The 72089-nt window shown below is 46.8% G+C and overlaps 2 protein-coding genes across 2 annotated transcripts; both read left to right on the top strand.

The window, feature by feature from the left end:
• Window positions 1–35315: 35315 nt before the first annotated feature.
• LOC109747300 (3-oxoacyl-[acyl-carrier-protein] synthase I, chloroplastic) lies at window positions 35316–39610 on the top strand. Its single transcript, XM_020306380.4, has 7 exons — window positions 35316–35944; window positions 37317–37748; window positions 37966–38139; window positions 38492–38605; window positions 38675–38776; window positions 39058–39124; window positions 39298–39610. Exons 1-7 carry the CDS (start codon window positions 35510–35512, stop codon window positions 39363–39365), a joined length of 1392 nt encoding a protein of 463 aa, XP_020161969.1. The 5' UTR covers window positions 35316–35509; the 3' UTR covers window positions 39366–39610.
• A 697-nt stretch (window positions 39611–40307) lies between these two features.
• On the top strand, window positions 40308–41701 carry LOC109747298 (putative F-box/LRR-repeat protein 9). Its single transcript, XM_020306379.4, has 2 exons — window positions 40308–40879; window positions 40970–41701. Exons 1-2 carry the CDS (start codon window positions 40485–40487, stop codon window positions 41514–41516), a joined length of 942 nt encoding a protein of 313 aa, XP_020161968.1. The 5' UTR covers window positions 40308–40484; the 3' UTR covers window positions 41517–41701.
• Window positions 41702–72089: the final 30388 nt, after the last annotated feature.

Raw genomic sequence — 72089 nt, 5'->3', positions numbered from 1 at the left:
CGGATGTAGCCGGAGGCAGCGAGGCCAGCGCCGGCCGCGGCCTCCCCTGCCGCTCCTCTGTTTCCTATCGGGGGAGACGAGAGGAGGAAGAAGGAGCCAAGCCAGGCGGGCCACTCCTCCGCGCGGGCCCCGCTGGTCAGCCGCACGGGCGTTGACCCCGCCCTGCCGACGTGGATAAGTGACGGGCCCAACCCGCGGGACCCGCACGTCAGCGACCCCACGCCCGGCCCCGCCACTGTCCACATGGTTAAGTGGAAGCGTACTTCAGAAAGTATGTTTTCGCGTGAAGTAAGCGTATTCTGCCTCTGCTTTATCTAAGAATGCGCTTTCTCTGTTCTGAAGACGTATTTCCTGAGAATATGTTTTCTGTTTTTCAGCTCAGGGGCCTGTTTGTGGAGAAATCTTTACATATTGGTCCTTGAACTTCGTCGGGCTATAACTTTTTGCTCGCAACTCCAAATAAGGTGATTCCAAAGCCCACACCTTCGATTCGTCGAGCCCGTTCTGATGGAACCATTTTCACCATGTTTGAAATTCTGAAAATGACGATTTTGCCCCTGCCCTTATTCAGCCCCCTCTGAGAGAGTACGTTTTCCGGCGATCCTTTCCGCGAGTTTCTCGCACTTTCTCCCCGGTGATTTCTTCCCCCCCCCCAGGCAAGCCACACCCTCCATTTGCATCACTGTAATGCAGTGACATGGTTTAATCTATTTGAACTTGTTTAAAATATTTGCTTTAGCTACAAGACTTTGTGCATGGCATTTTCTCGGAGTATTATGTTGATCTTGTTGTTGCCATGCTATTGTTTGGATTACTGAGATTTATGCTTGTAGTTGATGAGTATCATGTTTCCATTGGAGTATTAGTGGTTGGTATTATGATTATTTCAATGATGGTATCTGGTATTATATTTTGGAGTATTACTTTGGATATCATGCTGCCTTTGGATTATTAGTGGTTAGTATGATTATTTTCATGATGCTAGTTGATGTTCTGTTGCTTGGAATATTATTTTCGGAGATGATGTTTACATGTGGATCTTAGACGAATAGCTTTATTCTTGTTATTGGAGTAGTAGGATTATTGTTTTCGGATTCATCATGACAGTAGTGTTGTGCTACCCTTGGAGTGTTTTGAGATGATGAGATTATGCTTGGATTATTTGTTGGATATTGCTATGACTTGGATTATAGGTTGATAGATGATATCGGAGTATAAGTCATTACTATTATATTTTGGGGTTAAATTCTGTCATTAAGTTGGTCAGGTGCCACCGAACCGGGCTTTTTCCAGTGCAACCACATTTGCCTTTTATGGGAAGGCCCTAATGCGGTCTATTGTCGTGCCTCTCGCCGGTGCCTCCAACTAGGGAAGGTTATGCGCGTGCGGACCCTGGCCCGGTAAGCAGACATAACCTTGTGTGCCCGTTGTTGTTGTTATGGATCCGGTCCCCGTGAGGGACGTTTTGGCCACGACGGTGGTCGTTGTGTCTTTGGTAGACACGGGGCCACCCAGGACTAACCCAGTTGGGAGTGGGTCGGAGTGGCCGGGAGAGTGTCATGGCAGTAGAACAGTTTTGTCGGAACGCCGTTGGTCCACCCGAATGGGAGTGCGAGGCCATGGGTTCCGTGGTGTGGGTACAATGCGCTACCTGTGAAGAGTGTATTTGTTAAACTATCGATAGCCGCGTCCTCGGTCATGGGCATGGGTTCGTACTAGGTCCCACCGTTCGATCAACACTCGCATGACGGAATGACTTATAGGTGATTTATATGTTGATATTTTGATATGTTGAGCAGTACAGATTGGCAGGATGTTGATGATGATGTTTGAGACCAAGTATTGGTCATGGTAGTGATCGTCGGAAGAATCACGTTTGAGACCAAGTGTTGGTCGTGGTTGTGATCGCCGGAATGATCACTATCTGGATTTGATCACGAGGTGATCGAGATGGTATATTGCTTGGCCGGTTAGCCAAGAGAGATATGGTTATGGAGATCTGAGATGGTGATTTACTAGTATTGTGTCAGTTTCATACCAGGCTTGGTAGTTGTTTCATCATAATAGTTGTTAATTTAATTAACCTGTTAAATGCTATGTTATTGTCTTGCCCTGATGTTTATGGTTGTTGTGAGCTTGCAAGTACATTCAATGTACTGACCTGGCGTGTCATGCCAGATTGCAGGTGATGCCTTGATTGCTTGATTGCTTGTCGATGGTTGCCGTGCGTGCGAGCTAGATTGTGTCCCAGCCAGAGTCCCTGCAGAGTGGAGTTCACCACCTTCGTCGTTGTTCCGCTGCTAGAAATTTTCCGCTGCTACGAGTTGTTTCGCTGTCAGCATAGAGCAAGTGTAGTATCGCAGGCGTAGTGTCGTCGTGCTGATGTGCATCTTTGTAACATCAGACCCTTGTATTATTATTCTTGTAATAAGAGCTGATTTGTTCTATGACAAGCAGTGCCGTATTCCAGAGACTTCTCCTCGATCTCTGGGCTGGAATACGGGGCGTTCCGGTTTCTCTGAGCCGGGGTGCCACAGGCTTGGTATCAGAGCAGGTCTGGCTGTAGGACGCCCTAGTCAGCACGAGCGGTAGAAACCGGTAGAAATCGGTAGTTTAGAGGTGGTCTTGTTTGTCGCATTTGGTTGTTGCATTTGTTTGTTGCATAGCATGCATATAGTCTTAGTATTTTTACTAACAGTTTAATCTAGTGAGTGTAGATGGCATCGGTTCGGATCCACTACAGCTCAGCCTTTGCATTTCTCCAGTTTTCTTTTCTTGCTCATTCTTCGGTGTTTGGCGTCATTTCTGTCCCAGCAGAGTGATGCCAAGTGATCCTGACACTATTTGCAAAAATGGTGCTCAGGTATCATGCCGAATTATTTCCTTCAGCCCCACCTTTTGTTTCGGTGGTAGACATGCTTCTATCACGGATCGTCCTTTTTCTTGTCATTTTGGCAACCCTTAATGATCGTAGTTATCAAGAAAGGGCAATGTCAGCAGCCTCAGTTTTTTTTCCTGCTATCCTATTTCTTGGACGAGTACGGATCTTTTTCCGTCCGGTTGTTAATAATGTGGTTGCGACCTTCGTGTCCCACTACATGATTACCGAATGCGTCCTCGCCTCCGAGCTAGTCCAGGTTGCTACCTGGCTAAGCTAGCACTTGGTGTGGCGTTGTTTACACCAATTTTTCCACACATTTATTCGTCCTCGTGCACATCGTCACAGCATGCTAGATCGTAGAACCGGAGATCCCGCGAGATTTGTGTGCTTAAGTAGGCATGCATATTGTGTGACTAGCTGTAAAATGCGACATTGATTGTGTGTGAATTGATTGTTGTTGTGTGTTTTTGTTTAGTTGAGTTTTCTTTTGATTCTTTCTTTTTGGGCCCCGGTGTTACATTATTTTTCCCCTATAAAGAGTTTCTCATCAACTGACACCGGACTCGAAGAAGTAATAAGTATTTCAAATATTTGGAAGAAGCTCAGCTAAACATTATGGCCTTCTCAGTCAACCGCATGATATAAGGAATATCTGCTCAGAATGCCAATTGTGTCTTGGATTGATTATGCGCATCAATTCTACAGCAGTAATGATCTAGCCAGCAGAAAGACAAGTCAGATGCAAGGCCAACGGTATATTTTTCAGTCAAAGGTATGGATCATAGGCAAAGTTTTGGCTCAGCAATAAATGGTACTTGAAATATGTTATACTCAAAGAGAAAGTCGGGATGTGATGTGATCTAGGAAGACAATCAAACAAATTTTCTCATGCAAATAATCAACCGCAAAATATTATGGACGCGTGCATGGATTTCAGTCTGCATATCAGTATGAAGTTTTGGATATAAGAAACCCAGCATTATTCCACCGCTATCGGAAGAAATTTATGAGGCAAGACTCCTCAAATTTTTCCTCAGCATGATATGTGAATAATTTGCGGCCCACGGTACCCGGTCTTTCTCAACAAGATACCTCGGTAAAAGCTTCTGACAGACGGAAATGAATTTTTCTCAACAAGCAAACCCGAGGAGAAGCTTCTCAAGTACGGAAATCAAGTTTCTCCAGCACAATAATCCGACCAAGCTTCGGGTGTAAGCTATCGAGATTTCTTCTGCACGCTACCAAGACAAAAGCCTCGAGCAGAATCTAAGAGTCTTCCTCAGCAAGCTACTCGGATGGCTTCCCTCATAAGCCACCCAGTCCGCGTCAGTACCACCCTATGCACCGTCCTCAGAGATTATATGATGAGTTGGTAGTATATGGCAGTACATCTCAAGGATTAGATTTGCAATAATTTTGTTAGAGGAACAATTCAGTCAAAACATATGCCTGCCGCAATAATAGGGTATTCAGTTGCATATGATTATTATACATATGGTACGCATGTATCCCGGGTCAGATCGGTCACTCATACGGGATACGACACTGATCCAGCAGATATACCTAAGAAAGGTACGGACCCAACAACCTCATAAGTCATGCAAATGAAGATAAGCAGAGATACATCTCATGAATTACAAGGATCGACAAGATCTGGGGATGACATCACAGAATCCACAGTGTTGACAATGGCCACCAAGGCCAATATTCCGCACCCACAAGGGGATCTCATGAACTCTTGTCACCTTCTTGTATGATTGGCCTCAGCAATGAGCTCTGTTCAGCCACAAAACCCGAGTATATGTCATATATGTGCGAGCACAGGTCAGAAAATAAGCAGAAGGAATAATGCCAACAATATTGCACTAGCCACAGTCATGGTCATACGAAGAATCAAGGACATGTGTGGCCAAGTTATTTTAGTAAGGTATCCTGACAAAGAGAATCATGACCGTTAAAGGGTGAGACTGACAACAAAGGTATGATGTATTTTGCACGACCATCAGGGTCCGGATACCCAAATCAATTGGAGGCCATAATTCCATACGGATCCACAAAGGCATACACCTTCAGCGGCCTACTCTATTTACAAGGATTTGGATATCCCGCTGACCCGCTTGACATGGTTAGTGTGGAATATCCAAGTCTGTTCTGTCAGATCCAAGATTCCTTTGCAACCTCAATAGTTTGACCTCAACGACAAAGTTAAAACATATCATAGCGTATTACCAAAAATGGGTATACCGCCAAAATGAGAAAGTCAAAAGCCAAATAATCAGCTCAGACCCGGGACGGAATCAAGTACACGGTTAGTCTGTCAGGAAAAGCATTTGTCCGTCAACCCCTGTCGGGCAAAGTCTCAAGATATAAATATTTGAGGTATGGCATGGCTATAACTCCATGCACCGTTATATTGCTCACGACAGGGCAGTCAAATCTCTGGTGTATGTCGTATGCTCAAGCCAAAGGAAATAAATCAAGATAAATCAGTGTACCTATGAGCAGTCAGATTCCGTCAGAAGATGGCCATGATTAATTCTAAGCCTTTATTGAACCCAGAAGGCTTGCATTTATTTGAAGCAACCCCATGACAGAAATAAAAAGGTTTTCATGACAAAAGGAAATTTATGCTCAGATCCGTTGGATATCACCACAGATATGAAAGAATCAACATCAGCAAAAGGATTTGGTATATGAGCAAAGACCCATCAAAATTTGGGGAAAGGTGAAGCAAGCCACCCCAGAGCAAGGTAAGTTGATCATCTGAAATTCTTGGGGGAACAATAAATAAAGGAAAAAGGATGCCCGAGTTGGAAACGGTATCCTCAAGTCATATTTGTTCCCAGAGCAACTAAATCTCGAGGACAAGATTTCTTTAAGGGGGTAAGAGTTGTAACAGCCTGGATTTTGGCCCTTTTCTTTTTCTTTTTGATTTATTGGTTTTTGCTCTGTTTTTGTTTTTGGAGTGGTTCTGTGGCCTTGTCACCTGGGAAATCATCCTCATTTCCCCTCCCAAGTGGCTCATCATTCTCAAAACCTTGCCAAGATCATGTCACTCCACTGCTTTACCAAACCCTAATTTCTTTTTCTCAGGAATATTCCTTTTTCTATTAAAGGAATAACCCTGTCTGCCCTAGGTTGTGAAGCAACCTTTCTTTCCATCACTCCTAAAATTCCCAAATAATTCTCATAAATTGTTTGGGTAATATATTTCTCAAATATGGCAAAATATTTCATTTATCATGTTTATCATCTTGCTCAAATAATTCATTTCCTATTCTGCCCTAAATGGCACATTGTGAAGCAAGTGCTATTTTCCTTTTCCCAATTGACCTCAAACTCCTTGTACACCTTTTCCTTTCCATATCATTGCCACATGACAAAATGAAACCTCATTTGCCTAGTAATTATTTAATTATGATTTTCCAAAGTTTCTATCCAGAAAGAAGCTTTGTGAAGGAGGTGCAAGCTAGGCATATCCAAATGAGTTACCATTTTGCATGATCCCTCATATCATCATATCACAGCCCTCCACCAAAGTAGAGCTCATGTCATGCCTCCATGTGAGCTCATCTTCAATTCTTTGATTCAGCCCAAAATTTCAGTTTGTGAAGCAAGTATATTTTATCTTGCTCCATTATGGCTGCCAATTTTTCTAGGCCATCTATTATCCATATAACCTACCTCCACCCATTTTGGGCATGGCTCATCAAGCCAATATTTCTCTAGAATTTTTGCAAGATTCTGGACAGAGGGAATAGCTGTGAAAGAAGTACCATTTTGGTAAAACCAATTGGTATGAAATTTTTACAGCACCTTTATCTGGCCAAATCACTAAGCCCTGCCAAGTTTTACCTCAAGTGGTTACTCCATGTGAGTGCATCATCCAAATCTTCATTCTGGACACATACTGTGAGTTACAAAGCAACTATGTTAGTTTGTGCTCCATTATGCCTCAAAACCTCCAGGATCATAGTCCTTCCTTAGTTAATCACCCCAGACAAACTCTTTGGCGCCAATAAAATCCCTGTTGATCACCAGTGTTCACCCAAGGTTACTGTAGTAAATTTCAGAGGGTGATTTCCAGTTAACCAGATCACTTTTAATCAATCTACCACCACGGTTGAGACCTACCCTGGATGAACTACCCACTAGACAACATGGTCAAGCCCCTCTCCCTCGCTACCTGCCAGTGCACGCGGTGACCGCGTTAATGGCACCACAGTGCACGCGCTCTGTGCACTGCGGCCGCGTCCAGTGGCTGTTTGTGCTTCGGCCCCTCCTCCTCTCGTCGTCTTCGCGCGCGTGAGCGTGTCGAACAGCTAGCCTGCATCGTTGCCGTCCCCCTGGACCCCTCTCCCCCTCCGGCAGCTTCCTCACCGACGCCCACCGACGCTAGCCGACGCTCGTCCATGGGAGCACAGTGCCCCGACATGTTTTAATGGTGCTCGGCTTCTTCCTCTGCTCCCCGGGGTGGCGAGGCCGCGGGCATGCGGACGCAGGCCGGACAGGGGGGAAAGGGGGCGTGGCCGCGAGCTTCCAGGAGGGCAGGCACGGGGGCCGCGACGAGGAGGTGGAGCGCGCGCGGGTGTGAGGGCCAGCGTGCGCAAGCGCTGCTGTGCGTGCGCGGCGCGGACGTGGAGGCACGCGCGATGATGGGGACGAGGAGAGAGGTAGGTGTTGCTCACCCCCGATGCAGGGGTTCAGGGTGGTGAGGCTTGATGCGGCCATCGATGGAGAGACGGGGCGGGGCGGTCCGGCGATGGCAGCTCCAGGCGACGGCGATCCGATGATGGGGCCCGGCGCGTCGAGGCGGCGGGACGGAGCAAGCGGCAGGGCGGCCTCGGGGAGGCGCGCCGGCATCAGGGGCACTAGGTGGCGCGGGATCGGGCTCCTCCCCGATCCAGATCCAGGCGAGTGAGGGGGAGAGACGAGGGAGAGAGTGGGGTTCATGGGGTGGGAGGAGTGGACCGAGAGGGGGAGTGCGGTCCAAATATTTTGGGTGCGTGGGGGGGTAAGGGAGAGGGAGAGGTGGGCCGGCCAGGTGGGGTGGCCGACTGGGCCAGCTGGGTCGAGGCCCAGTGGGGGGGCGGGGGTTGGAAGGGGGTTTTCTTTTCTTTTTCTACCTTTGCTTTTCTTTTATTCTTTTCAGTTTTGTTTTTTTGTACTGTTAACTATATATTTAGCTAACCAACGAACTCTGTTAAATGTGCCACTTATCAAATAAATACTAGACAGTATTATAAGGCAGCACACGAAGTTTTAATTTATTTTGAAAAGGTTAGATATTTATTTAAATCGAAACGGTCGATTTAATCGTTGCTAACCAAAAAATTAATTTCATGGGCATTTTGGGAATTCAAAAGAGGTTGGTTCCAACATGACAAATATCCAGGGATTATTTGCCACACTTTGAACATTTTGGTTTTCATGTTTGACAAAATTTCAATTTTGACTTTAAACTTGGTTTTGAATTTGAAAAACTATTTGGGTCAAGCAGAGATTAGCAACAGTAACGTGATGACATGGCACCATTAACGGGGGATTACTGTAGCTTAATTATCCAGGCGTCACAATACTCCTCCACTACAAGAAATCTCGTCCCGAGATTGAAGGGGTGTAGTAGGGGGAAAGACTCGGGAAGGACGGAGCTCAACACAAGATAGGTACCTGGGGACTATCCCAGTGAATGTGGCGTAGAGGCAACTCTCGAGTGGAAATTTAAGAAAATCATCGAGAGCAAGGTAAGAAGGTGCAATAATAAGCTTCGCGGGTAGGCAATTGTTCGTTGCCTGAAACAGAGGGTGAAAGGGGGTTCAGAGCAATGGGAATAAGTAATTCATCTGGTACCAGAATAGATCACTAGGAAGGTGGCTCGTGATTTACATACGAAGCCAAGTGCGAGGAACAATTTTGGAAAACAGGGATGTACAGGAGAGTCAGGTTTCGATCCTATGGAACTGTGGGTTATGGGCCCACCATGTGGTTTAAAGCAGAAAGGGGGCTGACATCTTGCACGGTCACGATAGCAAGGCATGTCAGAGGGTAGCCTGTCCATTATGTCGGCAACAACATCGATACCAAGGGCGAGGGACGAAGAGAACCATTTTCCTGCTCGTTGAACGAGGCGGACCAATAGGCCAAGTTCTCATCCATCGGTGGTTACCGGAATGCTATCAACAAATGCAACATGGTCTTACTAACACGGTTGTACATCAAGGTGTTTAGATAAGCAGAAGAATATTACTGCTTAGATCATATAGATCACAAGAAACGTTAAACCAACCAATGGAAAGGAAAATATGATTATCAGATTAAACAGAACAATGGAAAGGAAAATGTGTTTGAACACATATTTCAAGGGTATATCCTTCCCAAGGACAAGCAGAACATGATATCCATGACAGGATATAATGTAGAAAACTCTTTAGGTAGGGGAGAGAAATTTCATGACATTACCCAGACAACGGTGTTTGGGTAATTGAGCAAGAAATATTTAGCATTGGGTTTCAAATGTTCTTGTTGAAAATCGGAGTACCACAGACATGCTTCGAGATAGCATTGGCATGGTCTCCATGCAAAGGTCGGACTTTGGATACACAAAGGATCCATCAGGAACAACTAATAGAATAACTCTTACAATTTCCTCATGGAAGAATGGCTAAACTTGCTAAAAAGGTTACTACAACAATAGGTCCTCTGCCCAGGTGTGCTAGGCATGACATCACCTTACCGGGCCTTATATAGGCCAATGCTATAACTCTTGGAAAAATGTTCCAACCATCATATCTGACCGAGATTCAGATATGATTGGTGCCAGGATACCTCAGACTCGGAATGCCTGAGAAGAAAAGGTGAAACACAATTGACGAGATGACATCGTAAGATTTTTAGGAAATGAACTATGGAAGTGAGTTCCAAAACAAGAGTTCATCATTAAATCAAGGAGGTGAGGAGGTGGCTGATTGACTTAGCAACAATTCATTGAGATTACCAAAAAGATGGATTTCCACAATTATGTGAACAAGGAGGAACACTTGTCAGATCAAATGATATAATTATGTATGCTCGAGGAAAACATACACAATTAAACATTGGTTGAAAGGTGCGCCCGAAATATGGGCTTAGGTAGCATGATCAATGTTTAGAATGGTGATTCAATAACCAATACACAAGGAATGAAACTATCATTCATTATCTTACATGCAATAAGGTTGCTAGTAATTTTGAATATTACACCTCACAGTCCAATCATCGGTATTCCGGTTGGAGACAACACGGGGACCAAGAGATGAATGTAGGTGGCGAGATGTATCAATTGTATCAAGAATTCTTAAGAGGTGATGAAATTCTCACAACATTCTTGATATATAAGATGGTATTACTTCAAGGTAGGACATAATATAAGCTGGATAACCAGTAACTCAAAGTACAGCCACAACACAAACAAGTTTGAGTTGGAAAGAAGGCAAGGAAGTAGTCGATGGCAGCACAAATTACCAAGGGACAAGGATGGTATTTCCCCATGAAGAATTCAATTGATATCCTGGAAGAGCTCAGAATGCTGATGATGATCACGACACATTTGTCGAGAGACTTCATGAAGAGATAATCAAACGGCGATGACATCAAGTCAAAGGAATGATGAAGCGAAAGGTTATTGGAACCATGGGTACGACACAAACTCGAAATCAAGCTTGCTGTTCAAGGTGAATGATAAGACGAGGAAGATCGACGTAAGCTTAGCTCATCGTCGAAAGCTGTGCTCTGGGAATAAGTACCAGATGGCACATTTTAAAATTTAGCACAATAATGGTATAGCCGATCAGACTAGGAATGATTTGAAGGATCATTAAACTTGTAAGCAATGAAAATTACTTGGAGTTATAGAGTCGGAGTGCGGAATCGATTCACTTATCAGTGTTCTCGAGTGACTAATAACTCAGAACCCGAGGGGGATTGGAATCGGTGAGAATGTAGTACTTGATGAAGAACTCATAAGAAGTTATGCAGTTCCAAGATAACCTCAAGATACCAGGGGGTAATACTCGACGACAGATCAAAGTAGAGGTTGGAGTGGGGTATTGATCCGAAGAAGACAAGTACTTCATCTCGTCTGAGAAATGGAATCAAAGGAGATCAATCATGGTCAGAACCACGATTGCAAAGGATCAATTCACATATACCAGATGATATTATATCAAGGAAAAAGTTATTATTACAAGAAGCTTCCATGATAGGATCTACATCGTGTCCATGGGCATGAACACAAAGTTCAAGGTCGACTCCCACTTCTCCAATGCATAACCTTTCATTCACTTCTCACATTCGATGAAGTTGTATGGTAGAAAATTATCTGGTAAAATACCAGAAGGGTATGGTTTGTGAAAACCTTCGGGTTCATACGGTTTTTAGGGAAGGTATAGGTTCAATTCATCGGGCATCTTAGTAACATATACCATAAGTTTCAAAAGTAAATACACAAGCTCGAAAGCGGAGCATGGTTGAGAAAGTAGAGGATACAATTTACCAAAGGCATTATGTATCCGAGGGAAGGCTCACAAGGTTATTGAATATGAAGGACGTTGTCGGATAAAATCCAAAGGATATGTCGGTCCATAACAGAGCTGATGTGAGCATCGGCACACAACCATAGGAAGTAACAATGCAAAGGCATTGGATTATAGAAGCAACTGACTAATTCCAAGTTCAGATGCAAAGGAATTTATGATTTCCAAATCAAGGGATCAGAAGCAAACGCTCTGATTAAGGATGGATAAGTTGAGTAGGCTTAGGGGTACAATCGATGGCAAATTGATTGGTCGAGATCCAGCTCACGTTTACAATGACGTCTGAGCCGGAAAGATGAATTCTAGGCTCTGATTGAGGATTGCGAGCATTCGCAACAAATTGAATCAACGGACTCAAAATGATAATGACAAGAGATGCCAATAAGATTACGAGACTTAAGATTAATCATAATGCAAGTAAGCAAGAATTTCAAGTGCAAAAGGCTCCTGAGGATTTTCAGAAGATCGAATGGTATTTTGAACACTTTTTTGAAATACTTGAATCAACTGGGGATGAGCGGATACTCGGTAAGTGCGAGAATTATCCGTAGGGGTATTCAGGTGACAAAGAACAGCAAGGCAGTAAGCTCAAAGGATTCTCGGAACAACAGAGAGAATTTCGGGGTATCTTGTAATAACAAGATCAACTGGGAAACATTGTATGAATGGCGAGTATACGTGGTTATCCATAGGATTTTATCGATGAAAGGGAATTGCAAAAGCGATGAACACAAGTTCTCGGGTTATCAGCGGAGAGTATCTTCAGGGTCTTCACGTGCAGCAGACGATCATCAGTAATAAGGGGCTCTCCGGGTGAAAGTGATAACGAGATCCTAATGTTAGATTTAGCAAAATTCACTTAACCCGAATAGAACAGATCTCAGAGTCCCAGAGTATAGACAAGGAGTAAAAGATCCTAATACCACCCAATGGCGACGTGGGCCCGTAAGGCACACATCCATGTTAGTAAAAGTTTAGCAATGTCTAGACTCGAGTTCGGCCAAGGAGTGTGGAAGGGGGATTCCTACAGGCAGTCGGCTCTGATACCAACTTGATACGCCCCCGATTCGACCATACACTAATCATGCACGCAAATGTGTACGATCAAGATCAGGGACTCACGGGAAGATATCACAACACAACTCTACAACATAAATAGGTCATACAAGCATCATAATACAAGCCAAGGGCCTCGAGGGCTCGAATACAAGTGCTCGATCATAGACGAGTCAGCGGAAGCAACAATATCTGAGTACAGACATAAGTTAAACAAGTTTGCCTTAAGAAGGCTAGCACAAAAGTAGCAACGATCGAAAAGGCAAGGCCTCCTGCCTGGGACCTCCTAACTACTCCTCGAAGCCGAACTCCACGTAGAATCATCCTCGGGATCTCTAGCTCCTGGACTCCAGCATCTGGTTGCGACAATCAGGTATAGAAAGGGGAAAAGAGGGAGAAAAGCAACCGTGAGTACTCATCCAAAGTACTCGCAAGCAAGGAGCTACACTACATATGCATGGGTATATGTGTAAAGGGTCATATCGGTGGACTGAACTGCAGAATGCCAGAATAAGAGGGGGATAGCTAATCATGTTGAAGACTACGCTTCTGGCAGCCTCCATCTTGCAGCATGTAGAAGAGAGTAGATTGAAGTCCTCCAAGTAGCATCGTATAGCATAATCCTACCCGGCGATCCCCTCCTCGTTGCCCTGTTAGAGAGCGATCACCGGGTTATATCTGGCACTTGTAAGGGTGTGTTTTGTTAAGTATCCAGTTCTAGTTGTCATAAGGTCAAGGTACAACTCCGGGTCGTCCTTTTACCGAGGGACACGGCTATTCGAATAGATAAACTTCCCTGCAGGGGTGCACCACATAACCCAACACGCTCGATCCCATTTGGCCGGACACACTTTTCTGAGTCATGCCCGGCCGCGGAAGATCAACACGTCGCAGGCCCACCTAGGCTCAATAGAGAGGTCAACACGCCGGTCTAAATCCTATGCGCGCGGGGGTCTGGGCCCATCGCCCATTGCACACCTGCATGTTGCGTACGCGGCCGGAAGCAGACCTAGCCTAGCAGGCGTTCCAGTCCAATCCGGCGCGCGCCACTCCGTCGCTGACGTCAAGAAGAGCTTCGGCTGATACCACGACGTCGAGTGCCCATAACTGTTCCCGCGTAGTTGGTTAGTGCGTATAGACCAAATGGCCAGACTCAGATCAAATACCAAGATCTCGTTAAGCATGTTAAGTATCCGCGAACGTCGACCAGGGCCAGGCCCACCTCTCTCCTAGGGGGTCTCAACCTGCCCTGTCGCTCCGCCACAAAGTAACAGTCGGGGGCCGTCAGGAACCCAGGCCCACCTCTACCGGGATGGAGCCACCTGTCCTTTCAGCCCCCTCATCAGAATCACTTGCGGGTACTCAACGAGCCGACCCGACTTTAGTCACCACATGTGTCATGTATATAAAGTATATAGTATATACCCGTGATCACCTCCCGAAGTGATCACGGCCCAGTAGTATAGCATGGCAGACGGACAAGAGTGTAGGGCCACTGACGGAACACTAGCATCCTATACTAAGCAGTAGGATGGCAGGTAAGGGTAACAACTGTAGCAACAATGACAGACTATGCAGCAGAATAGGATTAATGAAAGCAGTAACATGCTACACTACTCTAATGCCAGCAGTAGAGAGAAGAATAGGCGATATCTGGTGATCAAGGGGGGGGGCTTGCCTGGTTGCTCTGGCAAGTAGGAGGGGTCGTCAACTCCGTAGTCGAACTGGGGGTCGCCGGTAGTCTCGGGGTCTACCGGAAAGAAGTAACGGAGGGGGAACACAATAAATAACAGAGCAATCAAAGCAACACAAAGTGTGACATGACAATACGCGGTGCTAGGTGTGCCCTAACGCGGTAGTAGGTGATACCGACGAAGGGGGGAAACATCCGGCAAAGTTTTCCCGAAGTTTGCATTTTTCGGACAGATGAAACGGAGGGGGAAAGTTGCAAGTTTGCTATGCTAGGGACGTCTGGCGGACGAACGGACTGCGTATTCGGATTCGGCTCGTCGTTCTGAGCAACTTTCAAGTAGAAAGTATTTTCATCTGAGCTACGGTTTAAAAGATATGATTTTCCAAAGATTTACTAATTTCTAGAATTTAATTAATCATTTAATTTAATTCGAAGTTGGATTTATGACATCAGCATGATGTCATGCTGACATCAGCAGTCAACAGGGGTTGACTAAGTCAAACTGACATGTGGGTCCAGTGGGACCCACCTGTCATTCTCTGTTTAGGTTAATTAGGGTTTAGCTAAACTAATTACTGTTTAATTAAACTAACTAGTTAATTAGATTAATTAAACATAATTAAGTTAGTTAATTAATTAATATATTATTTTTATTATTTTTATTTTTAAAATCTTTTTTTTTCAAAACGTTCTTAGGGGCTGGGCCCCGCCTGTCAAAGGCCCATAGGCCATAGCGGGTGCGGGCTAACGGGTAACGGGGCGGGCGTGGGCGTCTGTGCACCCGAACAGGGCAACAGGGGGCGCCGGCGGTGGCCGTCGCCCGGCGCAGCGGGGTGAGGCCGTGGCCTCGGCGAGGCTCGTGGGCCGGTGCGGAAGGAGCGGCATGGGGCGGCGGTGAGCGCCAGGGCGAGCGAGGCGCAGCGGAGCACGGGAGCAGCTGGGGAGGGCGCTGGGAGCTCCGGCGCAAGTAGTAGCGGCATGCGGGTGTGGCGACCGCCGGCCGGAGCAGGCGTGGCCTGGTGCTGCGGCAGCCGGTCGCGGCTGGCGAGGCCGCGGGCGTGCGGACGCAGGCCGGACAGGGGGGAAAGGGGGCGTGGCCGCGAGCTCCGAGGAGGGCAGGCACGGGGGCCGCGACGAGGAGGTGGAGCGCGCGCGGGTGTGAGGGCCAGCGTGCGCAAGCGCTACTGTGCGTGCGCGGCGCGGCCGTGGAGGCACGCGAGATGACGGGGACGAGGAGAGAGGTAGGTGTTGCTCACCCCCGATGCAGGGGTTCAGGGTGGCGAGGCTTGATGCGGCCATCGATGGAGAGACGGGGCGGGGCGGTCCGGTGAGGGCAGCTCCAGGCGACGGCGATCCGGTGATGGGGCCCGGTGCGTCGAGACGGCGGGCTGCGGCGGCGGCGGGATGGAGCAAGCGGCGGGGCGGCGTCGGGGAGGGGCGCCGGCATCAGGGGCACTAGGCGGCGCGGGATCAGGCTCCTCCCCGATCTAGATCCAGGCGAGTGAGGGGGAGAGACGAGGGAGAGAGTGGGGTTCGGTGGGGGGGAGGAGTGGACCGAGAGGGGAGTGCGGTCCGGATATTTTGGGTGCGTGGGGGGGTAAGGGAGAGGGAGAGGTGGGCCGGCCAGGTGGGGTGGCCGACTGGGCCAGCTGGGTCGAGGCCCACTCGGGGGGGGGGGGGGTTGGAAGGGGCTTTTCTTTTCTTTTCTACCTTTGCTTTTCTTTTATTCTTTTCAGTTTTGTTTTTTGTACTGTTAACTATTTATTTAGCTAACCAACGAACTTTGTTAAATGTGCCACTTATCAAGTAAATACTAGACAGTATTATAAGGCAGCACACGAAGTTTTAATTTATTTTGAAAAGGTTAGATATTTATTTAAATCGAAACGGTCGATTTAATCGTTGCTAACCAAAAAATTAATTTCATGGGCATTTTGGGAATTCAAAAGAGGTTGGTTCCAACATGACAAATATCCAGGGATTATTTGCCACACTTTGAACATTTTGGTTTTCATGTTTGACAAAATTTGAATTTTGACTTTAAACTTGGTTTTGAATTTGAAAAACTATTTGGGTCAAGCAGAGATAAGCAACAGTAACGTGATGACATGGCACCATTAACGGGGGATTACTGTAGCTTAATTATCCGGGCGTCACAGCGCCCCTCCCTCCCACATTTCTTCATCAGTTGAGCCCCAAGACTCTGGCGAAGCTCTCCCGAGCCATTTCTCCGCCTCCAAGCCGCCGGAGCACCCTGCCCCTCATCGCCCAAAGCCGACCAGAGCCGTCGTCCGCCCTTCCATCGCTGCCATCATCCCCCTCCTTCCCTGGCGCTCCTTCTGTCCCAGGCGGGTGCAGCGCTCCATTCTGAGGCCGCCGGTGCCCTTGCCCCAGCCGGAGGTAGCCGTAGGCGGCGGGGCCAGCGCCGGCCGCGGCCTCCCCTACCGCTCCTCTGTTTCATGTTGGGGGAGACGAGAGGAGGAAGAAGGAGCCAAGCCAGGCGGGCCCCTCCTCCGCGCAGGCCCCGCTGGTCAGCCGCACGGGCGTTGACCCCGCCCTGCCGACGTGGATAAGTGACGGGCCCAACCCGCGGTACCCGCATGTCAGCGACCCCACGCCCGGCCCCGCCACTGTCCACATGGTTAAGTGGAAGCGTACTTCAGGAAGTATGTTTTCGCGTGAAGTAAGCGTATTCTGCCTCTGCTTTATCTAAGAATGCGCTTTCTCCATTCTGAAGACGTATTTCCTGAGAATAAGTTTTCTGTTTTTCAGCTCAGGGGCCTGTTTGTGGAGAAATCTTTACAGATTGGCCCCTGAACTTCGTTGGGCTATAACTTTTTGCTCGCAACTCCAAATGAGGTGATTCCAAAGCCCACACCTTCGTTTCGTCGAGCCCGTTCTGATGGAACAATTTTCACCATGTTTTGACATTCTGAAAATGATGATTTTGCCCCTGCCCTTATTCAGCCCCCTCCGAGAGAGTATGTTTTCTAGCGACCCTTTCCGCGAGTTTCTCGCACTTTCTCCTGGTGATTTCTCCCCCCCCAAGCAAGCGACACCCTCCATTTGCATCACTGTAATGCAGTGACATGGTTTAATCTATTTGAACTTGTTTAAAATATTTGCTTTAGCTACAAGACTTTGTGCATGGCATTTTCTCGGAGTATTATGTTGATCTTGTTGTTGCCATGCTATTGTTTGGATTACTGAGATTTATGCTTGTAGTTGATGAGTATCATGTTTCCATTGGAGTATTAGTGGTTGGTATTATGATTATTTCCATGATGGTATCTGTTATTATATTTTGGAGTATTACTTTGGATATCATGCTGCCTTTGGATTATTAGTGGTTAGTATGATTATTTTCATGATGCTAGTTGATGTTCTGTTGCTTGGAATATTATTTTTGGAGATGATGTTTACATGTGGATCTTAGCCGAATAGCTTTATTCTTGTAGTGTTGTGCTACCCTTGGAGTATTTTGAGATGATGAGATTATGCTTGGATTATTTGTTGGATATTGCTATGACTTGGATTATAGGTTGATAGATGATATCGGAGTATCAGTCATTACTATTATATTTTGGGGTTAAATTCCGTCATTAAGTTGGTCAGGTGCCACCGAACCGGGGTTTTTCCAGTGCAACCACTTTTGCCTTTTATGGGAAGGCCCTAATGCGGTCTATTGTCGTGCCTCTTGCCGGTGCCTCCAACTAGGGAAGGTTATGGGCGTGCGTACCCTGGCCCGGTAAGCATACATAACCTTGTGTGCCCGTTGTTGTTGTTATGGATCCGGTCCCCGTGAGGGACGTTTTGGCCACGACGGTGGTCGTTGTGTCTTTGGTAGACACGGGGCCACCCAGGACTAGCCCAGTTGGGAGTGGGTCGGAGTGGCCGGGAGAGTGTCATGGCAGTAGATCGGTTTTGTCGGAACGCCGTTGGTCCACCCGAATGGGAGTGCGAGGCCATGGGTTCCGTTGTGTGGGTACAGTGCGTTACCTCTGCAGAGTGTATTTGTTAAACTATCGATAGCCGCGTCCTCGGTCATGGGCATGGGTTCTTACTAGGTCCCACCGTTCGATCAACACTCACATGACGGAATGACTTATAGGTGATTTATATGTTGATATGTTGAGCAGTACAGATTGGCAGGATGTTGATGATGATGTTTGAGACCAAGTGTTGGTCATGGTAGTGATCGTCGGAAGGATCACGTTTGAGACCAAGTGTTGGTCGTGGTTGTGATCGCCGGAATGATCACTGTCTGGATTTGATCACGAGGTGATCGAGATGGTATATTGCTTGGCCGGTTAGCCAAGAGAGATATGGTTATGGAGATCTGAGATGGTGATTTACTAGTATTGTATCAGTTTCATACCAGGCTTCGTAGTTGTTTCATCATAATAGTTGTTAATTTAATTAACCTGTTAAATGCTATGTTATTGTCTTGCCCTGATGTTTATGGTTGTTGTGAGCTTGCAAGTACATTCAATGTACTGACCTGGCGTGTCATGCCAGATTGCAGGTGATGCCTCGATTGCTCGATTGCTTGTTGATGGTTGCCGTGCGTGCGAGCTAGATCGTGTCCCAGCCAGAGTCCCCGCGGAGTGGAGTTCACCACCTTCGTCATTGTTCCGCTGCTACGAGTTGTTTCGCTGCCAGCATAGAGCAAGTGTAGTATCGCAGGCCTAGTGTCGCCGTGCTGATGTGCATCTTTGTAACATCAGACCCTTGTATTATTATTCTTGTAATAAGAGCTGATTTGTTCTATGACAAGCAGTGCCGTATTCCAGAGACTTCTCCTCGATCTCTGGGCTGGAATACGGGGCGTTCCGGTTTCTCTGAGCCGGGGTGCCACAGGCACGTAGACCTTGCTGGTCCCGCTCCGCGCCGGCTGCGACCCGACGGCCCGGCGAACCCCTGACCTGAGCACCAGGGCGTGTTCTCCACTGGCCGCCTCCCCTGTGGCCGGCGCCTTCCCCGGCACCCTCTCCGACACCGTCGCCGGTTCGGTGGCCAGAATGGCCTGCGGCTCCACCGCCAGCGGCGCCTCGCTCGTCGGCACCTGAGGCACCCCCTATGGCCCCGTCCGCGGTGCCTTCTCCAAGACGGTGTCACAGCCGCCTCCGTCGGCCCCCGCCCGCTCAACCACATCGGTCCGCGGCGGGGTGTCGTCCCCGACGACCACGACCTCCCGGTTGAGGTCCATCACATCCGCACGGCCGCCTTGGCCGCGCTCCCCCTCCAGCGACGGCACGAAGATCGTCGCCGCCGCCACCGTCCCTGCCGGCATCTCCGGCCACGCCGGCTCCTCGCCGGCTCGCGCCCACGTCGCCGCGGCGTTAACCCAAGCCTGGGTCTCCGCCTCGGCCCGGTTCCGGTCCCGCCAGGCCAGGCCTCGGTGTCGGACGGGTCCAGACCAAGGTCCGGATCCGGACGCTCCTCCTCCTTGTCCCGGTCGACTGTGCCAGACCGGCTCCTCCGGAACGCGGCGCCTTCATTGGACGCGACATCCGGCGCCGCCAGCGCCAACGAGATCGGCGACCTGAAACCCAAGACCAAGTAAATACACAAGAGCCAAGCAGAGCCGCTCGGCCGCCCGGATTGAAGCAAGAAAGGAACTCACCCCGGCACCACCGGAACGGCGAGCCTGGCCGCCCTCTCCTGCGGAGCGCCGCGCCTTCTCTTGGCGGGCGGCTTCGCGCCCCAGCCGGGTTCGCCGGGCGTTTCACGGCCGGGCCACGCGGCGCGACGTTGTCCTTCCCATGCGGCCGGCTCACCGCCTGTGCCCCCCGAGACGACCCGGCTTTGGCTGCGCCGCCGCCTCCTCCACCCGGCAGCACTACATCAGCAACTCGCGTTAGCACCCCAACGCCGCCTCACGCCCAACGATTTAAGAAATGAAGAAGATGAAACTTACCCGCACGGCGCCCTGCGCGGGCGTCGGCGGCCGCCTCCTCCCCTCCTCCGTGGGCCACGGGCTCCTCCAAGTCGGCCCGCACCACCTGCGTCGGCGCCCGGTCGCAAGGATGCCGGATGGAGTTCAGAAGCACCTCCCACGTCGCGTCGGGGCGAATAAGAAGATGGGCGACAGCAAAATATGGAGACCAGGGACTCACCACGGGTGTCGGGTTTGCTTGGCTATACGGAGCTTTCCCGAACCCCCAATCGTCCCGCAGGCTGGCCTTGGAGATGTCGTTAACCCGGCGCGCGACCTGGTCCGCCCCCAGCCGCAAGTTCGACATGCGGTTGGGGTCCTAAAGGCCAGTCATCTGACCGATGAGACGGGTGCGCCTTTGCAGCGGCAGCACTCGGCGGACGATGAAGGCGGTGATGAGGTCGGTGCCGGTGAGCCCTTCACGCTCCTTCATCACCGACACCCGCTCGCACAGGTTGAGCACCTCCTGCGACAGATGCTTGGGGTAATAACTGAAGGAAATATGCCCTAGAGGCAATAATAAAGTTGTTATTTATATTTCCTTATACCATGATAAATGTTTATTATTCATGCTAGAATTGTATCAACTGGAAACTTGATACTTGTGTGAATACATAGACAAACAGAGTGTCACTAGTATCCCTCTACTTGACTAGCTCGTTGAATCAAAGATGGTTAAGTTTTCTAGCCATAGACATGAGTTTTCATTTGATTAACGGGATCACATCATTAGAGAATGATGTGATTGACCTGACCCATTCCGTTAGCTTAGCGCTTGATCGTTTAGTATGTTGCTATTGCTTTCTTCATGACTTATACATGTTCCTCAGACTATGAGATTATGCAACTCCCGAATACTGGAGGAACACTTTGTGTGCTACCAAACATCACAACATAACTGGGTGATTATAAAGGCGCTCTACAGGTGTCTCCGATGGTGTTTGTTGAGTTGGCATAGATCGAGATTAGGATTTGTCACTCCGATTGTCGGAGAGGTATCTCTGGGCCCTCTCGGTAATGCACATCACAATAAGCCTTGCAAACAATGTGACTAATGAGTTAGTTGCGGGATGATGCATTACGGAACGAGTAAAGAGACTTGTCGGTAACGAGATTGAACTAGGTATGGTGATACCGACGATCGAATCTCGGGCAAGTAACATACCGATGACAAAGGGAACAACGTATGTTGTTATGCGGTTTGACCGATAAAGATCTTTGTAGAATATGTAGGAGCCAACATGAGCATCTAGGTTCCGCTATTGGTTATTGACCGGAGATGTGTCTCGGTCATGTCTACATAGTTCTCGAACCCGTAGGGTCCGCACGCTTAACGTTCGATGACGATTGGTATTATGAGTTTATGTGATTTGATGTACTGAAGGTATTTCGGAGTCCCAGATGAGATCACGGACATGACGATGAGTCTCGAAATGGTCGAGAGGTAAAGATTGATATATTGAAAGGCTATATTCGGACATCGGAAAGGTTCCGAGTGATTCGGGTATTTTTCGGAGTACCGGAGAATTACGGGAATTCGCCGGGGGAAGTAGTGGGCCTTAATGGGCCATACAGGAAAGGAGAGAAGGGCCTCAAGGGGTGGCCGCGCGCCCCCCATGGGCTGGTCCGAATTGGACTAGGAGGGGCCGGCGCCCCCCTCCTTCCTTCTCCCCTCTTCCTCCTTCCCTTCCTTCTCCTAGTTGGAATAGGAAAGGGGGGGGGCAAATCCTACTTGGACCGGGAGTCCAAGTAGGACTCCCCCCTTTGGCGCACCCCCCCTTGGGCAGGCCTCCTCTACCCCCTCCTTCATATACATTGGAGGGGGGCACCCCAATGACACACAAGTTGATCTTTTAGCCGTGTGCGGTGCCACCCTCCATAGTTACACACCTCGGTCATATCGTCGTAGTGCTTAGGCGAAGCCCTGCGCCGGTAACTTCATCATCACCGTCACCACGCCGTCGTGCTGACGGAACTGTTGGGGAACGTAGTAATTTCAAAAAAATTCCTACGCACACGCAAGATCATGATGATGCATAGCAACGAGAGGGGAGAGTGTTGTCTACGTGCCCTCGTAGACCGTAAGCGGAAGCGTTATGACAACGCGGTTGATGTAGTCGTACGTCTTCACAATCGACCGATCCTAGTACCGAAAGTACGGCACCTCTGCGATCTACACACGTTTGGCTTGGTGACGTCCCACAAACTCACGATCCAGCAGAGTGTCGAGGGAGAGCTTCGTCAGCACGACGGCGTGATGACGGTGATGATGAAGTAACTGGCGCAGGGCTTCGCCTAAGCACTACGACGATATGATCGAGGTGGATTATAGTGGAGGGGGGCACCGCACACGGCTGGAAACAATCCACTTGTGTGTCTATGGGGTGCCCCCTGGCCACGTGTATAAAGGATGGAGGGAGGAGGAGGCCGGCCCTCATTGGGCGCGCCCAAAGTGTGGAGTCCTACTAGGACTCCCTAGTCCTAGTAGGATTCCACCTCCCACATGGAATAGGAAAAGGGGAAGGGAGAAGGAGAAGGAAGGAAGGGGGCGCCCCCTTTCCCTAGTCCAATTCGGACCAGTCCATGGGGAAGGGGCGCGGCCACCCTTGAGGCCTTTCTCTCCTTTCCCGTATGGCCCATTAAGGCCCAATACGAATTCCCGTAACTCTCTCGTACTCCGAAAAATACCCGAATCATTCGGAACCTTTCCGATGTCCGAATATAGCCTTCCAATATATCGATCTTTACGTCTCGACCATTTAGAGACTCCTCGTCATGTCCCCGATCTCATCCGGGACTCCGAACAACCTTCGGTACATCAAATCACATAACTCATAATACAAATCGTCATCGAACGTTAAGCGTGCGGACCCTACGGGTTCGAGAACTATGTAAACATGACCGAGACACATCTCCGGTCAATAGCCAATAGCGGAACCTGGATGCTCATATTGGCTCCTACATATTCTACGAAGATCTTTATCGGTCAAACCGCATAACAACATACGTTGTTCCCTTTGTCATCGGTATGTTACTTGCCCGAGATTCGATCGTCGGTATCTCAATACCTAGTTCAATCTCGTCCACCGGCAAGTCTCTTTACTTGTTCCGAAATGCATCATCCCGCAACTAACTCATTAGTCACATTGCTTGCAAGGCTTATAGTGATGTGCATTACCGAAAGGGCCCAGAGATACCTCTCCGACAATCAGAGTGACAAATCCTAATCTTGATCTATGCCAACTCAACAAACACCATCGGAGACACCTGTAGAGCACCTTTATAATCACCAAGTTACGTTGTGATGTTTCGTAGCACACAAAGTGTTCCTCCAGTATTCGGGACTTTCATAATCTCATAGTCTGAGGAACATGTATAAGTCATGAAGAAAGCAATAGCAACATACTAAATGATCAAGTGCTAAGCCAACGGAATGGGTCAAGTCAATCACATCATTCTCTAATGACGTGATCCCGTTAATCAAATGACAACTCATGTCTATGGCTAGGAAACTTAACCATCTTTGATTCAACGAGCTAGTCAAGTAGATGCATACTAGTGACACTCTGTTTGTCTATGTATTCACACATGTATCAAGTTTTCGGTTAATACAATTCTAGCATGAATAATAAACATTTATCATGATATAAGGAAATATAAAAATAACAACTTTATTATTGCCTCTAGGGCATATTTCCTTCAGGAACTCTCCCTCGGCCTCAATTGGATCAAGAGTTCGAGGGACGTCATCGAGCTGAACGTGTGCATATCGCGGAGGTGTCGTGCGTTCGTTACTTGGATCGGTTGGATTGCGAACACGTTCGACTACATCAACCGCGTTACTAAACGCTTCCGCTTTCGGTCTACGAGGGTACGTGGACACACTCTCCCCGCTCGTTGCTATGCTTCTCCTAGATAGATCTTGCGTGATTGTAGGCAATTTTTTTGAAATACTATGTTCCTCAATAGTGGTATCAGAGCCAGGTCTATGCGTAGATGTTATATGCACGAGTAGAACACAAAGAGTTGTGGGCGATAATAGTCATACTACTTACCAGCAATGTCTTACTTTGATTCGGCAATATTGTTGGATGAAGCGGCCCGGACCGACATTACATGACCACGTTCATGAGACTGGTTCTACCGACGTGCTTTGCACACAGGTGGCTAGCGGGTGTCTATTTCTCCAACTTTAGTTGAATCGAGTTTGACTACGCCCGGTCCTTGTTGAATGTTAAAACTGCACACTTGACGAAAAATCGTTATGGTTTTGATGCGTAGGTAAGAACGGTTCTTGCTAGAAGCCCATAGCAGCCACGTAAAACTTGCAACAACAAAGTAGAGGATGTCTAACTTGTTTTTGCAGGGCTTGCTGTGATGTGATATGGTTAAGACATGATGATATATAAATTGTTGTATGAGATGATCATGTTTTGTAACAGTTATCGGCAACTGGCAGGAGCCATATGGTTGTCGCTTTATTGTATGAAATGCAATCGCCATGTAATTGCTTTACTTTATCACTAAGCGGTAGCGATAGTCGTAGAAGCAATAGGTGGCGAGACGACAAAGATGCTTCGATGGAGATCAAGGTGTCAAGCCGGTGACGATGGTGATCATGACGGTGCTTTGGAGATGGAGATCAAAGGCACAAGATGATGATGGCCATATCATATCACTTATATTGATTGCATGTGATGTTTATCCTTTATGCATCTTATTTTGCTTAGTACGGTGGTAGCATTATAAGATGATCTCTCACTAAATTTCAAGGTATAAGTGTTCTCCCTGAGTATGCACCGTTGCGACAGTTCTTCGTGCTAAGACACCACGTGATGATCGGGTGTGATAAGCTCTACGTTCACATACAACAGGTGCAAGCCAGTCTTGCACATGCAGAATACTCGGGTTAAACTTGACGAGCCTAGCATATGCAGATATGGCCTCGGAACACTGAGACCGAAAGGTCGAGCGTGAATCATATAGTAGATATGATCAACATAGTGATGTTCACCATTAAAAACTTCTCCATCTCACGTGATGATCGGACATGGTTTAGTTGATATGGATCACGTGATCATTTAGATGACTAGAGGGATGCCTATCTAAGTGGGAGTTCATAAGTAATATGATTAATTTATCATGAACTTAGTCCTGATAGTATTTGCATAACTATGTTGTAGATCAATAGCTCGTGATGTAGCTCCCCGTTTATTTTTGATATGTTCCTAGAGAAAAACTATGTTGAAAGATGATTGTAGCAATGATGCAGACTAGCTCCGTGATCTGAGGATTATCCTCATTGTTGCACAGAAGAATTATGTCCTTGATGCACCGCTAGGTGACGGACCTATTGCAGGAGCAAATGCAGACGTTATGAACGTTTGGCAAGCTCGGTATGATAACTACTTGATAGTTTAGTGCGCCATGCTTTACGGCTTAGAACCGGGACTTCAAAAACATTTTGAACGCCACGGAGCATATAAGATGTTCCAAGAGCTGAAATTGGTATTTCAGACTCATGCCCGAGTCGAGAGGTATGAGACCTATGACAAGTACTTTGCCTACAAGATAGAGGAGAATAGCTCAACCAGTGAGCATGTGCTCAGATTGTCTGAGTACTACAATCGCTTGAATCAAGTGTGAGTTAATCTTCCAGATAAAATAGGGCTTGACAGAGTTCTCTAGTCACTATCTCCAAGTTACTAGAACTTTGTGATGAACTATAATATGCAAGGGATGACGAAAACGATTCCCGAGCTCTTCGTGATGCTGAAATCGACGAAGGTAGAAATCAAGAAAAGCATCAAATGTTGAAGGTTGACAAGACCACAAGTTTCAAGTAAAAGGGCAAGGGAAAGAAAGGGAACTTCAATAAGAATGGCAAGAAAGTTGCCACTCCCATGAAAAAGCCCAAAGCTAGACCCAAGCCTGAAACTGAGTGCTTCTACTGCGAAGGAAATGGTCACTGGAAGCGGAACTGCCCCAAATACTTGGAGGATAAGAAGGATGGCAAAGTGAACAAAATGATATATGATATACATGTTATTGATGTGTACTTTACTAGTGTTCATAGTAGCCCCTAGGTATTTGATACTGGTTCAGTTGCTATGATTAGTAACTCGAAACAAGAGTTACAAAATGAACAAAGACTAGTTGAGGGCAAGGTGACGATGTGTGTTGGAAGTGATTCCAAGGTTGATCAGATCACCATAGCACACTCCCTTTACCTTCGGGATTAGTGTTGAACCTAAAATAAATGTTATTTGGTGTTTGCGTTGAGCATAATATGATTGGATCATGTTTATTGCAATACGGTTATTCATTTAAGTCAAAGAATAATTGTTATTGTGTTTACATGAATAAAACCTTCTGTGGTCATACACTCAAGGTGAATGGATTATTGAATCTCGATTGTAGTGATACACATATTCGTAATATTGATGCCAAAAGATGCAAAGTTGATAATGATAGTGCAGCATATTTGTGGCACTGCCGTTTAGGTCATATTGGTGTAAAGCGCATGAAGAAACTCCATGCTGATGGGCTTTTGGAATCACTTGATTATGAATCACTTGATGCTTGCGAACCATGCCTCATGGGCAAGATGACTAAGACTCCATTCTCCGGAACAATGGAGCGAGCAACTGACTTATTGGAAATAATGCATACTGATGTATGCGATCCGATGAGTGTTGAGGCTCGCAGCAGGTATGATTATTTTCTGACCTTCACAGATGATTTGAGCAGATATGGGTATATCTACTTGATCAAACATAAGTTTGAAACATTTGAAAAGTTCAAAGAATTTCAGAGTGAAGTGGAAAATCATCGTAACAAGAAAATAAAGTTTCTACGATCTGATCGCGGAGATGAATATTTGAGTTACGAGTTTGGTCTTCATTTGAAATGATGTGGAACAGTTTCGCAACTCACGCCACATGGAACACCACAACATAATGGTGTGTCCGAACGTCATAACCGTGCTTTATTAGATATGGTGCGATCTATGATGTCTCTTACCGTTTTATCACTATCATTTTGGGGTTATGCATTAGAGACAGCTGCATTCACGTTAAATAGGGCACCATCTAAATCCGTTGAGATGACACCATATGAACTGTGGTTTGGCAAGAAACCTAAGCTGTCGTTTCTTAAAGTTTGGGGCTGCGATGCTTATGTGAAAAAGCTTCAACCTGATAAGCTCGAACCCAAATAGGAGAAATGTGTCTTCATAGGATACCCAAAGGAGGCTGTTGGGTACACCTTCTATCACAGATCCGAAGGCAAGATATTCGTTGCTAAGAATGGATCCTTTCTAGAGAAGAAGTTTCTCTCGAAATAAGTGAGTGGGAGGAAAGTAGAACTTGATGAGGTAATTGTACCTTCTCTCGAGTTGGAAAGTAGTTTATCACATAAATCAGTTCCGGTGATGCCTACACCAATTAGTGAGGAAGCTAATGATGATGATCATGAAACTTCAGATCAAGTTACTACCGAACCTTGTAGGTCAACCAGAGTAAGGTCCGCACCAGAGTGGTACAGCAATCCTGTTCTGGAGGTCATGTTACTTGACCATGACGAACCTACGAACTATGAGGAAGCGATGATGAGCCCAGATTCCGCAAAATGGCTTGAGGCCATGAAATCTGAGATAGGATCCATGTATGAGAACAAAGTATGGACTTTGGTTGACTTGCCCGATGATTGGCAAGCCATAGAGAATAAAATGGATCTTCAAGAGGAAGACGGACGCTGATAGTAGTGTTACTATCCACAAAGCTCGACTTGTCGAAAAGGGTTTTTGACAAGTTCAAGATGTTGACTACGATGAGATTTTCTTACTCGTAGCGATGCTTAAGTCTGTCCGAATCATGTTAGCAATTGCCACATTTTATGAAAACTGGCGAATGGATATCAAAACTACATTCCTTAATGGATCTCTTAAAGAAGAGTTGTATATGATGCAACAAGAAGGTTTTGTCAATCCTAAAGGTGCTAACAAAGTGCGCAAGCTCTAGCGATCCATCTATGGACTGGTGCAAGCATCTCGGAGTTGGAATATACGCTTTGATGAGTTGATCAAAGCATATAGTTTTATACAGACTTGCGGTGAAGCCTGTATTTACAAGAAAGTGAGTGGGAGCACTATAGCATTTCTGATAAGTATATGTGAATGACATAATGTTGATTAGAAATAATATAGAATTTTCTGGAAAGCATAAAGGAGTGTTTGAAAGGAGTTTTTCAAAGAAAGACCTCGGTGAAGCTGCTTACATATTGAGCATCAAGATCTATAGATATATATCAAGACGCTTGATAAGTTTTTTCAATGAGTACATACCTTGACAAGATTTTGAAGTAGTTCAAAATGGAACAGTCAAAGAAGGAGTTCTTGCCTCTGTTGCAAGGTGTGAAGTTGAGTAAAGACTCAAAACCCAACCACGGCAGAAAATAGAAAGAGAATGAAAATTCATTCCCTATGCCTCAGTCATAGGTTCTATGAAGTATGCTATGCTGTGTACCAGACCTATTGTGAACCTCACCATGAGTTTGGTAAGAGGGTACAATAGTGATCCAGGAGTGGATCACTGGACAGCGGTCAAAATTATCCTTAGTGGAATAAGGCAATATTTCTCGGTTATGGAGGTGATAAAGAGTTCGTCGTAAAGAGTTACGTCGATACACGCTTTGACACCGATCTGGATGACTCTGAGTCTCGATCTAGATACATATTGATAGTGGGAGCAAATAGCTAGAGTAGCTCCGTGCAGAGCATTGTAGACATAGAAATTTGCAAAATACATACGGATCTGAATGTGGCAGACCCGTAGACTAAAACTTATCTCACAAGCAAACATGATCACACCTTAATGTTCTTGGGTATTAATCACATAGTGATGTGAACTAGATTATTGACTCTAGTAAACCCTTTGAGTGTTGGTCACATGGCGATGTGAACTATAGGTGTTAATCACATGGTGATGTGAACTGTTGGTGTTAAATCACATGGCGATGTGAACTAGATTATTGACTCTAGTGCAAGTGGGAGACTGAAGGAAATATGCCCTAGAGGCAATAATAAAGTTGTTATTTATACCTTCTTATATCATGATAAATGTTTATTATTCATGCTAGAATTGTATTAACCGGAAACTTAGTACATGTGTGAATACATAGACAAACAGAGTGTGCCTAGTATGCCTCTACTAGACTAGCTCGTTAATCAAAGATGGTTAAGTTTCCTAACCATAGACTGTGTTGTCATTTGATGAACGGGATCACATCATTAGAGAATGATGTGATGGATAAGACCCATCCATTAGCTTAGCACTATGATCGTTTAGTTTATTGCTACTGCTTTCTTCATGACTTATACATGTTCCTCTGACTATGAGATTACGCAACTCCTGAATATCGGAGGAACACTTAGTGTGCTATCAAACGTTACAACGTAACTGGGTGATTATAAAGATGCTCTATAGGTGTCTCCGATGGTGTTTGTTGAGTTGGCATAGATCGAGATTAGGATTTGTCACTCCGATTGTCGGAGAGGTATCTCTGGGCCCTCTCGGTAATGCACATCACAATAAGCCTTGCAAGCAATGTGACTAATGAGTTAGTTGCGGGATGATGCATTACGGAACGAGTAAAGAGACTTGCCGGTAACGAGATTGAACTAGGTATGGTGATACCGACGATTGAATCTCGGGCAACTAACATACCGATGACAAAGGGAACTACGTATGTTGTTATGCAGTTTGACCGATAAAGATCTTCGTAGAATATGTAGGAGCCAATATGAGCATCCAGGTTCCGCTATTGTTATTGACCGGAGAGGTGTCTCGGTCATGTCTACATAGTTCTCGAACCCGTAGGGTCCGCACGCTTAACGTTCAATGACGATCGGTATTATGAGTTTATGTGATTTGATATACCGAAGGTTGTTCGGAGTCCCGGATGAGATCACGGACATGACGAGGAGTCTCGAAATGGTCGAGAGGTAAAGATCGATATATTGGAAGGCTATATTCGGACATCGGAAAGGTTCCGAGTGATTCGGGTATTTTTCGGAGTACTGGAGAGTTACGGAAATTCGCCAGGGGAAGTAGTGGGCCTTAATGGGCCATACAGGAAAGGAGAGAAGGGCCTCAAGGGGTGGCCGCGCGCCCTCCCATGGGCTGGCCTGAATTGGACTAGGAGGGGGCGGCGCCCCCCTCCTTCCTTCTCCCCTCTTCCTCCTTCCCTTCCTTCTCCTAGTTGGAATAGGAAGGGGGCGAATCCTACTTGGACCGAGAGTCCAAGTAGGACTCCCCCCTTTGGCGCGCCCCCCTTGGGCAGGCCTCCTCTTCCCCCCTCCTTTATATACGTGGGAGGGGGGCACCCCAAAGACACACAAGTTGATCTTTTAGCCGTGTGCGGTGCCCTCCTCCACAGTTACACACGTCGGTCATATCGTCGTAGTGCTTAGGCTAAACCCTGCACCGATAACTTCATCATCACCGTCACCACGCCGTCGTGCTGACGGAACTCTCCCTCGGCCTCAACTGGATCAAGAGTTCGAGGGACGTCACCGAGCTGAACGTGTGCAGATCGCGGAGGTGCCGTGCGTTCGGTACTTGGATCGGTTGGATCGCGAAGACGTTTGACTACATCAACTGCGTTACTAAACGCTTCCGCTTTCGGTCTACGAGGGTACATGGACACACTGTCCCCGCTCGTTGCTATGCTTCTCCTAGATAGATCTTGCGTGATCGTAGGCAATTTTTTTTGAAATACTAAGCTCCCCAACAATAACCCCAATTCTGCTTCGCCCATGACGGCGAGTTGACGAACGACGGCAAGTTGATGCGGTCCGCACCGAGATTGCAGACGTAGAAGAAGGAATTCTGCCATTTCTTGGCAGAATCCTCCAGCGGCATCTTGGGGTAGTCAGCGCCCGAGCGCTTGGAGATGACGGCGGCCCCGCAGTCGGACATCTCTCCGGCCCTCGGCCCTTGCTGCTTCAAAGAAAAGAAGCGCACCCAGAGGTCGATCGATGGCTCGACCCCCAGGTACCCCTCGCAGAGGGTGACAAAGCCCGAAAGCTGCACGATGGCGCCGGCGCCAAGATGATGGGGCTGGAGCCCAAAGAACTCCAGGAAGTCGCGGAAGAAGGTGCTCGGGAAGGCCGAACCCGCGCTTAAAGTGCGGGAAGAAGACCACGCGCTCCGTGCCCTCGGGCTGCGGCTCCCGCTCCCCCTGCGGCAGGCGCGCGGCGACCTCCGTCTCCCTCGGCAAGAGCCTGGTGGTGCAAAGATAGGCGATGTTGTCGAGGGTGACGGTCGAGCCCATCCACGAGCCCAACAGCAGCGCCATCGACAAAGGTGCGGAAGAAAGAAAGAAGGAAAAGCGATGAAGTTCTGCTCGAAGCAACGGGCGTCACAGTGCGCGGTGGTCGCAAGAAGCAGAGGAAAGAAGAAGAAGGCAGGGGAGCGCGAGAGAGAATGATTTCCACCGCCCCTCGCCCCAATTTATAAGCCACGGTTTGAAACATGGGGAAGTGGGATCGTTTGCGCTCGCCTTTCCCACTTCCTCGCAATAACTACGCATGTACGTGCGCAATAACTGCCTTGAGAATGGCAACCGACTTGCGGACGCCGCAATAAATCCACGCGCGTGGGCCGAGGGCGCGCGGCCGCGGGCCCTAGCGCGTTGCCCTGTCCTGTCGCGCGCGTGGCCTGTCAGGCCCCTCCGGTTTCCGAGCGCCACGTGGCGCCCGCGCGAAGTCCAAAAGATTGCCCCAAGATTCGGCGGACTCCTCGGTTTCCCGACGCTGCCGGGATGCCGTGATCCGGCTTCCAGACGCTGGCATGCAGTGGGTGTTGCCAGACCCGGCGGCCACAAAATTCGCCTCCTCAAGGGGGGGACTTTGAAGGCCCTCCCATCCAAAGACAACGGACCTTCACAGCTTCGGGAACTACTGTCAGGGGGATGAACCCCGGGCAGGCAACGGAACCCGGATCCTCTTCAAAAACAACGGGGCAAGCATCACCCCTCAAGCCAGCTCGTGCTTGGCCTGGTTGCTTAACCCGGCCAAGCCCCTCGACCTGGCCCAACTCTCCGACCCGGCCGAACTCCTCAGCTCGGTCCCAACGACCAGCTCAAGATGGCCGAACCCGGCACACCAAGGCTTCTCCAACAAGCCAGCTCCACCCTTGGCGTGTTCCCCAATCCGGCCACAGGTCAGCTCCCGTCCCATCCCAGCCGTACGATGGGACGAGTCTCCATCTACCGATGACCAAGGCAACAATGCCCCGCCCATGCCTCTGGTCAGCCGGGGCGTGGCAACAGTGCCCCACCTACCCGCTGACCAGGGCGGCGTGGCAACAGTGTCACTGCTGACGCCCGCAAGCGGCGACCTAACGGAGCACCACTGTAGCCGACTCAACTCGGCCACTCCCTGACGATCGACAAGATGGCGAACAGTGCCCCTAGGCACGCGGAGCCCGCGCCCGGAGAACCCGGCGAGCCCAAACGCCCGGCGGGTCCCGGCGCCGGCTTCCCGGACGATGACAAGCTGGCCCCACGGCTTTGTAACATTACCATTGTACCCCTGGGGGGTTGGCCTATAAAACCCCCCAGGAGCCCTCATGCATACGGGCAGCGCTCACACACGCACGACGAGAACCACAGCACACTCCAGATCGACTAGACTAGCCACCCCAGGAGAGGGAGCAGCCTAAGCCCTGGCCAGCTTCCCTTCTTCCTCGATACAGCTCTAGGAGCAACTCTGTACTGATACATATCAACTACACTCGGCAGGACTAAGGGTGTTATCTCTCCGGAGAGCCCCGAACCTGGGTATGTCTTGCGTTCCACGCCCGCTCATGCCGACCTCGCCTCTGGAGCCCACCAGTGCCCTCGAGCCTCCTCCTATTTTAGCCATCCCTTGGCATCTGCCGTGTGCCCACCACGACAAAGCGCGACCCCCAGCTTGTGGGCCCCTCATGGCACCTCTTAACCTAATTTCGCCTCTATAAATTCCCAAATATTCTCAATACATCAGAGAGCCACCTGAAATACTTTTTCCGCTGCCGCAAGTTTCTGTTCTCGTGAGATCCCATCTGGAGGCCTTTTCCAGCACTCTATCGGAGGGGGAATCTATCACGGAGGGGTTGTTCATCAACCTTGCTGCCCTTCCGATGATGTGTGAGTAGTTTACCATAGACCTACGTGTCCATAGCTAGTAGCTAGATGGTTTCTTCTCTATCTTTGATCTTCAATACAATGTTCTCCTTGATGTTCTTGGAGATCTATTCGATGTAATCTTTTTTTGCGGTGTGTTTCTTGGGATCCGGTGTATTGTGGGTTTATGATCAGATTGTCCATGAATATTATTTGAGTCTTGTATGAACTCTTTTATGCATGATTGTTATAGCTTTGTATTTATGTCCGATCTCTCCTTTGGTTTGGCCAACTAGATTGATTTATCTTGCAATGGGAGAGGTGCTTTGTGATGGGTATGATCTTGCGTTGCATGTTGTTTGTAGTTTTTATAGCCTAGTTTAAATTGAACATTGTACATGAGTTCGTCATATGATTCTTCCGAAGAAGAATTTGATATTGAAGAGGAGGAGGATCTTGCAATGATCCTAGCTATGCACATCAATAAAAAACCGAAGCACGGTGGTTCGGTTATGGGTCGGCAGAAAATTTGGAGGGATAGGATCGATGCCCACAACAGATTGATGAGGCACTATTTTGCGGATAACCCCGTGTACCCCGAGTCGTACTTCCGGTGCCGGTTTAGGATGAGCACCGAGTTGTTCAGGCGCATTGCAGAGAAACTAGCAAGCCATGACCGGTTTTTTCAGCAAAGCAGGCATGCTGCTGAAGAGCTCGGGCATAGCACCTTTCAGAAGGTGACAACCGCTTTGTTTATGTTGGCATACGGTATTCCGGCTGATCTAGTTGATGACCACTTGGCCATGGGTGAGAGTCAAGCCATCATGTGTGTCAAGCGCTACGCAGTCGGAATTGTGCAAGTGTTTGGCCAGTAGTATTTGAGATCTTCCAATGTCGAAGACGCCGCAAGGCTATTGGAGATGAACAAAGCTCGCAGCTTCCCAGGTATACTTGGCTCAATAGATTGCACGCATTGGAGTTGGAAGAATTGTCCTAAGGCATGGCATGGCTAATTCCACGGCCAAAAAAAGGGTTCCACTATAATCCTTGAAGCGGTGGCCGATCAAGAGACTTGGATTTGGCATGCCTTTTTTGGAATGCCTGGATCTTTGAATGACATCAACGCTGTTAATTGGTCACCACTGATGAATAAGATTGCAAACGGTGAACTGCCACCGGTGCAGTTTGTAGCAAATGACCATAAATGCAACTATGGCTACTATCTTGCGAATGACATCTACCCAAAGTGGCAAACATTTGTGAAGACATTGAAAAAACCGGAAGGTAAGAAAAATCTTGATTTCCACAATGCTCAGGCAACGGCTAGAAAAGATGTGGAGAGGACTTTTGGGATTTTGCAAGCCCAATTTGCTATTGTGAGAGGACCGGCTAGATTTTGGGATCAAAAGATGCTTTGGTACATCACGCACGCTTGTGTGGTCATGCACAACATGATCATCGAGAATGAACGTGGCCAAGATTTAGACTACTCTCAGTATGAGCTCTTGGGACATCCCGTGCGAGTGCGGCGGAGGGCTGCCAGGGTGACCCGTTTTGTTGCCTCCTATCATGCCATTCGACGTGCCGAAATGCATGATGATCTTCAGAAGGATCTCATCGAGGAGTGGTGGACATGGAATAGCCGACAAAGAGTATCATGATTTGTGCGTTTGATGTTGTATTGTTGAACTATTTGTTCTATTGCAAGATAAACTATTTGTTTGAGGTGTAATAATAAAATTGAACTATTTATTGTAGATTTATTTTGTTTGTGTTTTATCTTTTTGGTTGTGTTTGGAGTGCATATGTTGTTTGTGCGAGAACGCGCACGTAGTTTTTTTGCAGCGGTTGCTGGAGCGGTTCACGCGCACTAAACTTTGTAGCACCATTGGAGCAAGCGCTCTACGCAGCGCAAAAACTCATGAACAACATGCTGCAAATGCTTTTTAGCACGCCGCGGGCGGCTGTTGAAGATGCTCTAAATACGTACCAGTAGTAATTGAAAGTGACAGTTCTGATTTCCGACCCTCCCAATCCAATCCACGATAAACCCCTCCCTCCAAAAATCCATCCATCCATCTTTCCGCTGTGTCCGGCACCGCCACCCTCGCCGCCCGGCGCATCTCCCGCGGCTTCCTCCTCCACCGCCGCGCCTATTTAACCACCTCACTCGCTCTCCCGCCAGCCCAACCGCAAGCTCCGCCATGCACGCCCACGCCCCCGCCCCCCACGCCCTCGGCCTCCGCGTCCCTCTCCCCACGTTCCCCCGCCGCCGCGCTCGCCCGCGCCGGCGCCCCGCCGCGGCCGTCCGCGCCTCGGCGCCGCCGCAGAGAGAGACGGACCCCACTAAGCGGGTGGTGATCACGGGGATGGGGCTGGCGTCGGTGTTCGGGAACGACGTGGACACATTCTACGACCGGCTCCTGGCCGGGGAGAGCGGCGTCGGGCCCATCGACCGGTTCGACGCCAGCAGTTTCCCCACGAGGTTCGCCGGGCAGATACGGGGGTTCTCGTCTGAGGGGTACATCGACGGCAAGAACGACCGGAGGCTCGACGACTGCATCCGGTACTGCATCCTCAGCGGCAAGAAGGCGCTCGAGAGCGCCGGGATCGGCGCAGGCTCCGACGCGCACGGCAAGGTGAGTGAGACGGAGAGCGGGGCGCGCCCTTGCCTCCGAGTGAACTGAGCTCTCTGTTTTATGTGGACATTGCAGAAATACTCCCTCCGTTCCAAATTACTCGTCGTGGTTTTAGTTCAAGAGTAATTTGGAACGGAGGGAGTAGTAGACTCTTGAGTTGAAATCATTTCCAGTTGTTTTCCTTTGGCTTAGTGGAAATTTTTGTAGAAAATGTTTGGCTTGGTTATGTTATGTTTGGCATCAATTTTTATCTCCCTGAAAGCCCTTCTTGGTGCAACATATGAGTGTAGATGTCACTTCAAGACAACCTTTGATTTATGAACAATGCAGGTTGTGATTGTGTTACATGTGTGTGACTGGCTGATGACTGTAAATCAGTATGAACAGTTTATTTCTGTATGATTTATCTTTTGTCTGAATCAGTTAGGATGATGCATGGACTGAAAATTCAGTGACCACTATTCAAAATACTTGGGTATTAAACTTGAGTGCTGAAATCAAAATGCCCAAACAGTGGCAACGTCATTGGTTCTCAATAGGAAAAAAGGTCTAATTGGATTTAGTTTGAGAAAAAAGTATGGCTTCATTTTGGGCAATTTTACACCCTATAGGTTTGTTAGAAATGGTTATACATATCTGTAGCTTGATATTTGTTGAAGAAAATACACGTTTATCTTGTTGCTTGTGAGATGATCTCATAGTTTCTTTCAAAAGGAAATTTTCTTGATGGCTAGGGAACAAAAGAAAACCGAGACAGATAAATTTGTGTTTCTTGGTGTAAACTATTGTTCACAGATTTTATATGATCCGAACCTGCTTTGCGTATAAGCTCCTAAATCACTGCAGATGGTTTGCACCCTAAAATCCCTGTGAACTTGTGTGAGTTCAACTTCAATAATCTCCGTTTGATGCATGTTTGTAGATAGCATAGCACTTGTCTGAAATCATAATCAATACAAAAAAAGTTAGGCCTTGTACAATGGGAGGTGCTTAGGAGAGGTGCTTAGAGAAATAAACCAGGCTTTTCTTAAGCACCGGTGCTTATTTGTATAGGATAGACGCTTAACTAAGCGTCTCTCCTGTAGAAATAGGCACCGGTGCTTCAGAAAAATCCGGTTTATTTTCTAAGCATCTCTCTAAGCACCTCCCATTGTACAAGGCCTTAGAGGTGAATCCCTGAATTTATTTGATGGTCCCTTATGCAGTTGGTTAAGTTGGTTGCTTCTTCTGCCCGATAGGCTGTCAATAGGTGGCTAGTCTACCATCATTTCCATACTGCTATAAATTCCACATGTTCTCTAGGTTTCTGTTGGTTCATTTTTTATCTCGTCTTTTGAAATGTCTCTTTCGCTAATGACTTCATTGTTAACAGCTTGATGTGGGGCGGGCTGGTATTCTTGTGGGTTCTGGCATGGGTGGCCTTTCAGTATTCTCCGATGGTGTTCAGAATCTTATCGAGAAGGGATACAGAAAAATTTCACCTTTCTTTATCCCATATGCTATAACTAACATGGGTTCAGCCTTGCTTGCCATGGATGTTGGTTTCATGGGCCCCAACTACTCAATTTCAACTGCGTGTGCAACCTCCAACTACTGCTTTTATGCTGCCGCAAACCATATTCGTCGTGGTGAGGCTGATATCATTGTCGCTGGTGGAACTGAAGCTGCCATCATTCCAATCGGCCTTGGAGGTTTTGTAGCATGTAGAGCACTATCACAAAGGAACGATGACCCAATAACTGCATCTAGGCCATGGGATAAAGAGCGAGATGGCTTTGTTATGGGTGAAGGTGCTGGTGTACTGGTATGGTCGATTAACAAAAAGAATATCATGTTTTTAAATATTTTTATGTACTTTAGAATCATTTTAGCTGTCTGCATTCCTTCTTTTGTGCTTGTTGTTTGCTTCAGGTTGTTACATTTATTCTCAGTTCGCCACCATGAACTTCAGTCATCAATTAGATCCTACTGCTATTAGCGACATGTAACACTTAAACGGTGAAACTCTTGTTCGACAATAGGTTATGGAGAGCCTGGAGCACGCAATGAAGCGTGATGCACCAATAATTGCTGAATACTTGGGAGGTGCGGTCAACTGTGATGCTTACCATATGACTGATCCTAGATCAGATGGACTGGGTGTATCATCCTGTATTACAATGAGTCTCAGAGATGCAGGTGTTGCACCAGAGGAGGTATATCTTGAATCAACTGCCCAGCCATTTTTTTGTGCAGCTGCAGTTTTTTTCCTTCCTAGCATGAGTCTAATATCAGAAGTCAAAATATTGCTGTGACAGATAAATACGTTGAAATTTTCATCTGGGGGACCCATCAACAAGATTCTTTTTTTAAGTGAAATATGATAGTTTGAAATTTTAATTTGGATGGGTAGTTTACCCCCCTCCCCCCCCCTCCCCCCCCAAAAAAAAACACCGTACTGTCACATTAGAATATTAATTCATTTGTTTGTAAGCTTAGTGTTCCCCTGGTTAGCTGCAATTTTAAGCAAGTGTCAGCAGATTTTGATTCCATTTGACGTATTCTTAGGTGAATTACATCAATGCACACGCAACTTCGACACTTGCTGGTGACTTGGCTGAAGTAAGAGCCATTAAGCAAGTCTTCAAGAATCCATCTGAGATTAAGATCAATTCTACAAAGGTTCGCCCGCTCGCTTCCATGTCATTTCATAGTTGTTCTCTTATCTGATATCACTTCCTTGCCTGCCAGTCCATGATAGGCCATTGCCTGGGTGCAGCAGGTGGGTTAGAAGCTATCGCCACTATCAAGTCCATAACTACTGGATGGGTGCATCCTACCATTAACCAATTTGTAAGTTAGTCATTATCCTGTCCAAATCTCCTGCTGGTTCATATATATATATATGCTGGCGAGCGTTTAACCTTCTATTTACCTCCTTTGAGTTACCTCGTAAAGGCTGGCTTGTTGTAACTTGTAAGTGTATATCTGTTAAAATCCAATATCTATCAGAGTAACATTCCGTGCCAAGTGTAACATGGAAGACAAGCTGAGCTCATTTTGCAAAATTCCTGGTTTTCTCGTTGTCACACACCGTCAAAGTTTCTCATGTTTGAGTCGTTTCTCTTTTGCAGAACCCGGAGCCTGAAGTTGATTTTGATACAGTAGCTAACGAAAAGAAGCAGCATGAAGTGAATGTTGGTGAGTTCCTCCCCCAGTCCCATCCCCCTTCTCTTGAGAGATGCTCATCATGAATGATAGCCAAATGCTCAGCAGAATAGCTCACATAGAATCTACCATCCCTTCGCGAGTGCTTACAATTATCGTCGCCAGCATCTCTATCTTTACGCGTGTTTGGTCTCTTGTAAATGCAGCTATTTCTAACTCATTTGGATTTGGAGGGCACAACTCGGTGGTGGTATTCGCGCCATTCAAGCCGTGATTCGCCATCACTTCAGAGATATAGAATCCGCGGCATCCTCTTGATTAGATGTTAGCCTGCTTGAATTTACGGGCTTTGTGTAGCAAGTTTTGATGATTGGTAGAGTGGTGCTGCCTTAACCCGGACACTGTTGTTTATATGATCATTCTTTCGGGCGCTCCTCGTGTGTACCATGTTGTGGAAAACCTGGAATAGTGTAAAGGATCATTCATCGGTATTATAATTTGGTACATAGTTCATTTGGATGTTCCTCCCCCTCCCTTTCCTGTACAAGTGCCGTTGTAGACAGTTTTTCGATTAATGGTCTACTAGTAGTCCGCTGGCTGATCTTTTTAAAAGATCGGCCGGCTCACGAGCCGTTGGATTGGCGCATCGAGCAGCCGAGCGGTACCCTCCATCATTACAACACAGGTCTTGTTACAGATTTTTTTTTGCAATTAAGGTCTCTTCGTACAATTTTTTTTCACAACAGATGTTTGTTACAAATTTTGTTTGTCTTCCATCTTTTTGCAACATAACGATGTTGTAGAAAAATTTAAGGGGAACAGTAAGGTGCAGTGACGAACAACACACGAAACACACATCACATGGGACACGCGTCATACGAGCTGGGTCGGCGGACAGGGGCCGAGAAATCAGTCGGTTGAGGGGAATGGTTTTCCCTACTAGAACATGTCACTGAAGCAGTTTTTTTCTTGTTGACGTTGCCAGTCACTAAAACAGCTTTGTCTTTACTAGTTAAAAAAATGATAATGATCAGATTAACCCGCCCTTGATGAGCTTGCCATTGCGTGCACACCTCGACCACAGCGACGTAGCTTACCTAGCTACCACCACCACTCAATACCTACTACACCAAGTCAAGGATGAATGAATAAACCAGCGTGTCAACATCCTGAGCGGAGCAAACAAGGTCACCGCAATCTCAGAGGATTTTAGGCACATGAAACAGATCAAGGCCACCTTTTGTGATATGATTTGCAAAACAGCAGAAGAAACGTGACGCTAACGCCGAGGCTCGGCCTTCCTTCTAATTCCACCATTCCACGCAGCAACGTACCAAACGAAAGCCCACTCGCAGACTCGCTCCCATACCCCTCGTGCTCTCGACACGACACGATGGCCGCGACGGTGCCCTCGCCCTCCCGCAACCGCACTGAGGGACCTCCCTTGGAGGAGGAGGCGGCGAGGGACTGGGCGGGGCTGCCGTGGGACGCGCTGCTGGCCGTGCTCCATAGGCTGGACCACGTCGACGTCCTCATGGGGGCCGGCCAAGTGTGCACCCCCTGGCGCCTGGCGGCGCGGAACGAGCCGGAGCTGTGGCGCCGCGTCGAGGTGCGCTCCCACGCCGATCGCCGATCTCACGTGGCGGCGCCGTCCAGCACCAGACGCCACTCCTCCGCCGTCCTCTGTGGGCTGGCGCGCGCCGCCGTGAGGCGCGCCGCGGGGCAGTGCGAGGCCTTCTGCGGCGAGGGCGCCGTGGACGACAGCGTCCTCTCCCTCCTCGCCGACGCGTGAGTTTTCTTTTCTTGCTCACCTCAACATGCTGGCTGATCAGTCTGCTTCAACTTCGTACCAAACCTTCTGTGATCTGTTCGTTACAGGGCGCCCTCGCTGAAGATCCTCCGGATCATCTCCGGCGACAGGATAGTCGACGAGAGGCTCAGCCTCACCATCACGAACTTCACCCTGCTGGAGGAGCTGGAGCTGTCTCTTTGCACCGACGTCTACCCGGGGACGTGCGAGGCCGTCGGCAGCGCCTGCCCTCTCCTCAAGCGCTTCCGTCTGAGCAAGAACCAATTCTGCAAGTGGAACACCAAGAACATCGACCAGGAGGCCATGGCCATCGCTACCATGGGCGGGCTGCGGTCGCTTCAGCTCTTCGCCAACCCTCTCAGCGACGACGGGCTGGCGGCCATCCTTGACGGATGCCCGCGCCTCGAGTCTCTCGACATCCGCCATTGCTTCAACGTTGGGATGAGCGCTGCTGCAATCCGAGCACGGTGTCCTGGGATCGAGACACTGAGGCTCCCGGATGATTCGACGATCGATTACGATCTGAAGTTCTCTCCCCCGGATATGACCCCGTGGAACACCCAGGACGAGCATCAGTGTGATTGGCACGAGTTAGTCTATTTCAGTTCATGGTAGTCTAGTGTACTGGTGTGCACCTACCCCACAAGATACCGCTGCTGTAAGTAGGAGTACAACCAAATGGATGGGTTAATAATGGCAATGATACTTTTTTTGGTTCGTTTGATTGTACCGACATGCTCATACACCATTGTCACCCCTCTCCAGGATAAGGAAAAGACTGGTTTATATTCTTTAGTTTATGTACCTTGTCAAATTTTCACTTCACTTTTTTTTAAATAAAAGGGATGACTCCCCTGATTTCATTAACGAAACTAGCGTCAACTACAGCCAAAAAGCCCCAAACACACCACCACCGGGTCCACGCGCTCACCATCACCCTCTCCAATGGGAAAAGCAAAGGCCAAAAGAACATGGAGAAACCTGGCTGAAACATAGCCCAGGTGGAGAAGAAAGGAAAAAACCCGGGAGCATCTCCTATCACACCTAGGAAGAGCTTTCCAACACATACATTCAATGATTTTTGTCAAAATTACAGACTCCTCAACCCCAACATCAGCTAACCTAAGCCACTCTTCTTTTAAGACGACAAGACCACGATACTTGTCGATGATCAACCTCCTTCCAGTCTTGGAATTCACGACACCCAGCTTCACCTCACTTGGTGGATTTCAGTGGCAACTCACTCCAGAAGTTTTGCGCACCACTACAACCCAATCTTGCGTCCTCCCTCCCCTGCAAGTCACTCCAATCATTAATCCAAAATGAAACTCTGAACAGAACCGCACTTGGTTCGACGACCATTCTCTTTAATTAAGCAAGGTTACGAGCTTTCCAAATTCTCCAAATAACTGCAGCAACACCAACAACAAAACGTTTCTTTTTCACATAACCCCTGTTTTTCAGCCACACATTGAAACAAGCATTAGTATCATAGAAATCACACCGAATCAGCCAACTATATTCCAAATGTACCTTGCCAGGGGGCACTAGAAAAAGAGATGATCGATTGATTCATTCTTGCCACAGAAAGAGACATTCAGCCTCACATGCCCCCCCCCCCCAAGGCGCATCAACACATCTCTAGTCAAAATGCTATGTTTGAAAACAAGCCAGAGGAAATTATTAATTCTAGCGGAGATTTTGGTCTTCCAAAGAAACCTGACAGAGGCTTTAGAGCCCACTTGCATTGTAGTGTAAAATGACTTACACTATACTCCCGAGAGCCAGATAGCACCCAGGTGAGTTTGTCCTCAGAATCAAAGGAAGCATGACTGAATAAATCTACAAGTTTGGCCCAATGTTCTACTTTTTCCCCAACCAAAGCTCTTCTAAAGCTTAAAGAAGTGGGATTGCAAGACAGAGCATCATGCACCGTTATATGGTGGTTCTGTGAAATATTATATAGTCTCGGGAAAGTTAGAGAAAGCTTTCTCTCCTTAGCCATCTATCTTCCCAGAACCTGGTTTTCTTGCCACCCCACACAAAACTTGCAGCAAGACAAGAAGAGGCCTTTAATTTTTAACAATCCTTGCCAAAAATGAGAGCCCACCTGTTTCAAGTGGATTTTCCCTAAAGTTGAGCTACCTATATATTTATCCCACACCATCTTTTTCCACAACCCTTCCTCATTAAACAGTTTCCAAAGCAATTTTGCTAACAAAGCAATATTCATTAATTCTAAGTCCAAAAACCCCAAACCACCTAGCTCTTTTGGTTGGCAAACTATATGCCAAGCCACCAGGTGATATTTATGTTTATCCTTTTCCCCACTCCACATAAAACTAGCTCTAGGCCTATCATATTCCTTTTTGATCCCTTTTGGGAGGTCGTAAAAGGATAACACGAATAAAGGCAAGCAAGATAGAGAGGAGTTGACCTGAGTGGTTCTCCCAGCAATATTGAGGAGCCTACCTAGCCACCCCCATCCCTTTTTCCATCTTTCCAACGGATGGGTTCCAATCACTATTTCTCAACCTCTTCTCATCAACAAGAATCCCTAAATATGTAATGGGAAAAGAGCCTCTCCCAATGTAAAAACTTCCTCAAACAACTTAGTTCTATCTTCCTCCATTCCCGAACAAACAACCTCACTTTTGTGAAAATTAATTTTTAAACCATACATAATTTCAAACATTACCATTTTTAGGTTCCTAGCTTGCTCTAGATCATCCTGAAAGAGTAAGATGGCATCGTCAGGAAAATGTAAAATAGCCACACCTCCTTCAGTCTGATCTTTGGCTAAACCAGACACTAAACCCTGATCCATAGGTCTTCCAACCAAGACAGCTAACACATCTACAACAAGGTCAAAAATCAAGGCGGGCAGGGGATCACCCTGCCTAAGCCCCTGATGAGTTTTAAAATAAGGACAAATTTCATCGTTAACTTTAACAACAACATTACCACCAGAGATGATTTTCATAATCCAATCATTTCATTTATCAGGGAATGTTTTCATCTTCAAAGTTTGAAGAAGAAAAGGACACTTGACCTTCTCAAAGGCCTTCCTAAAATCAATCTTGAAGAGAACCCCTGAAGATTTTGTTTTATGTAAAGAGCTGAGGAATTCATGAAGAACAATAACAACCTCCAATATATATCTACCTTTAAGAAAGGCAATCTAGGAAGCTCTAACTACTCCTTTAATAATAGCAATCAATCTATTCATCGAGATCTTGGTGAATATCTTAAAGGGGACATTCAACAAACATACAGACCTATATTTTTGAATTCTATCAACATCACTTCTTTTTGGTAGAAGAGAAATCACACCATAATTGAGACTGTCTATATCTAGGTTATTATCATACAATTCTTTCAAAATGGCAAGTAGATCCATAATGTTCGTAGTATTCTATGTTAAAGCCATCAGGACCAGCAGCCTTGTTTTTTTTCATTACAAAACAACCTCTTCGAGTTTTTCCAGGGAATTTCTTATGAGAAATTCTTGTATTTCCTCACTCAAAACATCCACCCCCTCATGATCCAAGGTTAAAGATGTTATGTCATGCTCACCAAAGAGGTTTTTATAAAACCCAGTAATGTAGCCTTTGAGATTATCTTAGCCTTCAATGACCCCCTTCATCCAGCACCAATTTAATGATCCTATTTTTCCTATGCCTACCAAAGAAATAGTATTTGGAATTTGGAGTCCCCATCAAACAGTTTCTTTTCATGTGATCTCTGAATCCATTTAATTTCTTCCTCTTTTAAAATAATTTTCAAATCCCTTCGACAATTCTATTTACAGAGCCTGACCTCGGCATTTAAACAACTATTTTCTTCCATTTTATCTAACATCTCTATTTCTTCACTAAGGTGTTGTTTTCTGTCTTTTGTAAACTGCTTTCACATTCCAATTCCAGCCTTTAAAGGCCCTCCTAAGAGATCTATTTTTTGCTTGCCATCTGTTCAAAAGAGATTTACTAGGGTAATGTTTACACCAAATATTCCTCACTAAGTCATCTAGGTCCGGCCTCTGAAACCAACAATTTTCAAATTTGAAAATATAAGGTTTTTTAGGAAGATCCCTAGAGGATATGATGAGAGATGTGTGATCAGATAATTCTCTAGAAAGAATATCCACATGAACCCAGAGAGATAATTGAATTAAAAAGAATGTTTCACTTATTATAACCCCAGGTATGTTTGATCACTGGCTTTCCTTGTCATATTGAAATCTCCAACAATTAATAAAGGGTTCTTGGCATTTTAAGGAGATGCACAAGCTCTACTAGGAATTTAGGTTTTCCAGCATGATGGGCATCACCATAAACAATAACCAAATCCCAGCAAAAGCCATCCGCCACATTCATCACATTAATTTTAACAAAATACTCACCAAATTCCACCCCATCTTTAACCAAAGAGCCATTATTTTTGCCAACTAGAATTCCTCCAGATCTACCTCTTGAGGGAAGAAAGGACCAATCAAAGGATTCCTGGCCACTTAGATTAGAAACTCTAATGGGGTAAAGTCCATTTTCATTGTCTCATGAATGCCCATAAAGTCTAAACTATTCTTATTAATTTGTTCTCTAATAAAACATATCTTCTAAAAAATTGCCAGAATAGAGAAAAAATAGGTTCACTAGGTTCTCTTTTCTCCCTTTCCTTCTCAACACAGTCTTTACTGGTGTTTTAACAGCAAAAACCTCAAAATGAGTCATGTTTGCTCTTAATCCACCTTTAATGAACTCATCCATGTCACAAGAAGTTCTTTCCAAAGGACCATAATCATCATCTATTTCCCTACTCATTTGCAGAAGTTCCAAAAGGATTGAGTCAACATCCTCAGGAGGTAAGATCTCGTCTTCTACAGGAGTACTGGAAATCTCTGTTTTACTAGCCACAAAAATTTCCCCCTAGGTGCTTCATGAATTAATAAGATCTAAATTTCACTCCATGATGCCAAGAGAAACCCCCAAATCTACTCCTATTAAAGTTGCTACATCAATCTGTTTAACATTTTTAGAATAAAGACCAGGAACATCAGAGGGCATACCTTCCGACCGCCCAAGTTCTTGGCCCTAGCCAAAGACATGGCTTTGTCGAGTATAGGAATGTTATCAACATTTTTAGAAGCAACCCTCCCACTGTACCTCTGATTACCTAGGTCTCCACCCCATACTAGTCATGGCATTTTGATCATCATTCAGTTTAATCCCCAGTTTAGCACCAAAGCTAAGAGATTGAGAACCTTCAACTGCACCCTTAGGATTCACACTAGAAGTATATTCCTTCTCCGAAGTCGTTGATGATCAACTCAATGACACTGCTCTCAACATGCTTCACCTCACTGTCACTGAAGATTATAGCTTCTCCATTGCTCTTTTCAATACCTCCAAGGAAATGTGGGATTGCCTTGAGGACATGTTACAAGGTGATATCCGCATTCACAGATCAAGGTTGGATTTGATCAAGCATGAGATCAACTTGTTTGTGAAGGGTGGTGGAGAGACCGTGAGGAGTTGTTCTGAAGGTTGAAGTATCTTGTGTTGGACTTGGGAACTTTGGTTGCACATGGCCTGATGAAATTTCACCAAGTATAGGTTTATTTGAGTCATGGTCTTGACGGATCATGCTATGGTTATGAGAACATGAGTCCCAATGAAATTGTGTCTACCTTTACCACCCATGACATTTTGGAGACCAAGGCAAACAAAACCCTTGAAATTGTTTGAGGAACCAAGATCTCCAACCTTGCTTTGAAGGCTAGGAAGATGGTTATGTGTGCTTCAAGAAGAATAAGAGAGCGTTAAAGAAGAAAAGGAGGATACCACATACCCGACAATTTATTTCGAAGAAGACTTGGCCCTCTTGTTCAAAAAATATTTGGTCACCATGGCTAACAAAGGGAAGAATCTCACGGGAAAATCCTTTGGGAGAAAAAAGTTGGAAGTACGCTATGGAGGTAATAATATTATATTATTTATATTTTCATGTTCATAATTCGGAGCTTATATTTTATCTATAACTGCTATGATCCCGGAATATGCAATTCAGTGGAAAACTCATATGCATGTGTAGAACAATAAACGATAAAATAAGATTCCTAGACACGCCTCTAAGACTGGCTCAAGTGTCCTTAGTGATCATGTTTTCCGGAAGGATATCTTCAAGTGTAAAGATAGTCCTAAAACAACATTGAGAGTATGAATAGAAGAACGATCATATTGAATCGACCCAAACTTGTTTGTTATACGTTGAGATGATATCGTCACAAGTCAATTTTTATAACACAGAGTGTTAATGTGTGTTTTAGTTCCTTAGACCATGAGAGTATCTTAGTCACTTATTACCATACAATGAGCTTTGGGCACGGTGATCATAACGACAACTTATAGGTTCCTCGAAAAGTTTGACAAGGGACTCGATAGCTCGAGAGTGGAATTTGCTCCTCCGATGATGGAGAGATATTCTTAGGGCCCTCTCGGTGTGACGATGATGTCGCTTGAAGCTACGTCGGTATTTCCCCAAAGAGGAAGGGATGATGCAGCACAACGGCGGTAGGTATTTCCCTCAGGTATGAAACAAAGGTTATTGAACCAGTAGGAGAACCAAGCAACACAACGTAAACAGCCCCTACACACAGATAACAAATCCTCGCAACCCGACGTGTTAAAGGGGTTTGTCAATCCCTTTCGGGGTACGACGCCTCCAGATAGGCAAACGGACGTGAGTTAAATTGTAGTAGATTGATAGATCGAACGCCAAATAAAATAAATAGAAATAAAACGCAGCAAGGTATTTTGTATTTTTTTAATAGATCTGAAAATAAATGCAAGGAAAAACTAGATCGCAAAGGCAAATATATGAGAAAGAGACCCCGGGGCCGTAGGTTTCACTAGTGGCTTCTCTCGAGAAAAATAGCAAACGGTGGGTGAAAAAATTACTGTTGGGCAATTGATAGAACTTCAAATACTCATGACGATATCCAGGCAATGATCATTATATAGGCATCACGTCCAAGATTAGTAGACCGACTCCTGCCTGCATCTACTAGTATTACTCCACACATCGACCGCTATCCAGCATGCATCTAGTGTATTAAGTTCATGGAAAAACGGAGTAATGCAATAAGAATGATGACATGATGTTGACAAGATCTATCTATGTAGAGATAGACCCCATCGTTTTATCCTTAGTAGCAACGATACATATGTGTTGGTTCCCTTTCTGTCACCTGGATCAAGCACCGTAAGATCGAACCCACTACAAAGCACCTCTTCCCATTGCAAGATAAATAGATCAAGTTGGCCAAACAAAACCCAAATATCGGAGAAGAGATACGAGGCCATAAGAGATCATGCATAAAAGAGATCAAAGAAACTCAAATACTTTCATGGATATAAAAAGATAGATCTGATCATAAACTCAAAGTTCATCGATCCCAACAAACACACCGCAAAAGAGTTACATCATATGGATCTCCAAGAGACCATTGTATTGAGAATTCAGAGAGAGAGATGAAGCCATCTAGCTACTAACTACGGACCCGAAGGTCTACAAAGAACTACTCACGCATCATCGGAGAGGCACCAATGGAGGTGGTGAACCCCATCCGAGATGGTGTCTAGATTGGATCTGGTGGTTCTGGGCTCTGCGGCGGCTGGATGAATATTTCGTCGACTCCCCTAGGGTTTTGGGAATATTGGGGTATTTATAGAGCAAAGAGGTTGTCTGGGGGCACCCAAGGTGGGCACAACCCACCAGGGCGCGCCTGGGCCTCCTGGCGCGCCCTGGTGGGTTGTGCCCCCCTCGGGGCACCCCCTAGGCGCAGCCAGGGCCCATTATGTTCCTTCTGGTCCAAAAAAAATCGTCGTGAAGTTTCGTTGCATTTGGACTCCGTCTGATATTGATTTCCTGCGATGTAAAAAACATGCAGAAAATAACAACTGGCACTTGGCACTCTGTCAATAGGTTACACTACTGGAATTTTCACGTACGCCGGGTGTAATGCTCTTCGCCGAGTGCTAAAACACGGACACTCGGCAAAGCAAACTTTGCCGAGTGTCACTCTCGGCAAAGCAAACTTTGCCGAGTGTCACTCTCGGCAAACCCAGCTTCACGGCAAACTGCCATCTTTGCCATCACTGCCTCACGGCAAAGAGGCACCGCACGGCAAACCCTGCAGACGCCGAGAGCCGCTCACAGCAAAGAGGAGCCACTCGGCATGCCCGTCCGCAACAGATGGCTCCGTCAGTTACTGCGTACTTTACTGAGAGTCGCAGCCCGACACTCGGCAAAGCATATGCAACATCCTATATATTTTCTTTTTTTGTGTGTGTTCTTTCTAACTGACATGTGGTCCCACTGGTCACATTTATCAGTAAAAGTTTTAAATAACTTCCTAAATATTCTTGAAAAATGACGATATGTTTGCCGAGAGCTGCTCTCTGCAATCCTCCTGACCAGTAGGATAGCGTGGCCCACATGGGAGCTGACAGTTTACATAGCTTTGCCGAGAGCTGGTCTCGGCAATGTCGCCTTCTTTTCCGAGAGCTGCTCTTGGAAAAGTTGTGGCACAACAGTAGGTCTCCCAGACGACCATGTTTTCGAGAGTAGCTCTCAGTAATATGTAGTTTTCCGAGTGTTGCTCTCGGAAATCTTTCCCATCCATTCTTCTGTTTAAGCTATTTCTTTTCTGATCCCTGCAGATAAAAACAAGTACTTGGCAGAAGTGTCATATATAGGCATAATTTGATCTAGTCCACACATATATAGGCATAATTTGATCATATATAGGCATAATTTGATCTATTCCACACACATATAGGCATAATTAGGGATAGTCCACATATTGTCACACACAAGTCGAATGTATTATCCTAGTAGACGTCACACACAAGTCACACATTCATACATATTGTCACTACTTGCAAAATACATGCACGTCACAATAGAAGTACACTTGTTTATATATAGATCATCTTGAGGAGGAGAGGCCATCGGGTTAACATTCCGGAGGAGGAGGAGGGGCATCACTTGCACTGCTTCGAGATTGCATAAGAACCTATAAGAGTAGAGTCACGTGAGGGTGGTTCGTCCCTATGTAATGAATCTTCTACTCTAGTTTAGATAATGTTCTACCTGTAGTTGATCCTCAAGCAGCTTCAACCTCTTGTTCGTGTCTTCCCGTTCCTTTTCTCTGGACTCTTGCTCAGCCTGCCGCCTTTGCTCCTCTTCAACAGCCCACTGCGCCATTAAATCCTGTAACATGGCATTAGGCTCATATAGGTTGGAACGGTGCTATTTCGAGGCATGGACATAAATGAAAGGTTAGGATGCTAACCTTGAGATGCGCTATCTCACGTGATGCGGCTGTTGGGCGACTCCGTATGGACGGAGTTGACCTGGTGCTCGACGCGCGTATCTCGTGCAGCTTGCGATGCGAGGAGGTGGCGATCGCCCCGTTGCAAAGGAGGTGGCGGCCATGGCCCTTCCCCTCGCCAGCAATGATGAGAAGCTCAGGATCAAGGGGCTTGGACATAGGTTCGGCTTCCTGCCCATGCACCTCCTGGAAGACCTCTTTGAAGGTCCCCCACTTCTCCTCCCCCGACTCGCTGCAGAACTCGGCGCCATCCTTCCCCTTGTGGCCTTCTTTCCAGGCTTCCAGGATGTGGACCAGGCGACCAACCTTCGCCTCCTACAAAATTGACCATCAAGTTTAATGAACCAAGATGCACCGTGCGAAAAAGTTAACATCTTAATCCACATACCATGTGTTTCTTGAGAGCGGTTAGGTTCCAGCTCCCCTGGACATGAGCCGGGCCTGGCATTTTGGCTCGATCGTTTCCCTTCTCCACATGCCGCGCCTGCCATGTTGGGTCACACCAAATGTCAACCAGGGCCTCCCAACAATCGTCCTTCATCCAGGGTTCCTTCACCTAGTTAGACAAAATCGAATAATTGAGGAACAAGAGGGATGAATCAAAGTACAAGCAACCGATGTAGTCACTTACCACTGACAGGTATTCTTCTCGCGACAAGTTGGTCTGGCAAGCAGTCTTCCTTGTCATCTTCTCTCCCTTGTCATCGAGCGGCCGACACTGCATCACGGGTTTGTACCGCAGCGTGTGCTTGGTGTCAGAGAGTATCTTTCGGGCAGATTTCACGATGCCTTTGATCGCCTTCTGCTGCTCACCATCCACGCAAGCAAATGTTTGCTACAAGAAAGCATATGGCATCTTCTCACCATCCACGCAAGCAAGGATTTGGATATGGAAAAATGCAGTGGTCGGAGCGAAGATACTTACAAAAAAGCATTGATGACCCGAGTGGCCATGGTGACATCGTGCTCATCCTTGTTGTGTAGGTAATGCTCCCAGGTTAAACCTGGCGACGGCGGATTGTCATCACCCGGCTTGGACAATCCAGGGAAGTGCTTCCTCAAGAGGGAGCCGATGATGTGGTTCGGCGGGCGTGCCCCCTTAGGTTGTGTGAGGATAAATTCCCACTGACTGCATGATATAAAAGACAAGCATATGTGAGTGTCAAAGCTGTGGCATCCAAAATATCATGCAAATGAAATGCTTGCTTACCCCTCTCCTGTCGGGCAAATGACAGGACGGTTGCTGGCAGCAGTTGGTTCCGGGACCTTCTCCAGACCACGCCCGGATTTCTTCCTCTTGGAAGTGTTGCTCGAGGTAGACCCCAAGCCGTCCGAGGCCTCCATGTCGCCCGACTTGGTAGCGAGCGGATCTGGTGCATCTAAGTCCACTCCGACATCGCCATCCGATGATGACAATGCCTCGGTTGTGGCCTGATGGGAGGCGGACGACTCGGTCCTACCAGTCAGGACTCTCCGGTACTTACTACCAGTGCTCCCATCAGAATCTGAAAAACAAAATATATATGGTGAATATTAACCATACCACTTGTCCAAAATACATGAAAAATTGACTGAAAAAGTACATAGGCAACAGGAGCATATTATCATGCACTGGACAATATGAACTGTTCAAATATATGAAAAAATAGGCGAAAAACTATACATTACAATAGCTGAAAAATATACATAAGCAACATGAGCATATTATCATGCACTAGACAATATCAACTCCTCAAAAACATGAAAAATAGGCTGAAAACTGTACATTACAGTAGTATACAGCAGCATATTATGATGAACTTGACCCACAATTTCAAGTTTGGTTGTTTTGTAGCCAGTTTTGCCATGGTATTAAATTCCTCAGCAAGATGGTGCCTACTTGCAATTACTAGCCCTAGTGGCAGTGGCGGAGCGTGACAAGCATCCAAGAGGGGGTCATTTTCAAAATGAAAGCAAAAACATATGTGCAACTCACAACATGTTGTGCAACTCAAACATCCTAGTGGAGCACCTAAAAATACCTAGAACTAGATCAGCATGGACCTAGTGGAGCACCTAAAAATACCCTATGAACTGAATTACTAGCCCCTAGTGGAGCACCTATGAACTGAATTTTCCCAATTCTCATCTTCTTCAACAAAATTTGCATATGTTTAGTGGGATGGGTGTACACACCTGAGGGCATCTCCAGCTGCCGTGCTACCGCAGGAGCTCCGCTGCGGCGGCCGTCGTTGGGTCGCATCAAAGAGCCGCCGCGCCGGCCGCCGGCCATGAAGCACCGTGGCGACGACAGTTGGGGGCGGTGGACGCAGCTGGGGGCGGTGGAGGAGGGGTGGCGGCGGTGGTTGGTGGCGGTTGAGGGCTGACGGCGGTGGCGATTTCGGCATCGGCGGCGGCGGTGGCTCAGGGAACAGAGAAGAGGGGAATGAAGATACAAAAGAAAGGGGAAAGGTTAAGATCTAGGTTAGATGCTTTACCGAGAGCGCCTCTCGGAAAAGGTGGCCATTACCGAGAGCTGATAATCGACCCTCGATAACCACTGCTCTAATTTTCCCCCCTTCTCTTTTTGTTTTTGTTTTGCACTATCTTTTTTGTATCTCATATTTCATATGCTTTTACGACCAAAGTTTGGAAATTCCATGACTTTTGATGAATTTTTTCGATAAAAGACTTTTGATGCACTCATAGATATATATATATATATATATATATGATTTTTGGGTTAGATTTGTTCAAAACTCAACTTTAAAGAGTGTAAAGTAAAAAACATGAGAAGAAGCAGTTGCTGACCGTGGCCTACCCCCTCTCTCGGTGCCGGTCAACTTTCTAGACCGGCACCGAGAGAGAACTTTAAAGAGTGTAAAGTAATAAACATGAGAATAAGCAGTTGTTGACCGTGGCCTACCCCCTCTCTCGGTGTCGGTCAACTTCCTAGAACGGCACCGAGAGAGAACTTTAAAGAGTGTAAAGTAAAAAACATGAGAAGAAGCAGTTGTTGACTGTGGCCTACCCCCACTCTCGGTGCCGGTCAACTTTCTAGACCGGCACCGAGAGAGAACATTAAAGAGTGTAAAGTAATAAACAGGAGAAGAAGCAGTTGTTGACCGTGGCCTACCCCCTCTCTCGGTGCTGGTCAACTTCCTAGACCTCCGGGACCACCGGATAGCCCATGCATATACATGCGATGGCCTCCTTTGAGAGCACAAGAAGTTTCGAGGCCAACAGAGCAACAGGACCCTCATTTCCTGCACAAACCAGACACATTCCCTCTCGATACCCATAGACTATCTCGAAGAATGGGCCTAGACTTGGTCTGTCATCTCGCGATGACACGCACTAAGACGGAGAAGCAGTTATTCACCGTGGACTACACCCTCTCGGTGCCGAACAATGCCCTAGACCGCCAGGGCCACCGGATGGGTGCTCGATATAGAGACCGCCCGAGGGGGGGAGGGCACCCCTACATGCGTGTGGCCCATGCATATGCATGCACGGGCGGTGTGCCATTTGAATAAGCAACGTACGTCCTTGACGTGACACGTGCCTCACAAACCACACACACGGGCGGGAACGTCGAGGACCGGCTGCGTCCGTCCCCGAGACAGAATATTCGGTGGGTGATCCCGTGACAGAACGAGCCTAGACTTGGTCTGTCATCTCGCGATGACATGCACTTACACGAAGAAGCAGTTATTCCCCGTGGCCTACCCCCTCTTGGTGCCGAACAACGCCCTAGACCACCGGGGCCACCGGAGGGGTGCCAGTCTTTAGAACCGGACGAGGCCCATCCGAAGAAGAAAACACAAGACAGGAATTATGATGTGCTAAGGTTGTTTGCCAAGCATGGAAGAAAACAACAAAAAAAGTATAATACATATTATCGACAATGCACAAGAAGGAAAGAGATCTAGTTTAGATGCTTTACCGAGAGCTCCTCTCGGAAAAGGTGGCCATTACCGAAAGCCGAGAATCGACCCTCGGTAACCACTGCTCTAATTTTTATTCCCCTTCTCTTTTTGTTTTTGTTTTGCACTACCTTTTTTGTATCTCATGTTTCATATGCTTTTACGACCAAAGTTTGGAAATTCCTTGACTTTTGATGATTTTTTTTGATAAAAGACTTTTGATGCACTCATAGATATATATATATATATATATGCTTTTTGGGTTAGATTTGTTCAAAACTCAACTTTAAAGAGTGTAAAGTAAGAAACATGAGAAGAAGCAGTTGTTGACCGTGGCCTACCCCCTCTCTCGGTGCCGGTCAACTTTCTAGACCGGCACCGAGAGAGAACTTTAAAGAGTGTAAAGTAAAAAACCTGAGAAGAGGCAGTTGTTGACCGTGGCCTACCCCCACTCTCGGTGCCGGTCAACTTTCTAGAACGGCACCGAGAGAGAACTTTAAAGAGTGTAAAGTAAAAAACATGAGAAGAAGCAGTTGTTGACCGTGGCCTACCCCCTCTCTCGGTGCTGGTAAACTTCCTAGACCGCCGGGGCCACCGGATAGCCCATGCATATACATGCGATGGCCTCCTTTGAGAGCACAACAAATTTCGAGGCCAACGGAGCAACATGACCCGCACTTCCTACACAAAGCGGACACATTCCCTCTCGATACCCATAGACTATCTCGAAGAACGGGCCTAGACTTGGTTTGTCATCTCGCGATGACATGCACTAACACGGAGAAGCAGTTATTCACCGTGGACTACACCCTCTCGGTGCTGAACAATGCCCTCGACCGCCGGGCCACCGGATGGGTGATCGATATAGAGACTGCCCGAGGGGGCGGGGAGGGCACCCCTACATGCGTGTGGCCCATGCATATGCATGCACGGGTGGTGTGCTATTTGAATAAGCAACGCACGTCCTTCACGTGACACGTGCCTCACAAACCACACACACGGGCGGGAACGTCGAGGACCGGCTGCGTCCGTCCCCGAGACAGAATCTTCGGTGGGTGATCCCATGACAGAACGAGCCTAGACTTGGTCTGTCATCTCGCGATGACATGCACTAACACGGAGAAGCAGTTATTCACCGTGGACTACACCCTCTCGGTGCCGAATAACGCCCTAGACCGCCGGGGCCACCGGATGGGTGCTCGATATGGAGACCTCCCGAGGGGGGGAGGGCACCCCTACATGCGTGTGGCCCATGTATATCCATGCAGGGGTGGTGTGCTATTTGAATAAGCAACGCACGTCCTTGACGTGGCACGTGCCTCACAAACCACACACACGGGCGGGAACATCGAGGACCGGTTGCGTTTGTCCCTGAGACAGAGTCTTCGGTGGCTGATCCTGTTACAGAACGGGCCTAGACATGGTCTGTCATCTCGCAAAGACATGCACTAACACGAAGAAGAGTTATTCCCCGTGGCCTACCCCCTCTAGGTGCCGAACAACGCCCTAGACCGCCGGGGCCACCGGAGGGGTGCCGGTCTCTAGAACCGGACGAGGCCCATCCGAAGAAGAAAACACCAGACGGTAATTATGATGTGCTAAGGTTGTTTGCCAAGCATGGAAGAAAACAACAAAAAAAGTATAATACATATTATCGAGAATGCACAAGAAGGAAAGAGATCTAGGTTAGATGCTTTACCGAGAGCTCCTCTCGCAAAAGGTGTCCATTACCGAGAGCCAAGAATCGACCCTCGGTAACCACTGCTCTAATTTTCCCCCTTCTCCTTTTGTTTTTGTTTTGCACTATCTATTTTGTATTCATATTTCATATGCTTTTACGACCAAAGTTTGGAAATTCCATGACTTTTGATGAATTTTTTCTATAAAAGACTTTTGATGCACTCATAGATATATATATATATACTTTTTGGGTTAGATTTGTTCAAAACTCACCTTTAAAGAGTGTACAGTAAAAACATGAGAAGAAGCAGTTGTTGACCATGGCCTATCCCCTCTCTCGGTGCCGGTCAACTTTCTAGACCGGCACCGAGAGAGAACTTTAAAGAGTGTAAAGTAAAAAACATGAGAAGAGGCAGTTGTTGACCGTGGCCTACCCCCTCTCTCGGTGCCGGCCAAATTCCTAGAACGGCACCGAGAGAGAACTTTAAAGAGTGTAAAGTAAAAAACATGAGAAGAAGCAGTTGTTGACCGTGGCCTACCCCCTCTCTCGGTGCCGGTCAACTTTCTAGACCGGCACCGAGAGACAACTTTAAAGGGTGTTGCTACCTCTTGAGCATTGCGTTGGTTTTCCCATGAAGAGGAAAGGGTGATGCAGCAAAGTAGCGTAAGTATTTCCATCAGTTTTTGAGAACCAAGGTATCAATCCAGTAGGAGGCTACGCGCAAGTCCCTCGCACCTACACAAAAGAAATAAATCCTCGCAACCAACACGATAAGGGGTTGTCAATCCCTTCACGGTCACTTACGAGAGTGAGATATGATAGATATGATGGGATAATATTTTTGGTATTTTTGTGATAAAGATGCAAAGTAAAATAGAAGCAAAGTAAAAAGCAAAGGAAATAACTAAGTGTTGGAAGATTAATATGATGAAGATAGACCCGGGGGCCATAGGTTTCACTAGTGGCTTCTCTCAAGAGCATAAGTATTTTACGGTGGGTGAACGAATTACTGTTGAGCAATTGACAGAATTGAGCATAGTTATGAGAATATCTAGGTATGATCATGTATATAGGCATCACGTCCGAGACAAGTAGACCGACTCCTGCCTGCATCTACTACTATTACTCCACTCATCGACCGCTATCCAGCATGCATCTAGAGTATTAAGTTCATAAAAACAGAGTAACGCTTTAAGCAAGATGACATGATGTAGACGGATAAATTCATGCAATATGATAAAACCCCATCTTGTTATCCTCGATGGCAACAATACAATACGTGCCTTGCTGCCCCTACTGTCACTGGGAAAGTACACCGCAAGATTGAACCCAAAGTTAAGCACTTCTCCCATTGCAAGAAAGATCAATCTAGTAGGCCAAACCAAACTGATAATTCGAAGAGACTTGCAAAGATAACCAATCATACATAAAAGAATTCAGAAGATTCAAATATTTTTCATAGATAAACTTGATCATAAACCCACAATTCATCGGTCTCAACAAACACACCGCAAAAGAAGATTACATCGAATAGATCTCCACGTGAGAGGGGGAGAACATTGTATTGAGATCCAAAAAGAGAGAACAAGCCATCTAGCTACTAACTATGGACCCGAAGGTCTGAGGTAAACTACTCACACTTCATCGGAGGGGCTATGGTGTTGATGTAGAAGCCCTCCGTGATCGATGCCCCCTCCGGCGGAGCTCCGGAATAGGCCCCAAGATGGGATCTCGTGGGTACAGAAGGTTGCGGCGGTGGAATTAGGTTTTTGGCTCCGTATCAGATCATTTTGGGGTACGTAGGTATATATAGGAGGAAGGAGTACGTCGGTGGAGCAACAGGGGGCCCACGAGGGTGGAGGGCGCGCCCTGGGGGGGGGTAGGCGCGCTCCTACCTCGTGGCCTCCTCCTTTGTTTCTTGACGTAGGGTCCAAGTCTCCTGGATCATATTCTTCCTAAAAATCACGTTCCCGAAGGTTTCATTCCGTTTGGACTCCGTTTTTTATTCCTTTTCTGCGAAACTCTGAAATAGGCAAAAAACAACAATTCTGGGCTGGGCCTCCGGTTAATAGGTTAGTCCCAAAAATAATATAAAAGTGAATAATAAAGCCCAATAATGTCCAAAACAGTAGATAATATAGCATGGAGCAATAAAAAATTATAGATACGTTGGAGACGTGTCAGGCATCCCCAAGCTTAATTCCTGCTCGTCCTCGAGTAGGTAAATGATAAAAATAGAATTTTTGATGCGGAGTGCTACTTGGCATAATTTTAATGTAATTCTTCTTAATTGTGGTATGAATATTTAGATCCGAAAGATTCAAGACAAAAGTTTAATATTGACATAAAAATAATAATACTTCAAGCATACTAACAAAGCAATTATGTCTTCTCAAAATAATATGGCCAAAGAAAGTTATCCCTACAAAATCATATAGTCTGGCTATGCTCTATCTTCACCACACAAATTATTTAAATCATGCACAACCCCGATGACAAGCCAAGCAATTGTTTCATACTTTTGACGTTCTCAAACTTTTTCAATCTTCACGCAATACATGAGTGTGAGCCATGGACATAGCACTATATGTGGAATAGAATGGTGGTTGTGGAGAAGACAAAAAGGGAGAAGATAGTCTCACATCAACTAGGCGTATCAACGGGCTATGGAGATGCCCATCAATAGATACCAATGTGAGTGAGTAGGGATTGCCATGCAACGGATGCACTAGAGCTATAAGTATATGAAAGCTCAACAAAAGAAACTAAGTGGGTGTGCATCCAACTCGCTTGCTCACGAAGACCTAGGGCATTTTGAGGAAGACCATCATTGGAATATACAAGCCAAGTTCTATAATGAAACATTCCCACTAGTATATGAAAGTGACAAAATGAGAGACTCTCTATCATGAAGATCATGGTGCTACTTTGAAGCACAAGTGTGGTGAAAGGATAGTAACATTGTCCCTTCTCTCTTTTTCTCTCATTTTTTTATTTGGGCCTTTTCTCCTTTGTTTTTATGGCCTCTTTTTTTAGTCCGGAGTCTCATCCTGACTTGTGGGGGAATCATAGTCTCCATCATCCTTTCCTCACTTGGGACAATGCTCTAATAATGATGATCATCACACTTTTATTTACTTACAACTCATGAATTACAACTCAATACTTAGAAAAAATATGACTCTATGTGAATGCCTCCGGCGGTGTACCGGGATATGCAATGAATCAAGAGCGACATGTATGAAAGAATTATGAACGGTGGCTTTGCCACAAATACAATGTCAACTACATGATCATGCAAAGCAATATGACAATGATGGAGCGTGTCATAATAATCAGAACGGTGGTAAGTTGCATGGCAATATATCTCGGAATGGCTATGGAAATCCCATGATAGGTAGGTATGGTGGCTGTTTTGAGGAATGTTTATGGTGGGTGTATGAGACCGGCGAAAAGTGCGCGGTATTAGAGAGGCTAGCAATGGTGGAAGGAAGAAAGTGCGTATTATCCATGGACTCAACATTAGTCATAAAGAACTCATATACTTATTGCAAAAATCTAAAGTTATCAAAGCAAAGTATTACGCGCATGCTCCTAGGGGGATAGATTGGTAGGAAAAGACCATCGCTCGTCCCCGACCGCCACTCATAAGGAAGACAATCAATAAATAAATTATGCTCCGACTTCATCACATAACGGTTCACCATACGTGCATGCTACGGGAATCACAAACTTTAACACAAGTATCTCTCAAATTCACAACTACTCAACTAGCATGACTCTAATATCACCATCTTTATATCTCAAAACAATTATCAAGCATCAAACTTTTCTTAGTATTCAACACACTCATAAGAAAGTTTTTACTAATCTTGAATACCTAGAATATTAGGATTATTTAAGCAAATTACCATGCTATTTAAAACTCTCAAAATAATCTAACTGAAGCATGAGAGATCAATAGTTTCTATAAAACAAATCCACCACCGTGCTCTAAAAGATATAAGTGAAGTACTAGAGCAAAACTATATAACTCAAAAGATATAAGTGAAGCACATAGAGTATTCTAATAATTTTCGAATCATGTGTGTCTCTCTCAAAAGGTGTGTACAGCAAGGATGATTGTGGTAAACTAACAAATAAAGATTCAAATAATACAAGATGCTCCAAGCAAAACACATATCATGTGGTGAATAAAAATATAGCTCCAAGTAAAGTTACCGATGGAAGTAAACAAAAGAGGGGATGCCTTCCGGGGCATCCCCAAGCTTTGGCTTCTTGGTGTCCTTAGATTATCTTGGGGGTGCCATGGGCATCCCCAAGCTTAGGCTCTTGCCACTCCTTGTTCCATAATCCATCAAATCTTTCACCCAAAACTTGAAAACTTCACAACACAAAACTTAACAGAAAATCTCGTGAGCTCCGCTAGCGAAAGAAAACAAAAGACCACTTCAAGGTACTGTAATGAACTCATTCTTTATTTATATTGATGTTAAAACTACTGTATTCCAACTTCTCTATGGTTTATAAACTCTTTTACTAGCCATAGATTCATCAAAATAAGCAAACAACACACGAAAAACAGAATCTGTCAAAAACAGAACAGTCTGTAGTAATCTGTAACTAACACGAACTTCTGGAACTCCAAAAAATCAGCAAAAATAGGACGACCTAGAAAATTTGTTTATTGATCAGCAGCAATTGGAATCAATATTTTATCACTTCTGGTGATTTTTAACAATTATTTTTGTGAACAGAAAGTTTCTGGAAATTTCTGCAAGATCAAATAACTATCATCCAAGAAGATCCTATAGGTTTAACTTGGCACAAACACAAATTAAAACATAAAAACACATCTAACCAGAGGCTAGATCAAATATTTATTCCTAAACAGAAGCAAAAAGCAAAAAAAAAAAACTAAAAATAAAATTGGGTTGCCTCCCAACAAGCGCTATCGTTTAACGCCCCTAGCTAGGCATAAAAGCAAGGATAGATCTAGGTAGTGCCATAGTAACAGGATAGATCAGTGAAACTCATTTCATACTCTCTATGTTCGGCAGCAAGTTTTCTTTGAGGCAAGCAAAAGTAATCAAAAGGGCTAAATTTAATGGGACAAAAGTCCCCAAGATCAATTTTAGGAGGTATAGGTTCCTCCTTCGGCCCTTCGTATTGCACAACCAATTCATTATTATAAGCATTCTTTTGACAGAACTTTGTGAGCCTATACTCGAGAGAATATCCTAGCTCATTATTTCGAATAGCCAAATCATCATTAAGTTCAGAAATTCTATCAACTAGAACATTGGTAGGGACCTTTTTTCTAAGGTTTTCATTGAAAGCAACATAGTCTAGAGATTGAAAACACATTATTTCTTCTTGATCAAAGAGGATAGCCTCTATGGGAGGACGGCCAGCGTCCACCCTATAATGCGCAAAGATTTCTTTGGCCTCTTTTATTATAAATCTGAATTCATGAGCCAAAAAGATAGTAGCAGCACGCTTAACAGAAGAATGCTCTATATTAGAAAATTCTAGGAAAATCCTTTGTATGCAAGGGTGCATGTGCATAAATTGCCTTTCAAGTTCAACTATAAGCATGGCAATAGCGTCCGCAAGACTACTAGTTCTATGAAGAATAGAACCGCCCATAGAAGGCAAAGTACCGACACAAGTAAAGAAATCTTGAATAACCCCTTTTCCAATAATATTACCACTACCAATTCGAATTTTTTTGTATGCAAGGTAGGGGGTTCTTCAGCAGGAGCATCAGAATTTTCCATGATATTATTATTGCCCATATCGGCAATAATTTCCCCAATTTCAGACATAACGACAGAAAGAGCGAGGGGCAAAAAGAAGGCGAACGGAAAAGAGAGGGCGAATAAAACGGCAAGGGTGAAGTGGGGGAGAGGAAAACGAGAGGCAAATGGCAAATGATGTAATGCGGGAGATAAGGGTTTGTGATGGGTACTTGGTATGTTGACTTTTGCGTAGACTTCCCCGGCAACGGTGCCAGAAATCCTTCTTGCTACCTCTTGAGCACTGCGTTGGTTTTCCCTTGAAGAGGAAAGGGTGATGCAGCAAAGTAGCGTAAGTATTTCCCCCAGTTTTTGAAAACCAAGGTATCAATCCAGTAGGAGGCTATGCGCGAGTCCCTCGCACCTACACAAAACAAATAAATCCTCACAACCAACGCGATAAGGGGTTGTCAATCCCTTCACGGTCACTTACGAGAGTGAGATATGATAGATATGATAGGATAATATTTTTGGTATTTTGTGATAAAGATGCAAAGTAAAATAAAAGAAAAGTAAAAAGCAAAGGAAATAACTAAGTGTTGGAAGATTAATATGATGAAGATAGACCTGGGGGCCATAGGTTTCACTAGTGGCTTCTCTCAAGAGCATAAGTATTTTACGGTGGGTGAACGAATTACTGTTGAGCAATTGACAGAATTGAGCATAGTTATGAGAATATCTAGGTATGATCATGTATATAGGCATCATGTCCGAGACAAGTAGACCGACTCCTGCCTGCATCTACTACTATTACTCCACTCATCGACCGCTATCCAGCATGCATCTAGAGTATTAAGTTCATAAAAACAGAGTAACACCTTAAGCAAGATGACATGATGTAGAGGGATAAATTCATGCAATATGATAAAAAACCCATCTTGTTATCCTTGATGGCAACAATACAATACGTGCCTTGCTGCCCCTACTGTCACTGGGAAAGGACACCGCAAGATTGAACCCAAAGCTAAGCAGTTCTCCCATTGCAAGAAAGATCAATCTAGTAGGCCAAACCAAACTGATAATTCGAAGAGACTTGCAAAGATAACCAATCATACATAAAAGAATTCAGAAGATTCAAATATTGTTCAAAGATAAACTTGATCATAAACCCACAATTCATTGGTCTCAACAAACACACCGCAAAAGAAGATTACATCGAATAGATCTCCACGAAAGAGGGGGAGAACATTGTATTGAGATCCAAAAAGAGAGAAGAAGCCATCTAGCTACTAACTATGGACCCGAAGGTTTGAGGTAAACTATTCACACTTCATCGGAGGGGCTATGGTGTTGATGTAGAAGCCCTCCGTGATCGATGCCCCCTCCGGCGGAGCTCCGGAACAGGCCCCAAGATGGGATCTCATGGGTACAGAAGGTTGCGGCGGTGGAATTAGGTTTTTGGCTCCGTATCTGATCGTTTTGGGGTACGTAGGTATATATAGGAGGAAGGAGTACGTCAGTGGAGCAACAGGGGGCCCACGAGGGTGGAGGGCGCGCCCTGGGGGTGTAGGCGCGCCCCCTACCTCGTGGCCTCCTCCTTTGTTTCTTGACGTAGGGTCCAAGTCTCCTGGATCATATTCTTCCTAAAAATCACGTTCCCGAAGGTGTCATTCCGTTTGGACTCCGTTTGATATTCCTTTTCTGCGAAACTCTGAAATAGGCAAAAAATAGTAATTCTGGGCTGGGCCTCCGGTTAATAGGTTAGTCCCAAAAATAATATAAAAGTGAATAATAAAGCCCAATAATGTCCAAAATAGTAGATAATATAGCATGAAGCAATCAAAAATTATAGATACGTTGGAGACCCTCTCGGTGCCGAATAACGCCCTAGACCGCCGGGGCCACCGGATGGGTGCTCGATATGAAGACCGCCCGAGGGGGGGGAGGGCACCCCTACATGCGTGTGGCCCATGCATATGCATGCAGGGGTGGTGTGCTATTTGAATAAGCAACGCACGTCCTTGACGTGGCACGTGCCTCACAAACCACACACACGGGCGGGAACGTCGAGGACCAGCTGCGTTCGTCCCCGAGACAGAGTCTTTGGTGGGTGATCCCGTGACAGAACGGGCCTAGACTTGGTCTGTCATCTCGCGATGACATGCACTAATACGAAGAAGCAGTTATTCCCCGTGGCCTACCCCCTCTAGGTGCCGAACAATGCCCTAGACCGCCGGGGCTGCCGGAAGGGTGCCGGTCTCTAGAACCGGACGAGGCCCATCCGAAGAAGAAAACACAAGATGGTAATTATGATGTGCTAAGGTTGTTTTCCAAGCATGGAAGAAAACAACAAAAAAGTATAATACATATTATCGAGAATGCACAAGAAGGAAAGAGATCTAGGTTAGATGCTTTACCGAGAGCGCCTCTCGGAAAAGGTGGCCATTACCGAGAGCTGAGAATCGACACTCGGTAACCACTGCTCTAATTTTTTCCCCTTCGCTTTTTGTTTTTGTTTTGCACTATCTTTTTTGTATCTCATATTTCATATGCTTTTACGACCAAAGTTTGGAAATTCCATGACTTTTGATGAATTTTTTTCATAAAAGACTTTTGATGCACTGATAGATATATATATATATGCTTTTTGGGTTAGATTTGTTCAAAACTCAACTTTAAAGAGTGTAAAGTAAAAAACATGAGAAGAAGCAGTTGTTGGCCGTGGCCTACCCCATCTCTCGGTGCTGTTCAACTTTCTAGACCGGCACCGAGAGAGAACTTTAAAGAGTGTAAAGTAAAAAAACATGAGAAGAGGCAGTTGTTGACCGTGGACTACCCCCTCTCTCGGTGCCGGCCAACTTCCTAGAACGGCACCGAGAGAGAACTTTAAAGACTGTAAAGTAAAAAACATGAGAAGAAGCAGTTGTTGACCGTGGCCTACCCCCTCTCTCGGTGCCGGTCAACTTTCTAGACCGGCACCGAGAGAGAACTTTAAAGAGTGTAAAGTAATAAACATGAGAATAAGCAGTTGTTGACCGTGGCCTACCCCCTCTCTCGGTGTCGGTCAACTTCCTAGACCGTCGGGGCCACCGGATAGCCCATGCATCACTACAAAAAAAGATACATCCGTGACATTTTGGGCCGAACGAATTTTTTTTCTGTCATACATATGACACTTCTATGACGATAATTTTGACAAAACCCGATATCATCATAGATGTGGTGGGCTCCTACTTCTATGACAAAAAATCTCGACAGGAAATGGGCTTTTTGTCCTGGGCGGGCCGGAGACGTAGCTGCATGACATTCTTTGGGCCGTCCATGATGGAAAAAACCGTGGTAGAAGCGAGGGCGAGGAAAATTTCAGGGAGTTCCCGGTTACGGTGGGAGGTCGGGGGCCGAGCGATGCGCGTTTCTCTCGTACACGTACGCGCGTGTGTGCGAGGCGTTGGCTCTAACTGAACCCGAGCGAGGCGTTGGGCTCTAACTGAACCCAAGCGATTGCACTGCAGGCTACGCGTTACTGAACCCGAGCGATCGATCGATGGCTGTTAACTGAACCCGATCAAGCGATTCCTTCGCTACTGCTGCTAACTAAAGCCGATCGATGCTGCCTCTGGGATGAACAGTGAGCGTTGCGGGGGGGGGGGGGTGGATGAACAGTGAGCGGTGGCGTTGCCTCTGGATGAACAGGACCCCGTGGTGTGGAGGGCTGGATGAACAGTAGACGGTGGAGGGGTGCCCGTGGAGGGGTGGTTGAACAGGACCCCGTGGTGTGGAGGGCTGGATGAACAATAGACGGTGGAGGGGTGCCCATGGAGGGGTGGTTGAACAGTAGCCGATGGAGTAGCGCGCGGTGGAGGCTGGATGAACAGGAGCCCGTGGAGGCTGGAGGATGTCGACGGTAGCCCGTGGAGGCTGGAGGAGGTCGACGGTGGAGATGAACAGTATCCCGTGGAGTCCCGTTTTGCGGACGCCACACCCCTCCCGATGAACACGACCCCCGTTTCGACCGTAGGAGGTCCGTTTCGTCCATTTTGCGGTACGCCACACCCTCCCGATCAACAGGACCCCCGTTTCGACCGTAGGAGGTCCGTTTCGTCCGTTTTGCGGTACGCCACACCCCTCCCGATCAACAGGACCCCCGTTTCGACCGTAGGAGGTCCGGTTCGTCCGTTTTGCGGTACGCCAGACCCCTCCCAATGAACAGGATCCTGTTTCGAACGTGGCCGGTCGAACACAAGGCCGTTTCCTCCGTTCTACGGTACGCCAGGCCTCGTTTCCATCGCCTGTTCCATCCAAGCCCTCCTGATGAACACGACCACGCATTCCGTTCCGACCCAGCCGGTTGGCTCCCACGCATTCCGTTGCCTCTCGATGAACACGACGCATTCCGTTGCCTCCCCATGAACACGACGCATTCCGTTGCCTCCCCATGAACACGACGACAACGCTGTTTCTCCGTTCCGACCCAGCCATGTCAACGAGCCCTCGCCGTACATATGCGCGAGTAGGCATTCGAGACCCCGCCCGTATGTACACATACGTGGCCGTATTTTCTTTCTTGCACCATGGCCGCTGTACGTATGTGTACATGCTACGTGCGCGCCTCTACATCCACCAGTATATATGTACATACACGTTCGCGACCAGAATGACAACGCTACGTACGCTTCGACCAAGTGGGTCCCGACTGTCAGGCACTTCCTTGCGTGCGAAGATGTAGCTAGTGGGTTCCAGCAGTCAGGGGGGCGAATCGTTTTGTTTTTTTTGCCCGGACGCACTTCCTTGCGTGCGAAGGTGTAGCTGGTGGGTCCCAGCAGTCAGGGGGGAAACATTTTTTTCGTGAAATACAGTGGCCCGTCCGGTGGGTCCCCGCTGTCAGGTGGAGGAATAATTATTTTGCGCGTAATAAGGAGGCACTTCCTTGCTGCGGCCGTGGACCCAGCTGTCAGCGTCTCCACACACAGTACTCTTCCGATGGAAGTCGGTCGTTGACCACATTGACCACGCCGCGCCGAGAACACCGCGGCGGTGGACGAGGCGAGGCCTAGGAAGGGGACGACATGGAGGCAGGGAAGACTCGCAGTTGTTTCCCATGCGGAGGGGAGTACGACCGTACGAGGGTTTACTAGTTCGTCTGCCGTCGCAGGAGAATAACAGCAGGTGTGGGTGAGTAGAGGGATGGCTAGGCCAGCGATGGGAGTACGGTGGGGCGGTGAGGCCTGCGCGGCAGCACAGCCGACCGCGGAGAGGAGGGAGCAGGCAGTCCCGCCGGCGCTTGTTTGAGCGGCTGGAGCAGGAAGAGCAGAGATTGAAGAAGCACGACAGCCGTTGGATGGACATCCAACAGTGAGTGCTTGTGCGTCAACCTTTTTTTTAGGAAAGCCTCAAATCTGTGGAAAACAGCATACAGCCCATCTGCCATTATTTCTAATAATTTACAGCCCATTTGCTAATTCTTAAGGTTTTTTTTGGAGCCCATATTCTTTTTGTTAGCATTACAGCCCATATTGTGGCCACGGTTAAAAAATTATACGAAATTTTGCATATTTCGGTGCGGTCCGAACTGTTTTTAATCCCAAAATTTCGACTCACATTCAAACTGATTTTAAAAATAAATGTATATCAATATAAAATCCAACAAATTCTCCACGCATAAAAATTAATGTAATTTAAAATCTTGAATGAAAAAAAGATATTTGAAACTAATTGCCGGTTTGATGTGTTTTAAAAATGTACAGCCCATTTCTCATTATTGATGGGCCATTTTCTCGGCCAGCCGAATGAAAGCTCTCCTCGTCTTGAAAGAGTTGCAGCCCAACACGCCTGACAAAGCGACTTACTTGGCAAATCACAAAAAAACTGGGCTGTGGCCGTGGACCCAGCTGTCAGCCTTTCCACGTATAGTACTCTTTCGATGGAAGTCGTTCCTTGACCACGTTGACCACGCCGCGCGGAGAGCACCACGGCGATGGACGACGGCAAGGCCTAGGAAGGGGACGACGCAGAGCCGGGGAAGACGCGGCAGTGGAAGCCCGCGCGGAGAGGAGTATGAGGGTTCACTGGTTTGGCTACGGTGTGTGGCTGCCGTCGCCGCAGGGCCTGGCCAGCGGTGGTAATAGTAGGGGCGGTGAGGCCTCTGCGGCAGCACAGCCGGCCACGAGAGGCAGGAGCATGCGGCACGACCGGCGCTGCTTTGGGCGGCTGGAGCAAGAAGACCAGAGGTTGAAGAAGCACTACGGCCGTTGGATGGACATCGTACGGTCACTGGAGCTAGAATCGTTCATATTGACTAAGTTGACAAAGCCCTTCGTCCCCGTCAACTTAGTAGGCCCACAAGTCAGCCTCCCATCAAGGTGGGTCCCAGCTAGCCGGGGGAGTATTCATTTTTTGTGCGTAATAAGGAGGCACTTCCGATGGGTCCGAGCTGACAGCGGGGGGGGGGGGGGGGACGTTTTTTTCGCGAAATACAGTGGCCCGTCCGGTGGGTCCCAACAGTCAGGGGGAAACTATTTTTTCGCAAAATACTGGTGGCCCGTCCGGTGGGTCCCCGCTGTCAGGTGGAGGAATAATTATTTTCCACGTAATAAGGAGGCACTTCCTTGCGGCTGCCGTGGACCCAGCTGTCAGCCTCTCCACATATAGTACTCTTCCGATGGAAGTCGGTCGTTGACCACATTGACCACGCCACGCGGAGAGCACCACGGCGGTGGATGACGGTGAGGCCTAGGAAGGGGACGACGCGGAGCCGAGCAAGACGCGGCAGTGGATGCCCACGCAGAGAGGAGTCCAAGCGTTCACTGGTTCGGCTGCGGTGTGAGGCTGCCGTTGCCGCGGAATAACAGGGGGTGTGGGTGAGTGGAGGGATGGCCTGGCCAGTGGTGGGAGTAGTATGGGGGCGGTGAGGCCTGCGCGGTAGCACAGCCGGCCACGAGAGGCAGGAGCAGGCGGCACGACCGGCGCTACTTTGGGCGGCTGGAGCAAGAAGACCAAAGGTTGAAGAAGCACTATGGCCGTTGGATGGACATCATACGGTCACTGGAGTATTGACTATGTTGACAAAGCCCTCCGTCCCCGTCAACTTAGTAGGTCCACAAGTTAGCCCAACAATATGGTGGGTCCCGACTAGCAGGGGGTATTCATTTTTTTGGGCGTAATAAGGAGGCACTTCCTTGCATGCGAAGATATAGCTGGTGGGTCCGACCTGTCAGCGGGGGGGGGGGGGGGACATTTTTTTCGCGAAATACAGAGGCCCTTCCCGTGGGTCCTAGCTCTCAGGTGGAGGAATCATTATTTTGTGCGTAATAAGGAGGCATTTCCTTGCGTGCGGCCGTGGACCCAGCTGTCAGCCTCTCCACGTACAGTCCACTTCCGATGGATGTCGTTCATTGACCACGTTGACCAGGCCGCGCCGAGAGCACCAGGGCGGTGGACGACGGCGAGGCCTAGGAAGGGAACGACACGGAGCCAGGGAATACTCGGCAGTTGTTTCCCACGCGGAGGAGTACGAGGGTTTACTGTTTCGTCTGCCGTCGCCGGAGAATAACAACATGTGTGGGTGAGTAGAGGGATGGCTAGGCCAGCGGTGGGAGTACGGTGGGGCCGTGAGGCCTGCGCGGCAGCATAGCCGGCCGCGGGAGGAGGGAGCAGGCAGTCCCGCCGGCGCTTGTTTGAGCGGCTGGAGCATGAAGAGCAGAGATTGAAGAAGCACGACAGCCGTTGGATGGACATCCAACAGTCACTGCTCTTGTGTGTTGACTAAGTTGACAGGGCGTTGCGTATGCGTCAACCTTTTTTTAATGAAAGCATACGCGTCAACCTGTAGTAGGCGCACAAGTCAGCCTCAAATCTGTGGAAAACAGCATACAGCCCATCTGCCATTATTTCTAATAATGTACATCCCATTTGCTAATTCTTAAGAATTTTTTTGGAGCCCATCTTCTTTTTGTTAGCATTACACCCCATATTGTGGCCACGGTTAAAAAGTATACGAAATTTTGCATATTTCGGTGCGGTCAACTGTTTTTAATCCAGAAATATCGATTCACATTCAAACTATTTTGAAAAATAATTTATATAAATATAAAATCCAAATAATTGTCCACGCATAAAAATCAATGGAATTTAAGATCTTGTAATGAAAAAAATTGAAACTAATTCCCGGTTTGATGTGTTTTAAAAATGTACAGCCCATTTCTGGGCAAACCGAATGAAACTCTCCTCGTCTTGAAAGATTTGCAGCCCAGCAGGGCCGATAAAGCAAGTAGGCCTTGTTTGGGTATTTCTTAAAAAAATAGAACTGGGCTAGCCATTTTCAGCAAGAAAAAAACACAACTGGGCTCATGATGTGGTAAACATAAATAAAACCCTGGCTAGACGGGCCACAGCCCCCGCACAGCCCCGTTATTACCCTGATCCATCGCTAAAACTAGTATAAATAACAACTGCTTGTTCCTCAAAAAAAACTGCGCGACTTGCTGGGTCCCTGGTGTCAGCCGCTCGTAGTGTAATTCTCTCGTTTATTGACTACGTTGACAATGGCGTGAGCCCCAGATGTCCAACCATTAGGAGGAACCATATTTTTAGGCTTGTACTATAGAGGCACTTGCTTGCGTACTGCCATGACGCTGGTGGGTCCCTACTGTCATCCTCTCCACGTACAGTCATCTCCTTGTTCCTCTCGGTTGTTGACGACGTTGACAACGCAAGAGGGCGGCGCACCGCGCACGGCGAGCGAACCAACGCCGCAAGGCGGAGGACGACGGCGAGGCCTCGGACGGAACAAACAGGAGCCGTTGAAGATGCGCCAGTCCAGTCGCAGGCGGAGGGGAGTACGATGGTTGACTGGTTCGGGCGCGGGTGCGTGTTGGGGCTGACGTCGCCAGAGAATAACAGGACGTGTGGGGGAATAGAGGGAGGGACTGGCCAACGTTGGAGGGTACGTATGGTAGGGTGGCGGAGGCGCAGCCAGCCATGGGAGGCGGGAGCAGGCGGAGCCGATGGGGTGGTTTGTTTTGGGCAGCTGGAGGAAGAAGAAGACAAGAGATAGAAGATACACGACAGATGTTGGATGTCAATCCAACGGCTGGTAGGCAGAATCGTTTGTTGACTGGCTAGTAAGTCGACACCACCTTGGATAGGCTATTTCCTCGCAGGTCCCAAATGTCAGAATCCAAATCTGTCACGGTCATGCAGCCTTTCCTATGAAAATTTACAGCCCATTTGATGTGCTAGTTCGAAATAAGTTTGTGGGTGCTGGTGGGGGCTAATCACTTGGCTTCTGTAATGCACAGTGAGCTCAAGCAGCCGGCGAGAGTAATGTTATTTCCCTTGGTTGGGATTTGTTACAATATTTCACTCTAAATTAAACGAATGGCAAGCCATTTGCCTTGTTTCAAAGAAAATATGACAGTCACAGCCGAGTTGAAAAGGGCAGGAACATCTAACTCCAGCTTACAAACTGTACAAAAGCACGAGGGTTAATTGTTCATCAGGTTTACAAAAAAACCAGATTGAAAAGGGCAACAACATCTAACTCCAGCACTGTTTTCGGCAGTCACAGTCAAATGGATCGGTCAGGTCCATAGAATGAACATCCTGGGTCATAAAATTTACTGGATTATGACCACAATATGTTGTAAATAGAAGCCCGGCACGTTCAGAAGCTCTTTTGCCCACCTGAAACTCCTTTTTTTGCTCTTCGACATACCCATCCGTCAAAACCATGCTGCTGATAAACTTAAGGCTGATGGACAATAGTAACCTCGCATTCAGCAGGAAGAATGTGACAAATCTTGTGTTTGCACGGTTGGCTACATATCGTTCTAGCGTTATTGTCTTCAATCGAATCTCATGAGAAGTGAGAAAATCCCGATGCTTACGAATCCATCGATTGGTTATAACTTTCTTACCCCGTCCTGTTGCCTAAATAGACATGAAGATTGAAAACAGTTAAGGTCTAAAAGAAGAGTGTCGAAAGAGCAACAGCTGAACGGTTAATTCTAGTACACTATATGCGGGCTTCCAATGTGCGTGAAATTATCACCTTTATATACAACTTCTCCAGACATGGAAAGCATTGCAGCAAGCCAATAATCTTGTTCAGATCAAAACTATTCATTTGGATATATAAGATCTTGACAAAATCCAGCACCATTGATAGGCCATCCATGGAGAAACTCTTCATTGAGCATAGAACATAATATTAGTACAAAATGTGTACTCCAAGATGATATATAAATTATGCGCAGAAATTTAAAATGCAGCTTATGGTTACAAGTGTAGATGATAATATAACGTACCTGAAGAACTGTGGAGCCAAACACCATATTGAAATGAGCACAGCGATCATGTATTACACCCAAGGTCTCCAGTTTAGGCACAGAGAGGACAGTTATTTGCAACAGTGAATAACTAGAATCAAGGATCAACCTTTGAAGTGAAGGGGCATCTTGGATGATGAGCTGC

Source organism: Aegilops tauschii, chromosome 2 (assembly GCF_002575655.3).
Source record: "Aegilops tauschii subsp. strangulata cultivar AL8/78 chromosome 2, Aet v6.0, whole genome shotgun sequence".
Taxonomy (NCBI): Eukaryota; Viridiplantae; Streptophyta; class Magnoliopsida; order Poales; family Poaceae; genus Aegilops; species Aegilops tauschii.
This window is presented reverse-complemented; position numbering and strand designations above follow the sequence as displayed.

Excerpts from the sequence above, each read along its gene's own strand:
- LOC109747300 (XM_020306380.4), top strand. The coding sequence starts at position 35,510 with ATGCACGCCCACGCCCCCGCCCCCCACGCCCTCGGCCTCCGCGTCCCT. Across the intron at positions 38,140-38,491 it reads CAGGTGTTGCACCAGAGGAG|GTGAATTACATCAATGCACA; the intron begins GTATATCTTGAA and ends ACGTATTCTTAG. Across the intron at positions 38,777-39,057 it reads ATCCTACCATTAACCAATTT|AACCCGGAGCCTGAAGTTGA; the intron begins GTAAGTTAGTCA and ends TCTCTTTTGCAG.
- LOC109747298 (XM_020306379.4), top strand. The coding sequence starts at position 40,485 with ATGGCCGCGACGGTGCCCTCGCCCTCCCGCAACCGCACTGAGGGACCT. Across the intron at positions 40,880-40,969 it reads CTCTCCCTCCTCGCCGACGC|GGCGCCCTCGCTGAAGATCC; the intron begins GTGAGTTTTCTT and ends TGTTCGTTACAG.